The 72,089-nt window shown below is 43.0% G+C and overlaps 2 protein-coding genes across 2 annotated transcripts; both read left to right on the forward strand.

The window, feature by feature from the left end:
* Positions 1-24,850: 24,850 nt before the first annotated feature.
* On the forward strand, positions 24,851-39,696 carry LOC310858570 (ATP-binding cassette sub-family E member 1). The gene is made up of 18 exons (XM_083764742.1): positions 24,851-24,987; positions 25,494-25,646; positions 26,141-26,226; positions 26,330-26,427; positions 26,737-26,854; positions 28,117-28,254; positions 29,747-29,816; positions 30,057-30,153; positions 30,942-31,031; positions 31,209-31,330; positions 32,408-32,629; positions 33,887-33,946; positions 34,255-34,313; positions 34,602-34,712; positions 37,831-37,973; positions 38,145-38,267; positions 38,589-38,700; positions 39,213-39,696. The coding sequence occupies exons 2-18, from the start codon at positions 25,544-25,546 to the stop codon at positions 39,258-39,260; spliced, it is 1,800 nt and encodes a 599-aa protein (XP_083620868.1). The 5' UTR covers positions 24,851-24,987; positions 25,494-25,543; the 3' UTR covers positions 39,261-39,696.
* Positions 39,697-44,291: 4,595 nt separating this feature from the next.
* LOC310858461 (ATP-binding cassette sub-family E member 1-like) lies at positions 44,292-55,748 on the forward strand. The gene is made up of 17 exons (XM_083764580.1): positions 44,292-44,407; positions 44,584-44,669; positions 44,773-44,870; positions 44,980-45,097; positions 45,368-45,505; positions 45,663-45,732; positions 46,915-47,014; positions 47,408-47,497; positions 47,607-47,728; positions 48,282-48,503; positions 48,718-48,777; positions 49,391-49,449; positions 50,807-50,917; positions 51,889-52,031; positions 52,405-52,527; positions 54,845-54,956; positions 55,686-55,748. The coding sequence occupies exons 1-17, from the start codon at positions 44,305-44,307 to the stop codon at positions 55,728-55,730; spliced, it is 1,800 nt and encodes a 599-aa protein (XP_083620706.1). The 5' UTR covers positions 44,292-44,304; the 3' UTR covers positions 55,731-55,748.
* The last annotated feature ends 16,341 nt before the right edge of the window (positions 55,749-72,089 follow it).

Raw genomic sequence — 72,089 nt, forward strand, 5'->3', positions numbered from 1 at the left:
TTGTATCATAAATGACGGGCTGAGGCTGAGACTTGGCCCTGAATCAAGGCAGATCATGCACAACCATTTTATGATTTCTTTCCACCTCGCTTGCTGCCTGTGTGGTGGTACACTTGACAAAAACCACACAAGAAATAGAGAGAGAGGGTGGGGGGAGAAAGTTACACATAACACACACATAAACAGTATCAAACTCCCCTGTCGTTGTGATTAGTTTAATTTGTATGTGTGTTTGTGTGCGTGTGTGCGCGTGTGCATGCGCACGGGCGTATGGCAGCTCTCCTCTCTAGTGTGTGGCACCCTGGAGCAACATAACCACAGTAATCACTGAATTAGCACAAGAGGAGATGGAAAATGGCTGCCAAACATGCTGCCATTGGCAGTAAGTCTTCACTTGTTTTGGGGTCAGACAAATTGCAGTGTTGATTGGGAACAAGGCAGTTTGGTTGTTACATACAAGCTAAACAAGCGTGGTAATGTTGGCCGTGGGAGAACATCACCAGACTGAGTTGAGCTTACAGCAGGGGGGCTGTGAGGTCATTAATACTCCACACTGACTACAAATGATATTCTCTCTGTTTAGTTTCAGCATTGGCATGCTATGGGAGCTGTGTGTGTGTGTGTGTGTGTGTGTGTGTGTGTGTGTGTGTGTGTGTGTGTGTGTGTGTGTGTGTGTGTGTGTGTGTGTGTGTGTGTGTGTGTGTGTGTGCGTGCGTGCGTGTGTGCGTGCGTGCGTGCGTGCATGCATGCATGCATGCGTGAGTGAATGTTTGCGTGTTTTAACCATTATGGAAACCCAATTATAAAACATTCCCTTCTCAATAACTGAAAGCTGCACATTAAAAAGAATATGCCAAAACAAAATATTGAAATGTTTGTAACACAAGAGCCAAAATAAACATATATTATGTTATTTTTGTTCACATATCCCAAGCTTTCTCTAATCTGCGTGTATCTCTATCTCTGTGTGTGTGTGTGTGTGTGTGTGTGTGTGTGTGTGTGTGTGTGTGTGTGTGTGTGTGTGTGTGTGTGTGTGTGTGTGTGTGTGTGTGTGTGTGTGTGTGTGCGTGCGTGCGTGCATGCGTGTGTGTGTGTGGGTGGTGATTCCACTTGAATGGACCACCAGGACAGTAGACATCAGCTCCTCCTCTGATCCTAATAGAACTGATTACAGGCTGATCAGTGCTGGTAATAGTTAAAGCTTCAAAGCCAGTTCCCTCTGAGCCTGTCACCAGTTATTTCCTAGCATGAGATCGCACTCTAATGATCTCTCTCTCTCTCTCTCCCTCTCTCTCTCTCTCTCTGTTCTCCTTTTCCTTCATCTCTCTTGTTTCTCTCTGTCACTCTGTCTTTCTCCAATTTTGCCTTTGTGTGTGGTGTGTTCTTTCTGTCTCAAAATGTGTGTGTGTGTGTGTGTGTGTGTGTGTGTGCGTGTGTGCGTGCGTGCGTGCGTGTGCATGTGTGCAGTGTGTTTCCTCTGTGCGTGCGCTCGTGCGTGCGTGCGTTCGTGCAGTGTGTATCCTCTCTTCTTTGTCACTCTATCTGTCTCCATCTGTCGGTGTAGGGCTGTAGTCCATTTAACTCTATGTTGTAGGCCCATATGTGTGCTGCTGCTCCCCCCTCTTGTCTTTTCTCTCTCTCTCTCTCTCTCTCTCACTCTCTCTCTCACTCTCTCTCTCTCTCTCTCTCTCTCTCTCTCTCTCTCTCCCTTCCACCTGTGCGCGTGCGTGCACGTTTGCCTCCAGGTGACCACAGGTCACACCTTTGTCTCAGTACCCTAAAATTAAAATGTCTCTGTGACCCGGCCCTCCTCATACACACACACACACACACACACTGCTGGCAATATAGCCCCAGGTTTTGACACGGCCACACTTGCAGAATGTGTTTTTTTTGTAAACACGCACATGTCGGAAAGATCTGCCGTTGTTTCTGACAGAGAAACAGAATGAGTGAGTTTAAAAAGATTAAATAAAAAAAAGATTCTGCGCGGGAAATGATGGAACTGAGCCGACGGTACCTGGTCATAGCTGCTGTGCATTTCCTTGCAGTGTCTGCGGCGCGTCACTTCGACAGGTAGGTTTCTAGGAACGTTTGTTAAGTGACTGCAACTCTGTAGGGCAGGCTATCTAGAACAACTTGTAGTGGTAACAGACTAACATAATAGGCTACAGTGGCCGCTACACAACAGTAATGTATTAAGGAATGTCTTTTAAACACATAATAGCAGCTTCTGTCTACCACGGCTGGCGTTTCTGTGAATCATTGCAGTGATTCGTTATCGCCGATGGTGTTTTTGACTCAGCGGGTGTTTAACAGTTTTTACGTACAGGCCATGGCAGGGTAGTGCTGGGTAAATGTTAGTCCAATTCTCTGCACTTCATTAGCCCACGCTACATTTTAATGAGGAGTAATTTTGCCATTTAGATGAAGTTGTGTGGGTTACTGTGACGGTCTGTCTGACCATTTATTGTGAGCACATGGGAATAAGGGGGAAGGTGTTTCCTAAGTGATTATACAGCTGCTGCACATGGGTTCCAGGGTGTTTTCAGAGGTCTGATAATAATGCAACTATTATATGGACGTGATTTATATGTAGGCCCTATTTGATGTTGAATAAGAATGGTTGTATTCTTGAGTGCTGGAGGGGTTGCTGACTGGCCTGTTAAAATAGCAGGCCTAATGTTATATAGATCATGAGAAATAATCTGTTCTGAATATATAAACCCATGGAGTTATTTTTCAATAGTGATGTTAAATACACAGAAATATAGATGTCACAGCTTTTCTACCAATAAGTATATCTCTCTTCTTTTTCCTCACACTTTATTTGAATTTCTTTCCCATCAAACTATCAGACTATCAGACAGCAGAGATGCACATACCTGAAAAACATTAAAGCAGTACCGCACTTCCTCGTTTCCTCTTCTACCACAGATTTAAACATGGTTTCCTGCAATCTAGGCTCTAGTTCAATCTTTACCATTGAACTATTGAGCTTGCCTGCTTGCTCGGGGGATTTTGAATTTTAACCATCAGGTCAAACATTGTGTCAGATTCTGTGTGTAGGTAAAGCATGACATTTGACACTATTGAAAGGTCTCAATAGAGGATACTGTATACATGAAGTTCATGAACCATTATTATGTACTTAATCTGCCTGGGGCAATATGCATTGCAAAGGCAGATGAAGGTTGGCTATGTGAGGCTAAGAAAATATATAATTTTGTGTGCAACAGAATTATATCCTTTTCCATAACGCTTAATTTATAGTCCATCGAACGGTGTCTTTAAAGAACATATTTATTTCAAGCTACAGTATCAACACGTCGATGTGATGCATTGTTAACTGTAGATTTGTTCCTTTTGGCACTGTTGTACTATACAGAGCATAAATTAGGCTTAAGGTGTCGGAACTCGGAAGTCATCAGTCCTGTCTGTGTAGAATTTGAAGTCCTAATGATCTGATAACCACTGATAACAAGTTACAACCCTGTGGTCCCTCCAGGTCATTATTGGAGGATGCGTCGGAGCGCCCCGCAGTACGCCCGGGGCCAGGTGTCTGCTCCTACGGCCGGGCCACATCCTGCTGCATGGGGTGGAGGAATGTTAATGGCGTTTGTAAGCGTAAGTCAGCTCTCTATTGAAGCGGACCACCAACACAATGAAATTATACCCACAGCTCACAGGTTATCTCACTGGCTATAGTGAAAACAAACGTCCGCTAGTAAAATGGGATTTTTTTGTTTGCATATATTGGGCATGGTGTTGTCAATTAACTTTATGCAAGTGCATTTGGTTTTGTGCGATATGCTTTCAAAGAAAATATAATGCACAATTCGCACATCCTCCGTTTCTTGTTGCTGAGCCAAACTGCACAAACAGAATGACGAAAAACAAGATGGGGGCTCACAACTCACTTTAAAATGCTCACATTTGAGCACAGCAGCAAAATGCGACGATTTGACCTTGGCAGAGAAAGACTGCAAGCTCGAAAATGTATGCTGCTGTCCTGACTCCTGTGAATACATTTGGAGCATTTTAGAGAGTTACGAGCCCCCGTCTTGTTTGTCTCACAGTCTAATATGCTGACATGAACGTTGTTACCAATACATGTCTGTTTCAGAATGTTTGGGAAATGGTTACCAAGGTTTCTAAAGGCAGATGTTGGCACAGGTTAAGTTAACCCCATCATATACCGACAAAGCAAATGAAAATGTAGGCTATTCTACGGTCTTGATAGCATGTTCAGATTATGCCCTTAAAGTGGTGAAAGGATCAGAGGAGGATGATGCAACGTTCCAGTGTTTTCTTCTGCTGTCAGCTCCTCCAACAGGGTGACATGTCCTTATCGATGGTAATAAACATTCCACAACAGGCCTTATAGAAACTAAAAGTGACATTTAAGGGAAATTGAGTCCCTATTGTTTACAATGGCGAATCTGCCGGAGGAAGAAGCCGTGTGCTGCCCGGTCTGTTGTTGTGAACGCCGCTATGGAATACTTTTCATCACTACAACAAGCGATTACACCGTTTTAAAGTGGATTTTCATGACAAGCAACTCAGCGGTCGGTGCAGTGGCTGTTCAAAGGTAACTTTAAACACAGGCAGTCTAGCCTGAAAGACGGCCGTGAATTGTCGGCATTTAACCTGTTAAATAGCTCTCCTTTATCAGTGTATCATCAAATCATCAGTAATACCACCTGAAAAACGAATGAGTTGGAGACCGCATGTCAAGTTTATGATGTTCTGTCTCCTCTTTTCTCAAGAAAGAAATATGCCAGTTTAGTTTACAGAATCTATATGTGCTATAGTTGTATGTTTATCACTATTTATGTTGAATGTCATCCCTTAATTGTGTTCCGCAGCGGTGTGTATGAAGGCCTGTTTACATGGCGAGTGTGTGGGCCCGGACACATGTTTGTGTACCAAAGGATATACAGGACCACAATGTGAAGAAGGTATACATTGTACAATGTACATACACCTGCAAGTACATCTGGTTGAATACACTGTAAACATCTTATCACATCTCATCAGTGGTGGAAAGTAACTAAGTACATTTTCTCAAGTACTGTAGTTACTAGTTCATTTTCAGATTTAGGCATACTCAGGGAACATGTCAAATATAAGTATTATTATTGAGTCCAAAACGCTGCAAGTTGAGAATGCTTACACCCGCCACACACAGATACATACATTTGTAGTTTTCGGCGACACACAGAAAGTTTGAAGTCAATCGGTAGGACAGTTGCACACACACACACACACACACACACACACACACACACACACACACACACACACACACACACACACACACACACACGCAGGTTCAATCAATGGCAAGATATACTGTAGACTAGTGAAATCGCTAAATAATCTGAATAGTTATTCCACCACTGCATCTCATCTCATCTAATGAATTCATATCATTTCATACCATCTGTGATGGTTTCATGTGATGAAAATCACTATTTTAAAAGAGTAATAATACAACTAATATGTCATATCGACTCCAGATGTGAATGAGTGTGGTCTTCCATGGCGGCCCTGTTCCCAGCGTTGTATGAACACTTATGGTACCTACCGATGCTACTGCGAGGCGGGCTTCCTGCTCAATGCAAACGGACACACCTGCGCACGTGAGTCATTTTATGCTCTTTTACAGTATATTAATATGTGTATATACTATGTGTATATACTATGTGCACACACGCGAGTGCACGCACACACACACACACACACACACACACAGAGAGAGAGAGAGAGAGAGAGAGAGAGAGAGAGAGAGATGTGTTTACCACACCCATAACCTTACTTAGTCACTTAAGAGAAATAAATGCAGCAACCATGCCAGACATGCAAGACATCTTGACCTCACCCACTGTTATAGTTCGACACACATAGTGGCATTATCACTGTTTAGGTCAGCAACTGTCACCTAACTTGACTAACATCGGTCAATGGCGTTTAATTCAAATAATTCAAATGGAGGATGTTATATTATCAATACAGTATTTACACAATATATGGAGAGGTCACGCTAGGTAGGCATGCGCTGTACCTCTGTCTACGCACCAATGTTATCCTCACCAACCTAACTTTCCGTGGCCACTGTAAGGTAATCTGTAATATCGGATGAGATTTCTATATTAGTTGCCGCATGTGATTGCTGCAGCAGTTCGTCCAGGTTCTCTCCAGTACAGTATAAAATAGGAGTTAACATGGCTAACACCCAACCACCGTCTTCGATATGAAAACAACACCATGCAGTATGACAGAATAGGACTGTGCAGTATGAGTGGTGGCATGTGTTCCTCAGCCAGTGTGTTCCCTGGTTGTCTGTCTTCCAGGAGAGACTGAGTGTTCCTGCACGCGTTGCCAGTTTGGCTGCCAGATGGAGGGGGGAGGAGGAGCCGTGCGCTGCCTGTGTCCCCCCGGTCTCCACCTGGACACCAACAACCGGACCTGCAAAGGTGGGTTACTCTCATAAACCCCCTCACAGCCCTGGTAGTATAGTAAATCACCATCATCTCATTTTAGCTCATTTGAACTTAATTATTTCACAACCACTTTCAACCTTTTGTCCCTATTTTGGATATTGTATGTATGTATATGTATTTATGTATAATATTATAATATTGTAATGACTCACAAAACATTCCATGACTGCATGGCCTTTGCAGCTGAGCACAGGTTCCCATGGACATTATGTTAACTATATACCAAAGGTGCTCACTGAACACTTAACTGTACAGCCTTTAATTAGCTCACAGTGTAAAGACAAACGGTCCAGGATCCAGTTGGACATTCATTGTCCAGACTACCTACAGTTTATGTCCCACCGATAACTCGCCAACCTGCTCAAAAGGAGCAGTCATGGGTTCAATGTCTTGCTCAAGGACACTTTGACTCGCCACCAGGGGAGGGGTCCCATTCCAAGACAACCTCTCTACCTGCTGGGCCACTGCCGCTCTTCTCAATTGTCATTTTTGTTTGGCTTCCTTCAGACAATGCAGCAGCATAGATAATAACAACAAAATAATGATAAAAAAAAGCTGCCCTCAGAGCAGCAAATTAACATGGTTGTATGTGCAAATTTGTGCATATAATCCTGGTAGGCCTATATTTAATACACCAACAGCATTTTTCCCAGTAGCTTCCATGCAGCAAACTTTGTAGTTGTAGTTAGGTAAGTAGGTAGCAGTTCAAGTGTAATAGTGCAAGAAAGGTGATGGATGTGCAGTGAGGGATTGGAAGGCAGGGCTAGCTTTTCTCTTTGCCCTGGTTCGTTCTGGTTCTTGACAGTTCGTTCATGTACCTGATTGTTCATGGAAAGAAGCTTTTTTGCAGTCTATTGCCAGTAGCTGTTTTCCATTCGGCAACATCTCAAACAGTCTATGGTTGGGATTACTTGGATCCGTGAAGATTTCGTAAGCTCTGCTGACACAGCGTTCGTCGTACAGGGCTTGGAAGGGGGGAGATCTCAGGTGGTTATCACATACCACACCTGACAAACCATTGAGCTTCTGTGATTTTATAACCATAGCCTATATACAGATTTTTTAGGATTTTACGGTGCAAACTTGACTTTGTCACCATATAATGTGACTGTGGTGTGTTTCCCAGTCCAGCTTCATCTTTACTTGCAGTTGAACTTGGCCACGGTCACATTGAAGCCAAATCAATCCAGTCTAGAGCGGACCCTTTTGAAAGGTTGCATCTGTGTTGCATTCTGTGTGAAAACAGAGCTTAGTCAGAAACACTTAGTTTGTGAGGTGCATAGTATATTAGTTTGAAAGGAAGAACATTGCATCATACCAAGACAACCTTTTGAAGCTCTCGGCTACAGACTCAGAGGTGATACAATTGGCAGTTTGTGTCCTTCCTTGTTGTTGAAACAGAGGTGTGCATTTCAAACACTCCAGCACACCGGTATGACTGCACGGTCAAGGTGCTCATTTGTCTCTCTTCTGTCCCTTTGAAGGTGATGATCGCTTTGAGTCCAGAAAAACAAACCTTTCACCACTCTAGCCTCCTGTGCTTTGTGTTTGTGTGGTCCTCTTTTAAAGCCAATGTAGTATTAAATCTGTGTGTGTGTGTGTGTGTGTGTGTGTGTGTGTGTGTGTGTGTGTGTGTGTGTGTGTGTGTGTGTGTGTGTGTGTGTGTGTGTGTGTGTGTGTGCGTGCGTGCGTGCGTGCGTGCGTGCGCGCGTGCGTGCGTGTGTGTCCACATGCATGTGTGGAAGTATTTTGTTCATGAACATGCTTGCCTATAGATAATTGCTGTTTGTTGTGTTTTGTGGCAGACATAGATGAGTGCCAGGGTTCCTCTCGTTTGTGCCCCCCACGTCAGACCTGTAGGAACACTTTCGGCAGCTTTGTGTGCGTGTGTCAGGATGGCTTCGTGATGGGAACCCTCCGGGGCTCAGTGCAATGTCGAGGTAATGTATTTGGGATTGAAGGCGAATCATGTTTCTGACTCATGCTCGCGTGTGTCTCTGCGTGCTGCATTGCAATATTAATAAAAAGGACATTCTTATACCACTGAGCAGATGATCATATGTTTCTTGTCAAAGATGCTCTGCTGGCAGACCGTGTTGTGCACGCGTGTGCACGTGCGCATGCGTGGTTTTGCCCGTTGACACACACACGTGCGCATGAAGCCACATCCAGCTCTGCTCCATGTCAGCCTGTTTAAATGACTAAGTGGATCACAGCACGACCCCACATGTTCCATTCATCTGTCCTAATTGGCAGAGAGTCGGAACATGTGAAGATGTGCTTTGGCAGCAGCGAATCCAGAAACCATGTTTATTTGACGAGCAGCTCACAGCTCGCCCACTCGGCCGTGGGGATCGCCCACGAGCTGTTTTTGTTTACATCCACTTGATGAGCGCCACAGCATCATCTGTCAAGCAGGTTGGAAACAGATATTCACAGTTTCACGGCAACCTCCATTCCTGCCTTTTACGCCTGGTTTATTCGCAGTTGCGCCTCTGTGTCACGGGCAGAAAATAGCTGATTTCTGGAATGCTATAGGAGTGCACTGATATTGGCAAAACCTGATTACAGGTGTTTCACTGCATACAGAGTGCATCAGAGTTGCTACAGAGAAAGGTTTTTGTGCGATCAAGTTGTGTGGAGCCGAGCTGGACTCCAATGCCAGAGTTTCTGCATAGACAAATATACAAAAACACATTGTTGACAGGGTTGGGTGAAACATCTTTCCTTTTCATGAATAATTGCGCCGTCTGACGATGTTTAAGCTGCGGTAGCCAATATTGCGATTGTGTTATTTTTCCTAATAATTTGAGCTGCTCTACCACACGCGCTTCTTTACTCCAGGGCCAAACATTGGCACTTAAGGCAGTTATTAACAAGCATTGTGATTAGCATACTGATTAGTATGTGATACAGTACTGTGTATATAATCATGGAGGTATGTGTGGAACATGTTTTCATGTACTTTTAGACAAATTCCTTTAGCAACTTCAATTGATTCAACAACTTTTATCGAACTGTGGCTCTTCGAGGATAAAGTATCATTTTGGCTCTTCTCTTCCTCCCCACCTAGATCAAGATGAGTGTTTGACGGGTTCTCATCGGTGCAGCCGCCGTGCTCAGTGTGTCAACACAGATGGCTCCTACACCTGTCAGTGTTTGGAGGAGTACGCCGGTGATGGACGCACCTGCTGGCCCAGGAGAGCCCCACAGTCCAAGGTTTCCATGTACTTCCACTACAAACTGTCTAAGAGAACCAGGCCTGTACAGGCTGTACAGTCTAACCTCTAGCACAGCCTGTCACAACACGCATGTGTGGCTTTCAAAATGACTTGTGTGACGCGCAACCTACGTGTCACTGTGGGGTCAAGTTTTCCAAGTTGCAGTGGACTCTGTGGAAACAGACTGTTGAAGCTGCTTCAGTGGACAATTTATGAGGTTTTTTGAGGTAAAGGTCCTGGTAAACAGAGGCAAGGGGAGGATTCACTTAACTCACAGCATGCTACGAGCAAGAGCAATGTTAAGAATCTGCCACACAACGGGAAGGTTTGTGGCCGTCATTTCTCTCGCTAGTCAGTTAGTCAACAAAGGCATGGCCCGGTTTACCGGCAACATTAGTGGTTACTGGTTGACTGTTTCATGTCAGTCAGAGAAGCCACTCATTTAACAAACATACTGTGAAACCTGACCACACTCTGTATTTTGCCTGTGTGCCCCGCCAGCCCAAATGGCCTGTGATGACAGGGACTTTTTCTTTGTTTCCCAGGAGGCAGGAGCCAGCCACACACAAACACACACACACGCACACACACACACACACACACACGCACGCACGCCTGCACACACACACACACACACACACACACACACACACACACACACACACACACACACACACACACACACACACACACAATTGTGTGCGCAATTTCTGCACTTGCAGCAGGATTTCTCACCTCCATTTCTCATTTACTTTGTTCAACAAATGTCAGTGAACGATACCGAGACACTTTATCTGTCATTAGTAATTTATTAAATATAGCCATGAATGTATTATAGCTTTGTTCATGCAAAGTGGTGTTTTGTGAGTGATTATGCTTCATCGTCAACCTTTGTTAATAAAAGGCTGACCTCTGGTGGATAGATAAGGAAAGCTGTCTACCTCCCCTCACTTTTAGTGTAAAGTTTGGCATTTTGATGTGATTCACAATGAACGAGCAGGCTGAGATTTGCTGCCTCGCCCCAAAGTCACTGAGAGAATGTGGATGTTGGATGTGTGCTGGTGTAACAAAAACAAATTGTAAACGAATATTTACTTGACACTGGCCAGCACTTTGTTAAGCATTTCTCCTTTATAGCAATTCCCTGCATCTGGAAACATCTGGAAAGTGTGCAGCGCAACCACAGTCTTCTACTTTTGTCTATATAGCTTCAAAATGGTGACAGGGACTGACGTGTCTTGCTATTGTCAGCCTAATGTATGATGAGTCAATGAAGTGGCTTCACCCCCACGCAGTCAGTGTTTTACCTCTTGAGGGTGCACAAATTGAACCGTAACGGTCCATTTGGCTATTTTGTACTCTCTGAGTTAAATTAACACTGACCATTTCAAAGTGCATCTCGTCCGTCCCCAAACCCACAGAGAGGTCGAACATTTCGATTTGACTATTCCTCATAATGGCAGCTAAAGAAACATGGTTAAAGAAACAACGACTAAATGGCTGTTCCCCATTTACTGTATTCTCCTCTAGATCTCTATGCCAATAACAGGGAATGTTTTCAGAAGTTGGAAAAGTCACTCATGGGGCAGACTGACTACCACACAGTGAGAGAGCACAGACAGGTCAGACCTACCAAAGTACAAACCAGGAATCCCTCTCTGTCAGCAGTCGTCTGGAAGCCTCTTCCTGTCGGCTGGGAGGTCGGAAATTGAAAGATGAAAATTTCAGTTTAAAATGGGCCATTTCCGATGAGCAACACAGTCATAAGTCAGAGTAAATTAGGCTTTAATCTTCCTTTTGACTTAATGACAAACATGGTGGTGAGCAAAAGCACTGGTGAGCAGAAAGTAACAACGTCAGCAGCAGCATCATAAAGTAGAGATACAACAACCAAAAACAGTTAAAACACATAAGATAGTATAAATAGATAGAAGTGTGTGTGTGTGTGTGTGTGTGTGTGTGTGTGTGTGTGTGTGTGTGTGTGTGTGTGTGTGTGTGTGTGTGTGTGTGTGCGTGCGTGCTTTGCGTGCGTGCGTGCGTGCGTGCGTGCGTGTATATATTTATTTATTCGCAGTATTGCAGATTTATTTTTATTTAATTAACTGTTTGAATGTTTCGGTTTGTAACTTCATTTTTTACATGTTAACAGGGGGAGCATACTTTGTTTTGAGAACAACTGCAATGACATCAGAAGCTGGTTAGGAGGCGCTATGCTTGGGGTGGCTCTGCAGGGGGGGGGGGGGGTGGGGGGGGGCTCTGAAAGCGCTGAGAGACAGAGAGGCAGAGAGACTGAGAGACAGAAGAGAGGCAGAGCTGGAATTCTGCAGTGAGAACAGGCAGCTGCTGCCTGTTGGAGGACCCTGCCACTGACCCTATTCATCCCAACAGCAGGTGTCACAGCCAGGCCCCCGTGTGGCCCTCGCACATGTGCACGGGCGCACGCACGCACGCACATGCAAAACATACACATGCACATTGAGACATGCACACCACACACTTTCCCACATGTGCACAACGCACACATGCACACACATTCACAAGAGTACACACAAACACGCGCATACACACACACACACACACACACACACACACACACACACACACACACACACACACACACACACACTCATACACTCATCCATGTGCAATCTCCCAGATGCTCATGCACATACGTACACACACCCACGCGCAGATGAGTGCACGAAGGGGGACCTGGAACTACTTACAGAGAACAAAGGGGGAAAATCAGGAAAAAATGCGGCCTCTTCGAATAAATCTCACCACAATGCTGAGAAAAAATCCCCAACCTCACCCCCAGAAACGCGAGAAAAACCTGGTTTCTCTCTTTCAAAGCAGTCAAAAGTGTCTTACAAAAGCACAAATAAAAAACATTTTAGATAAAAGGTTCCAGGCCCCACTCGCTGAAAGGGACCTCACACCAAGTTGTGTGTAATTCCTACCAGAAACTGGTTTATTTACCAAAAAATAATAAGATTTAATGCCAAAGCGCTTAGGCTACAAATAAAGGACAATAAGTGGTGGGTGAGTGCAAAAGGGGCGGGGGGTGAATGGAGACAGAGTGGAAACTTTCGTCTTTGCTTATGCTTGTTATTTTCTGGTCCTCTGTTTATATGACACACAAGGTTTCACATGGAGGGGTACACTACAGGAACAGGGGGTACTACCGCCATGCAGAATGACCTTCACCAAAACAACGAGAGAGGGAGGAGAAGAAGGGAAACAATAAACACATCAATGGAATTTTGAACATCTGTGATGATGATGACACAAGCACCCCCCTCCCCCTCCTCTCTCTCTCTCTCTCTCTCTCTCTCTCTCTCTCTCTCTCTCTCTCTCTCTCTCTCTCTCTCATGTGTACAAGGCCACGGCTATTCCGCGCGTGTAATTCGCGGGCTCCTTAGCTCCCATTATATGAAACAATATCAACATTTGTTCTGAGAAAGTGAGCAATGATGCTGACAAGTGCACAGAGCCAACTACAATACCAGGGCAGAGATGCTATAGTAACCCGCCCTGCCACCCACGTCGCTGAGAGACCACGCTTTTCAGACACCGCCACTGAACTGTAAAAACCACTAAAACCCCTGTCTTACCCATACTGTCCTTTTCACTTTGGCTTGAAATAAGCCACTCCCTCCCCCCTCTCTCCCCTCCCCTCCCCTCCCCTTGGGGCTCCATCGACAGAAGAGGCCTTTTCCATGTGGTATTCTGGTATTATGTCCCCATAATAATCGGACCCAAGTCTGCCCCTGACACAGAGTCACTGCAAAGAACACAGTCGCGGTTGTTTCCAGTAATAATCGATTCCAATTACAAAATGCTGACCAATTCTACTTGTCGTGTTTGTGGTGTGTGTGTGTGTGTGTGTGTGTATGTGTGTGGTTGTTTGTGTGCGTGTGCGTGTGCGTGTGCGTGTGCGCGTGTGTGTGTGTGTGTGTGTGTGTGTGGGGGGGGGGGGGGCATTTGAGCGAGCCACAGAGCTATGCTATAAAGAGTATTAATCTTTTTCTTCCCCCCCCCACCCCCCCCCCCCTCTTTTGACTTGGGCCGCTTGCCTAGATCTGCCTCCTAGAACGTCGTCAGTGGAGCAGGGCCTGACAGTTATCTGGCCTATAGCAGCACGCCTTCATACACTTTAAGTCTTTCATATCCTGTTAACACCTCTGACATCAAGCTAAACCAAGCTGAACTGAGCTTCACTGCCGCCCATACTGCCATCATTCTGCATGTTGGTGGATTTGTTCTATAAGCAGGACGACATGAAAAGAAATCAACTGAGCCTCTGCGTTTAAAGAACAGGAAGATCACAAGAGCCTTTAACAGAATGCAGTTTCTTGTCCTCTCGCTCACATCTAAATCACATTACGTGGGGTAAGTACACAAGGACTGCCTGCCCTTTGTGATCCTGCAGAAAAAGGAACATGCACACACTCAATTTCCCACTGCATTGCATCTCTCTCACACACACACACGCACACACACGCACGTGCGCGCGCGCACACACACACACACACACACACACACACACACACACACACACACACACACACACACACACACACACACACACACACACACACACACACACCCTCCCGCCCTCCCTTCTTTGTTGAAATTCTCATTCATATTAATACAATCCTGATGAATGTTCTGCTATGTGGTGGGTAGTGTGTGAGGCTAAAGGGAAACCTGATGTGGAAATACCCATAAGACCTCAAACCTCTTAATAATTTCACTCCCAGACGCGTCCCAGACCCAAGCCACACACACTCATACACACAATTTCTTCTCCAGGGGCCCAAGTTACACAGTACCAGTGACCCTAATTCATCTTTCAAATCCGCATGATGACTTTGAACTCTGTTTGCACAGTATAAGTCACCCTCCTTTCCTCTGTTCTTATCCAGTATAAGTATACAGTATAAGTCACCCTCCTTTCCTCTGTTCTTATCCGTTGCCCCCGAATGTAAAACAGTCGAAACACCGAAATCATACCATGAAAGCACAGACCTAAATCTATCATTCCTATAATATGTGCGCCAAGCAGCATCGGTTAAGGGATTATCCTCCCTGCGGCAGGAAAGATCTGCAGCTAATCTATATAGGAATGCCCCACTCTGGAGAAGGTGAAGGGAAGTGGCTTGGGACGAGAGATTTCCCCTTGGAAGCTCATTATTCTTTTGTATGGCAATTAGGGCCCACCGGATGAGAAAAGGAACCTATTTCTGTTCACATATTACCCCTCAAAATTACAGAAGAAGGCATTTACATTGTGCAATTATGTGGTATTTTGTTTTGGTATTTTGAATGAGCACTGCACCTGGGAGGTTGGAAACAAGACACATCAGGACTCTTTAATGAACACTTGCTATTTTTGTATCTGTCGGTGGCCCCATGCAGTCTCTCTCTTCTTTTAATCCTGTTCCATGCTGACCAGTGACCAGGGTGGTTGTAACTAAAATGCGTATGTTTTGTTTTGTGTACTGTGCAGGTTCATCTCTATACTTCTTTTGCTCATTTGGATATATACTTATGCATCACTGGCAAGCCAGGAGGCTGGCAGGCAGAGATCTGCCACTGCCCTGTGTGCCTTGTCGTTTCCCAAGCTTGGCTTTCAGGCAGCACCAAATGAGAAAGTGTGAGGAGGGAGAGCAGAGAGTGGGCGCAGACACGCAGTGAGAAGGAATCAATTACATTAAGATTAAATCAATGGGGGGGTAAAGGGCGAGAGTAGTAAATTTTGTTCACAAAAGGATGGTCAATAATTCAATTGAAATGTGCAGCAGAGGGGAGCTTTTGGGCGATGTGGGAGAAGGCTTTAGGGATGTGCGTGCATGTGCATGTGCATGTGTGTGTGTGTGTGTGTGTGTGTGTGTGTGTGTGTGTGTGTGTGTGTGTGTGTGTGTGTGTGCGCGTGTGTGCGTGTGTGTGTGTGTGAGTGCATGTCAGGAAAGCCCTGGCAAGAAGAGAGATGGGTGCAGTTTTAATTACCGCTGTACTGGAAGCTGGAACAGTGGGAGCGTTGTGGAAAAGGCCCCAACAGCTGCAACGACTGCTTGCTGGCTGTTTAACAGCACTCTCCTTACACTCCTTTGCCTCCATGTCTCCTGCACCCCCCTTCCCACTCTCTCTATCCTACTCTCTTGTGCCAGCTCAGGTGTCTGGGGCAGCAAAGAGAACACTGGGTGGTGCCCACACACCCACACCCACACCCACACACACACACACACACACACACACACACACACACACACACACACACACACACACACACACACACACACCATGTTGGCAGCAGCAGGCACTGTGTTGAGGAATGTATGAGAGGGCCACTGGCAAGCTAACCATGTTGGCAGGTTGTCCCGAGGGGGATCACTCAATGAAAAGCAGACCAGAGCCAATTCCCTGTCACCGGCCTGTGATCTCACAGGGGGCAGCAGCCGGGGAAACACAGGCGTAGACACCGAGACCGAGTGTGCTCACGCTGCGTGACCTTACTGCTCACTCTTTCTAGCTCCCACTGCTGCCATCGCCGTCACCAGCAGTCCTCCACCCACGCACACGCAGAGCCTCCTTAGACTTATGTGAAGTGAGCCTGAATTTAGTTTGTTTAGTCATCTGAGACAGCAAAATGGCACGCCTTAATTTGCCCTAATTGCTCCGTTAATTCAATCTCAATTTAAAGGCTATACACACTTGTATGTGAGAAGTGTCCCCATCTCTGACACTAACACATCTCTGTAATATAGGCTACTGAAAACTGTAAAAGACTGTAAAGGAATTGAAATGTGCCCTAAAGATCCCATCACACAAACACAGTCCATTTATAAACCTGCAAAAGCCAGGCCAAACCGAACCTCAACTTCCACTTAAGCCTAGAGTTGAGGAGTAACCGACAACCCCAAAACCTCACCTCAATCTGACCACACTTCCACCACACTTGGCAGGCGAGTCCAACGTTGAGATGTTATGAACCATCGGTTTGGATATTATTTTACATTAGGCTTTAGTGTGTCTATTTTGGCATGGCAGAAATCAACACTGGCGTGCAATGTTAGTTCTGTGAATTACTGGCACACTAAATTCAGATTAAAAAGGTTCTCTACATTTTTGGGCTGTTTTAATGGGAAAGTGTAAATAATTTAACATGGAATGTTTCTTGAATCCCAAATAGGAGTCCAAATTTGTACTGGTCTCGAAGTCAAGTACTGCCAACAGACTCTCAAAAGCAGCATTGAATAACCTGTTAGGTTGTGATATTATTCTTTGTGCACTACAACACTGACCTCTTGTGGACAAAATAGCATAATGCCTTGACGACATCAGTCCCCGAATGCCTATTCCCCAATGTAGGCCTACTGTTCACCCAATACCTGGTGTGGTGCTAAAACGGGGCCACGGACAGTGCTCATGCATGAATGCAGGCCCCAGGGACGCGCAGAGGGATCTGGAGAGGCAGGGGCTGGAATTTCAGCTATTAGTGTAGATTTTCGTCTTCCACAAACATTCAATTCCCATTGACAATGAATGGAGAATTTTAGGTCATAGTGTCTGAGCAAATCGGCTTAGTGTCCATTTTTGTCTTACACACACATTAAATTCCCATTGACAATTAATGGAGAAATTTACATCATATTTTTATGAGCAAATATATAGGCACAGTGTCTTTTTTTACGTCATGATGATGTACGATGATAAGAGTGCCCCTCACTTCACACGGGTGAGATATTTACGTTTCTACCCAGATTTAGAGGAATATCCAATTTTTTAGTGGTGCAACCACTCCAAGGAACAGCAATGTCCGTGTCAACCATGTGTTCATGTGTTCATGTTTGTGTAGCCTGACCTAAGCAGAGACATTTCTGGTCTAGAGGGGCGGGTCGCGCCTCAGAAATGCGCGCACCCTGATTGGATCTCATCGATCTGTCCGTCACCCCCGGCCCCTCCTCTCCCCCCTAGTGCAGCGCTACGTCACATCATTTAGAGCGACGCCCACCCGGAAGGGTTGACTCCCACTTTTAGACTGGTTCAGCCCACGGCTTTTTCCAGGCTTTCATCTTTCGCGCAGACGAAATGAAAGCCTGGGTATCGAGGCTAATGTTTGTGTGACTATGAGCACCAGTACCAATGAGTACCAAAAGTGGCACTGTTGTGCCAGAAACAGAGAGAGAGAGAGATAGCGCTGCACTGTTGCCTGCTAATGAGAGAGAGGGGGGGAATTTGCATCACTCAGTTCACACGGGTGTGATTTTTAATTAACACTGGGAATGTAAATGGTAGCCTAAAAAAATGGTAAATGTGCATTTATATAGTGCCTTTATCCAAGGCGCTTTACATAGATTGTGCATTACATTCATCCATTCACACACATTCATACACCGATGGTGGCAGAAAACTGCATGCAAGGCACCAACCAGCAGATCAGGAGCAGTTAGGGGTTCAACCCGGGGGAGCCCGGGTTCAAACTGGCAATCTTGCTGTTACCATCCTGCCACTCTACCCCTGATCCACCGCCGCCCCTGTAATGTACCATTATACGGAAAAGAATCAGGCACCTTGACAAAAACACTGAACAATGAAGACTAACGCATGTCCAACTGGGGGACCTTGAAATTAAACGGGTTGAGAATCACTGCTAGGCCGTAACAATCTTCTCTTATGGGGGTCCCTGGCGTATCTTTTCAAATGGGGGTCCGCAGGGCTAATGAGTGTCAATTTGGGGGTCCTTGACATGAAAAAGTGTTCAGTGTTTGTGTTTTTATGCAATGTGTGTATGTTGTCCGTTAGCTCTGCCTCTGCATGGTCCATTAGCCTGCATGGCGCGGCCAGACTCATAGCGAGGGTTCACTGATGTTTCCTCCCCGGAGGAAACATCAGTGAACCCTCGCTAGGAAACATCAGTGAACCCTGGCTATGAGTCTGGCCGTGCCAGGCTAATGGTCCGTAGCCTATAGGTCCTGGACCAAAGATAGTTGTCTGTTATGTTGGGGACAACATTAGCTATGTAGTGTAACCTCTGTGCCCAGAGTCACATTGTTTCTATGTATTTTTGTTTGCTATGCTCCATTTTCATGTATTTTATTATTTTCTACCAATCCGCTGCTCTATGAAATTTTCCAATTTATCTGCTGGACTATATGCTACAAGAAGCCAGTGAGATGCATGTGTTGCTATGCAACAAGCCTTGATTGAGAGTCCCCGCCCACAGCTCACCTGGCTGATGGAGTGATGGGCAATCACAATGTTTGGGCCACCTGGAGAGTTTGACTCTGTCAGAGTGGAGGTGGAAGTCTTGCCATATTTCCTTTCTGGAGTACTTTCCTGAATATTGGATTCTACCATTGGATTTAGAGACCTTCTTTTAGTTTTTGGAGTTTGGATTTCGACTGAGGACGGACTTTGCGGAACAGTGTAAAGGGTGGTAAGAGGAGACTTACCACTACACAGCATTGACTGGGTTCCATTTGGATTTCTTTTTTTGGACATTTAAGTTTAGTTTTGGACAGTGTCAGGAGCTTTACACCCATCCCTTTCGAGGCAGTTTTATTTCATTTTGATTTCATTAAGTGAACATTTTGCTATTAAACTTTATTTTGTTTTGATTTAATAAATTACAGTTACTTATTTACTGATTTCTTTAGTTATTCTTATTCTGAACTGACCCACCACCTCCCTCATTTTTGCTATAATTGGTTCCTTAATTGTTATTGTTACAACCGTTATAGTAGATACAAACCAACTACTACAGTGCTATGTTTTGCAGTTGCTTGAGTCGTGCCATTCAGAGTCGTTCAAATCGAAAACTGATTTCATTTAATTGATATACTTTTATTTATTTGTTATACAAATATTTCATTCCTAATTTTCACCTCAATAGACTGGGTCCGTTTCCCAAAAATATGAACCCCGAAGGCAAATCGTGTTAATTTATTACATGCATGTTTTCTAAGGGTATTAAGGTCTGCTGAATCCAAATTCTGCTGTATGTATAACTCAAAAATGGCCGCTAAGCCCTCAAAATGGACCATTTAAAGATGGCGGCCACCACTGCTGAAACATAATAAAACGATATGTTTGATTAAATAAGGTATAAAATTGACTGAAATGTCATTTTGTATGTTTTCATATATGGGGAATACATTGACACATTCATATTTAAGATAAATTGTGAAGGAACCACTTTTATATCATTTATATTGTGAAAATTGTCCTCTTTAGTAATGTTTTTTTATTATTTGTTATGATGAATAATTGCTTCAAGCCTTAATTTGTGTTTCTGACTTGTATTTGCATGCAGTAGACACATGGACTTAGTCCCAGTCATCCTCAGTGTTCTGGCAGTTGTTGCCAAGTTTCTTGAAACTGCACGCTTCAATGCACGAGGGGCTGTATTTTGCGTGTCCCAGGTACCAGGTCTTATTACTTAACTTAAGACCTGGAGGCGTGATCAATGCCATTTGGCTATTCTGAGTGGCCAAAGAGCATTGACCACGCCTCCAGGTCTTAAGTAAAGTAATGGGCCAGTGTTGAAAAGCAGTTTTATTAGTTTCATTTTTACACAGTAAGTATGGTAAATAAGGTCAAAGTGTGTGTGTGTGTGTGTGTGTGTGTGTGTGTGTGTGTGTGTGTGTGTGTGTGTGTGTGTGTGTGTGTGTGTGTGTGTGTGTGTGTGTGTGTGTGTGTGTGTGTGTGTGTGTGTGTGTGTGTGTGTGTGTGTGTGTGTGTGTGTGTGTGTGTGTGTGTGTGTGTGTGTGTGTGTGTGTGTGTGTGTGTGTGTGTGTGTGTCACCTGCTTTCACCCCACAGGAGGAAGCTCAAAGTCTAGACATTCAATTGCATGACAGTGAATTACACCTTTAATGATTTAACGATATGCTGTTGGATTTTTTGTACAGTACTGACTACAGTATGTGGACCATGGTGACCAATTCTTGATAAAATAGCTTCTAATATATTATTTAGGCCCCAAAATCTATACATCTCAGTCACACTATTAAGGCAACCGGACGGTTCCACGCGCTGCACAAGGTGCCCTTTTTTCACTTGAGCACCTGCCCCTCTAAATGTCTGTGCACGCCACTGCATGCATCCAGTCCTATTATTTCAGAAATAACAGACCTCACATCCAGTCCTAGTATTTCAGAAATAACAGACCTCACTCCAACCAGGCTTGGTTATCTGAACTGACTTGTATATTACACATGGAGGAAATGTGTTATGTTATGATGGATAATTCAAGCAAGTTCCATGCGATTTGGCAGCAATTCTTAGAACACATTGCTCAAATGTCTCACTGATCCCACTTACTGTAGCATTTAGTCTGCATGCAGTATATCTGTGTGTCCTCCACTTTCCATATATTCTAGTTTCTAGCAGTGTAACTCATTGATTTGTAATCATGCCCTGTTCTCTCTTTTTTTTTTTATATATGCTTTTTTTCTCTCTTTCTTTTCAATTCCTTTGTCTGTTCTTCTTTTTTGCAAAACCTTAATACAATAAAATAATAATAAAATACATAAATAACAGACCTGCAGTAATCCACCAGGTTTGGACATGACCAAAACATATGAGTCAAATCTGTTGATGCTGATGATGGTATATTCTCTATAGTCTCGCTGTACTGGCAGTGGTTTTCAACCTTTTTCATGTCAAGGCCCATTCTTTTTTCTAACACAATTTTTTCGGCACAATTTGATGAGATTGAGCCTCTCAGAACCAAAATGTAAGATTTTGTCCACAATTCCATGCTGTATTTGATGTTGGTACCATTAGGATAGAACGGGAAAGACGATTCTTCTACATTCTCTAATTTTTTAGACTTCTTGTACATTTAGTAATGCAGATGTTTAACAATATAACTCTTAAGAGCCTAAAATTAAATCAAATTTCGTTTCATTTTATGCTCAAGAGTTAAAGATCTGTAAGGGTCCATTTGATTACTCTCTCATTTAGCTGGGGACCACCTGGAACACCCTCAAGGACCACTTGTATGCACTAATATCCCTAATATGTATTGTAGTACAGTTGAGTTTGGGTTTTGCACCCCAGCCTACTGACAGGAAATATGCTGAGCTGTGTATCGGACGGTTATTCTCTTGAAACCACATATGGTTTCATGGAAATCATCCACCCACATTTCTTATCTCTTTACACAACAGTAATAAAACGGGGGAGTAAATTATGCCACTCAGTCACACATGATATCAGATTATCAGATCTAATTGTGAAAGTACAACAGAGGTTAACGTTATGCATATTATGGAGTTATGGTTACCTTTATATAATGACACATTTATCTATATTAACAAGTGAGAACTTGTACCCAACACATGGCAAGAAACCCAAAGCCACAACAGCTACGTCACTATTGCAACACCCACAACACCATCTTACACACTACACCCACATACACTCACACGGCAGTGACGTCACACACTTACCTTCGCAGTAAGAACTATAAAGTTCTGGCCATAGATTCTGAGAAGAATTAATCTAAGCAGGGCTTTGATTTGGCCTATGTAGTAATAATAATAATAATATATATAATAATAATAAGAAAAGGAAGAAGACAAAAACAAACAAACTCAAAACAGTAAAGCAAACAAAACAAACGGATGTTATTAAATAAGAAGGACAAAACAAAAACAAGGATACCTAACGAAAAATCACAAGGGTAAGACACAAGGGAACTGGGGAGATATGTATTCACTGCCTCATGCACCATGTGGCTATATTTGACCACAGGATATGAGGCAGGCCTACACAGGGACACACATGATTGGGGCCTACAGCCATACTCTGCGGCTACTAGGCCGCAAAGCATGGTTCTAGGTATATATATATTTATTTATACCCCCACATATATACATAGGTTTCATAATATTAATTTGTATTTATTTAGTACCGTATCTTTGAACAACTTTTTGAATTTAGTGATCGTTGAGAACAATTTTAATTCGCTATCTAAGTTGTTCCACAGGTTGACCCCGGTTACAGATGGGCATTTACCTTTTGTGTTGGTCCTGAAGCATATTTTTTTTAATTGGGCCACCCCCCTGAGTGGATATTGGGACTCTCTAGGTTGAAATAGCTCCTGCATGCAGGGAGGGAGTAATTTGTTGTGTGCTTTGTACATGATAACTGCAGTGTTTACGTCCACTAGATCATTTAATTTGAGAGTATTTGAGTTCATGAAAAGTGGGTTGGTTGGTGAGAGGTAGTCGCTTTGATTAACAATTCTTATTGCTTTTTTCTGTAGCATGTAAATTGGGTTTATAATGGTTTTATAGGTGTTCCCCCATACTTCCACACAATAGGTTAAGTATGGGAGTATGAGGGAGCAGTACAGTATGTGAAGTGAATTTTTGTTTACTAAGTGTTTAATTTTATTTAGTATAGCAATCGATTTAGATATTTCTGTTTTAGTCTTATCTATGTGTGATTTCCAGCAGAGTCTATTATCTATTGTGATACCCAAGAATTTGTATTCATATACACGTTCAATTACAACCTCACAAAAACTAGACATGCACGCACGCACCAACGCACCCACGCACACACAACCTGTGACCTTGACTCCCATCAGAGCAGAGAGAGAGAGAGGGAACGCCATGCATATCTCTGAACAACTTGTTACAGACTAATCCAGCAGTGCCAGCTGGGTGAAGAACATGCTGTCATGTGTCATAGAAGCACCGTTGATTCTGAAGCACAGTTTTAGTCATATTTTTGTCATCTGAAATGTTTCATAGTATAGTAGACATAGCATCCTATAGTGTAGCTTCATTGTACACAGATATTCTATACTGTAAGACAGATGTTAGGTTCTGAGCTTACTTAAATTATGATGAATAATGAATTGATGACTGTATGATGTTGTAATAGTTTGGTACAACCGTACAAACCAAAAACTGTGAAAGAACAATGTTGATGTAACTAAGAGATTCGCTGAGAGAGCGATATTTTAAATACAGAGATTTAGAAGGAAAAAGCAAAATCGTGAGGCGAAAATTCCTCTCCTTCCTCGTTTCTCTTCTCCTGCGGGAGATGAGAATCAGATTCTGAGAGCTAGTGTGGGCCTATTAGAAGACAGGGCAGTGTTGCCAGGTTTGCGAATTGTAAGCGAGTCGTAGTGTGTGTTGAATGGCATTTGAATGGCATTTGTGGGCTTGTGAATGAATTTTCTCACATGTAATTTGTGCTCACTTGCATAGACCTGGCGAATTTAGCGTGGTGAAAGGGCAACAGTGTTCCGGGGGCGTGGGTGCTTCGGGCGATAATGTTTGTAGTAAACAAATGCATTGGCGGCATGAGTGTGGAAGGGAGGCATTTTTGGTGGCAGTGCCAGTGCCAGTGTTTGGCGGGTGGTGTTAAGTTTTGGCGTTCGGCGCGATAGGAGGAGATAGGTCCCGAACACTGCGAAGGTAAGTATGTGACGTCACTGCCGTGTGAGTGTGTGTGTAGTGTGTAAGATGGTGTTGTGGGTGTTGCAATAGTGACAGCTGTTGTGGCTTTGGGTTTCTTGCCATGTGTTGGGTACAAGTGAGAGTGGTGGCCGCCATCTTTAAATGGTTAATTTTGAGGGTTTAGCATACATTTTTTTTAGTTTGCAGATTTGGATTCAGCAGCCCTTTAATACCCCTAGAAAACACGTATGTAATAAATTAACACGATTTGCCTTCAGCACTTTAAAGGTATATTCAGTGATTTCACTCAAAAAACCGTAGGTTTCGTTTTTGGCTGGGACCTAAGCCTTTCATCCAATCAGGATAGAGAGCCAAAAACGAAACCTAAGGTTTTTTGACCCCCAGGGGTTAACTGGGGACAGGGAGGAACTCCTTATATGGTCAGAACACTCTATAGTAGAGAGGATTATCACAACAAAACAAAACAATAAGTGATATTTGAATGAAGTGAAATCACTGAATATACCTTTAAATAAGCACATTTTTTTTAAATCAAGCCTAGTCTACAAATACCGAAAGTGCTTTTTGGTCTACTCTGGACTCTGGCAGAGCCATATCTAATAATAAGGCTCTGGACTCTGCGTCAGTGACGCACGACTGACTGGCGGGACGTCGCGAATCATCATGACGCAAGTGGCGCGCCATATCTCCTCCCGGCGGCGGCTCCTCCTGTACAGAGCACGTTGCTCTGCAATAAGCACATTATTAAAGACCAAATTAACGTCATATTAACACAGCGGCAGGTGGGCACACGTCCTAAAGGTACTGTTTCGAGGTGAGTTGAATTGACGGATAAACGGCTCTGTTTACAGAGCGCTTATAACGGCCTGGTGTGAATGCAGTGTGTATTAACGTCGTAGTTGGCTATCTTAGCCTAAACGGGCTAACATGCTACTTGCTAGTTACCGCGGCGTTAACGTCAGCTCAGCAGGCACAGTTATTAGAAATAGACATACACTTAATCCCTGTGTGGCGGTCTGGTCTCATTTGATCCCCGTCAGCGTGTTCATTATTCGGCCTTTACTTGGTCCTGTTATGTTATTACCGTTCAGTATGGCGTCATAAATGCGTGTATATGCTGTCGAAATCGCAACATCTGCTATGAACTGTGTGTGTGTGTGTGTGTGTGTGTGTGTGTGTGTGTGTGAAATTAATTGTAATTTGTGGATTCAAATAAAGAAATCGAAATGTGTGTGTCGATTTCAATAATGGTCGGACGTAGGCTGTATGATCTGAATACCAATCCTGTAGGCTACTTTTGAATGTTGTGTTTTGCACTAGGCTACTGGGGGAGAGATTTCTGCTCTGCCCACCACCTGACAGGCAAGAAGATGTCAGAAAAGAACACTAGAATTGCCATTGTCAATCATGACAAGTGCAAGCCAAAGAAATGCCGCCAAGAATGCAAGAAGAGCTGTCCAGTGGTCCGAATGGGTAGGAAGCTTCCCTTCTCTATAAATAAGACACATATCACACAGTCCAGTGGTATTCTCAACAGGGGGACTGGGGCCTCCTCAGATATACTTCAGGGGGTCTGGCAAATCTTTGTGTGATAGGGACTGAACCCTTGCAAGTCGCAACCCTATTCCGGGGGGAACATTAGCCGAAAATAGCAGATCTGCAACGTGTTGTGGGCTTGTAGATCGGATATTTTCGGCAAAGAAGTTGGGCGTACAGGGAAAAAAGAGCAGACCAAGTACCGAGCCAAATGACAAGTTTACAAAATGTTATTGAGGGTTTCAATTGTTAAATGCCTGAAAATACACATTTAACATGACCCCAATATGCAGTTTCATCTCTCTCTCAGCTAAGGGATCCTTGGCCTGACAAATGTTGAAGACCCTTGACATAGTTTATCTGTTTTTTGATTCTTCAGTTTGTATGAATTACCAAGATGAGTTTGTTTGGTCCTTGTCTCTCTCCTCCAGGTAAACTCTGCATAGAGGTCACACCTCAGAGCAAAATCGCCTGGATTTCTGAATCCCTCTGCATCGGATGCGGAATTTGTGTAAAGGTGAATGACCAATTTTATCTGAATTGACAAAGGTGTGTCATAATGCACATTGCCACACTTTTGAACTGAAAACTTTTTTTCTCTCCAATAAATCCAATTCCAGAAATGTCCATTTGGGGCCCTGTCCATTGTCAACTTGCCAAGCAACCTTGAGAAAGAGACCACCCACAGATACTGTGCCAACTCCTTCAAGTTGCATAGGTGGGTTCAACCCCAAGATGACTATGGTCTTGGTCTTGTTAGAGGCTCATCTCGTTAGTGTGTTTATATCATATAACAATGTCATGGGTTTTGAATCTGGCTTATGTTACTGTATATTGCACTGTTCCCAAAGTGCTTTACAGTAGCAGATTGCCTGGGTATCGGAAGGTCACAGGTTTGCCTCCCGGCCAGTCTGTGTCAAAGTGTCCCTGAGTGTCCCAGTAAAAAAACAACAAAACTATTTAGTCAGAAATTGAATCCAGTGACTCATGTAAGTTGCTGTTAAATATATATTGTATGGATTTACAGGTTACCAATCCCCAGACCCGGGGAAGTATTGGGTTTGGTAGGAACTAACGGAATCGGGAAGTCCACAGCATTGAAGATCCTGGCTGGAAAACAGAAACCCAACCTGGGAAAGTTTGATGTGAGTGAAGATCTGGATATTTATTATAGCATACATACTATTGTAAATTAGGCTAAATTAATTGCCTCTAGTAGGATTAATGTTTTGGCGTATGTGCATGAATCAATACACCAGAGGGTGCTGTGGCACAACTATACGCAACCTCATTAGTCGATTATTGCCAACTACTCGACATCCTATAAACCCTATAGGATGTAGGATTTCATGCTTATTACACGTCATCTTCAACTCATTAAGTCATTCTGGATTGACACCACTTTTCAACCTATCTTCATATAATAGATCCTCACTAATAATCATGATAAAATAGCACAAATTTGTTCTACTCAGTCTGTGTCTCATAGAAGGGCTGTGGCCAGTTCAGAAACCCATCCAACAGTGACATCATCGTTAGGCAGATTTAGATTTTTAAAGATATATATTTTTTTGGCTTTCGCCTTTTTATTGATAGAGGGATAGATGAAAGTAGGCTGACAGGAAATGGGGAGAGAGATGGGGGGGGGGGGGGGGGTGACACATAAGTAAAGGCTGTGGGGATCGGGAGTCGAACCCGCGGCACACTGCCAGACTGGATTACCAGCCATGGTGCCCAGACAGCTACGCCAGTCGCCCAGGCCAGTATTTAGATTTGCATTATCATGAGAACGATAGCTTCCATTTTCGCATTGCAACTTTTCAGGACTAGAACGCCTGCAATGGACGGGTTTCTGAACTGCCCCAGCCCTCCTATGAGACACAGACTGAGTAGAAAAAAAGTGTGCCATTTTATCATGATTATTAGTGAGGACCTATTGTATGAAGATAGTGGTGAAGTGGTCCTTTAAAAATAGAAGAAAAAAGAAGTGCAAGGATCAGCCAGTGGCTTTTATCGATAGGTGCTCTTTGGTGATACATGTACATCTGAACTAAAAAGGGTTTTCAAAGAAGTACTGCTTAATTCCCAAAATGTGTAGACTGCATCAGACCTTCTAGGTCGAAACGTGTTGGTTGGTTGAGTGCCTTGGAATTAGTTTATTTGCAAGTCTGCAGTCTACACACCTTTTTGGAATTAAGCAGTACTTCTTTGAAACCCTGGTAATCAGAAAGACATTTGCGTCGCCTACCTGCCGGCCCAGTAATCAAAGTGTCCCTGAGCAAGATACTTAACACCTACCGGTAATTGCTCCCCCGGAATGACCAAGAACATTATTCCCATCTGAGCAGCCATCCGCTGAGTGAAGCTGACAATATAAAAATGATTTGGGTTTTTTGTGGCTCTCCAGAACCCACCAGATTGGCAGGACATTCTCTCTCACTTCCGAGGCTCAGAGCTGCAGAATTATTTCACCAAAATCCTAGAGGATGATCTCAAAGCAATTGTCAAGCCTCAGTACGTGGACCAGATCCCCAAGACGGTCAAGGTATGTCCTGCACCACAGCCAGATTTACTGACTTGTATTAGTTTAATTATGGACGTATCTGCATGCATGAACAATTAACCGCATGACATTCAGTAGCCATGTAAAAATCAGCCTGTCTGTGTATCTGTAATTCGGTATGGGAGCCCACCCATCCACACACACATTTTGGTGTTGGGAATAATAATGACCGAAAGACAAGTGAAAATACATAAAAGATGTCCCGACCTGAAAGATGTATTGATCAGTGTTGGCTATAATAAAGCCTCTCCTATTCTGATTTATGTTACCCCTTTGCACTATGTCTACCTCAGCTTTTATATTGGTGTCTCAAAGCAACCTAGTTTCCTAATTTTTTTACCAATGAGCTAAAAGAGCTTGACTCCCGTTGCGACTGGAGGTAGGGTTTGTGGGACAACTGCTTTGAGAATCGCTATAATTGTTTACACACAACATAAACCAAGTAGAGATGTCCAAATACTGTATCGGTATCGGGAAAAGTATCTGTATCGGTCCTATTTGTCATATCGGGTCATATCTGTATCGGCGAATAGGCCAGTCTAACCACCGATCCGACACAAGGGTAAGGGCCCGGAGTTGACACTATGGCAGGTGAATAAAATGTTGGGGCATATGGAGTTTGTTTTCGAGTTGCCCAAACTGCAAGTTTAAGAGAATTGTCAGCTCTTGTCATCATACATCATCATGCATCATCTCATACCGAGTGGAATAGTAAGAGAGTGGCGACACTAGCGTTGACTCCCATTGTAACACTGGAATGTGTAAGTGCTCATTCTATCTCAGTGGGATAGTTCCAAATTCCAATCTTTGGAACTATAGCCCATAGGCACCCCTTTGCGGCGAGATTAAAGCGTGTCGCCACTCTCTTACTATTCCACTCAGATCTCATACTGGCCATTGGCCAATCAGAATGCCTGTTGCCTGTGATTGGTTGGTTAGCTGATTTGCTCGTAAACATATGATGTGAATTTTTCCTTCAGTGTCAATGGCGTTTAATGTTTTGATGTTTAATTTACGTCATATTTAGCAGAATTCTGACGTCATTTCTCCGTTCATCGGCAATGGCAAAACTTGAGACAGGCGGGGATAAAATTTAGCGGACATTTGACCGGAATTCTCTTACTGCGGTCAATGGCAAATCATGAGACGTGTAGGGAAGGGGCTGTTTATAGAAGGGACTAGCACCCCTTAAAAATGAAAAATACTATTGGCTGAAAATCACACCTATGTGAAGTGAGGGTGAAGTGATCATCGTACATCATCATGACTTAAATGGATACTATGTCTATTTGCTCAGACACTATGACGTAAAATTCTCCATTCATTGTCAATGTGTTTGGTTAAGTGCCCCTCAAAAATATTATACATGGGATAAATCTTTGGAAGTGATTAATGCCTAAATTATAAATTGTATAATGCTGTTGGACATGAATTGGCAATTTGGCTGATTGCTATGTTGCGATCTGTTCATCAGGGGAGTGTGGGAGCCATCCTGAGCAGGAAGGATGACACAAAAACAGAGACTGTGATCTGCAAACAGCTTGGTAGGTTGGCGCTTTTACCCGTAGATGCAAGGGGGGTGTGTGTGTGTGTGTGTGTGTGTGTGTGTGTGTGTGTGTGTGTGTGTGTGTGTGTGGCTCTGCTATTAGTCCTGTTACCCATTGGGGGTTGTTATTCTACAGTATATCTATCTCCCTGCTCTTATAATGATGGCTGTCTAAAACAATTAGCAGAGCCTGACGAAGATAGAAAATCATTGCTCGCTCTCTGCCTCCATTTCTCAGATCTCACTCATCTCAGAGACAGAAATGTGGAGGACCTCTCAGGAGGGGAACTGCAACGCTTCGCCATCGCTGTCGTCTGCATCCAGAGGGCCGACATGTAAGCTTCACACTCCCACACACATCTCTATCAAGGCTTCTAATAAACACATTGGACTGAATCTTTTTCTTAATTACCAATACTAGACGAGGCCTAAATAAAATTGGAATGATTAATAAAGTATTAGGCAAAGCTGTAAAAACTAGGAAGAACACCATGTGTCAGTCAGTAAGGAAGATAAGTTGGGAACAGGAGGTACTTAATTCCTGCTGAAGTTCAGATATTGACAATCCAATGAAAACGGTACAGTAAATCAAGTTCTGGAGCACACGGATGCACTGTATTTTTTCAATAAAGTAAAGTTTCAATACTGCTTCATCAATCATCTGTGTCAGTCTGTGCAGACGTATGCAGGCTAATAACTCCTACTTTACCTAATACTGAACTGTTTTATTTTGTGGCCAATGATGAAACCAATCTGTTTAAAAGCAACTGCATGTGGCATAATTTACAAGAAACAAAACAACAACATGAATAAAAGCCATAAATAAAATGGTCCAAATCAGAATTTAGGATCTGTAATCCTGAGCCAATTTGTAGCGCTGAGTGCTACAAATACATTGGGACATGAAATGACAACCAAATCTCTAACATTGAAGACTCAGGCAGAATACAATCACATACATTATTTGTGAGATGCACATTCTTCCATACGTTCTACGCCGGTATACTCTTATCTTTGCAGTTTAGTTATTACCATTTCAAATACATTTTCATACAAGTTGATCAACTGACTTAAATTAGTATACTGTTTTCTGACTACAGTCTGTCCTGTTTATTTCCCTCAGCTTCATGTTTGACGAGCCGTCCAGTTATCTGGATGTAAAGCAGCGTTTAAAAGCTGCTGTGACCATCCGCTCCCTCATCAGTCCAGACAGGTCAGTGACCCTCCAGAACCAACCCTCCATAATGAGTTATTAATGTTTACTAGTTATCTTTTCAGACTAACGGTTACATTTGCGCGGGTGAAAAAGGTCAACTTCGAGTATTACAACTATAGCTATAACTAAGCCACTGTCTGTGTGAACGCCTGGGTATTCATTCCTCATTCACAGATACATCATTGTGGTGGAACACGACCTAAGTGTCCTGGACTACCTGTCAGATTTCATCTGTTGTCTCTATGGAGTGCCCAGTGCTTACGGAGTGGTTACCATGCCCTTCAGCGTCAGGGAAGGTAGGTGTACACCAAGTGCTACTCGGAGGACAATATCAGACAGGGAATGCTAGTTGTGTGCTTTGAAAGCCACAAATATTGTATATAGAATTAAAGTAAAAATATCTACCGATAATTTGTATGAAAAGGTATGCCATTCACTTGTTTGTTGCCCACTGAGAACGCATGCCCCTTCGGTTATGCAATATACTTGTTGTACCCATTGTATCTAATTTGGAGACGTAGTTGTACTACTGTCTACTAACAGACATGCATGCAAAGATTCCATTAATTTATAGTTAGCTACTACAATTCTTGTGTTTTTTAACATGTAACATGGTAGCAAACTACACTCTGAGTCAGTAGTCTGGAACGACAATGACTTGGCTCATTTTGAGTTTTGCGACATTGAACTCCAGCTGACTAGTTGCAAACTCTACTTTCTATAGGGCTGCTACTTAGTCAGGTGGTACACTTATGGGCCATCGGCCATGATTACATCTGAACTAGATTATTATTTATGTTTTGAGTAAAATTTAAGGCTGTCAAAATTATCCCGTTAACGGTGTTAATCAATTGTGTTCTAATATTTTAACGCAATTAACGCATGCGCAGTCTTGACCTGCAGTGTTGTCCTTGAACATGTGTGAACGTCAGTCTCTTGACAGTTCACTTCGTACAACAGTGTCCCAGATTTCCATAGTCTTCTAGGTGAAAACCCAGCTAAAACAGACCCTGAACAGGCCTTAATATGTATAGGGAAAAACACATTTTTGGAACAAAAGGCCTCAAATCATCGAATTGCCATCCAAGGCGTAAGAAGAAATGCCACCCTTTTCACATTGGCCTATTATAGCGCCACCAGGCGCGCTATATATATATATATATATATATATATATATATATATATATATATATATAAAGAACGAAATAGTTTGAATGTTGCTTAATCATGATTAATTAATTCTGAAGCTGTGATTATTCTGATTAATGTTTTTTTTAATCATTTGACAGCCCTAGTAAAATTAGTTGGAGAGAGGACTTTAATGTCGTGATCTGACTTTTACAATCCGTCTACTTAAATCCTGTTCTCCCCAGGCATCAACATTTTCCTGGATGGCTACGTACCCACGGAGAACTTGCGTTTCAGACAGACGTCGCTAGTGTTCAAGGTGGCTGAGACGGCCAACGAGGAGGAGATAAAGAAGATGTGTCGTTACCAGTATCCCCATATGAAGAAGGACTTGGGAGACTTCAGCCTGGAGATCATGGAGGGAGAGTTCACCGACTCTGAAATCATGGTCATGCTAGGAGAGAACGGTAAGATGTCTGTGTGCATGTTTGTGCGTGTGTGCCGTTAGTTAATTTTCTTTCTTACATTTTTTTATTTTTTTTAAACGGAACTTCTGGGTCCGCAAGGCTAGGGGAAATGTTCAATGGACATGCAATTGTAGATTATCCTACCTGAGGATGTGCACAGGCACACAGTACACTTTGGGTTGTACAGGGTAGTGTGCAACAGGCACGCATGACCTGTTGCCAGAGCACACGCGAGCACCCGTCGCCGTGTCGCGGACGCAGAGCCAACACACAGACACACGTGGCCACACACACTCGTTCTAAAGCTATGTGCTTCTAACGCTGTGGACATATGCACGCTCACGTGCACACCCCGACAGAGATCTCCTTATTTATAGGAAGATAGCTCTGGTTGGAAAGCCATCAGGAGACAGAAGATAAGCTAAGTTAACCGGTGGTTAATCGGTGGTTGTTCAGCCACAACAACGGATTAGTCGTTTAGCTACTTTAAGTAACTTTGAGTAACTAGTAATTTATTTTTGTTATCAAATGTTTTTTATTTTAGACAAAAAATCACAATAGAACATGTTAACATCATGAATGAAATAAAGAAAACAAAACACATAAATATAACACATAACAGCAAAAGAAAGGAACACAGAAACAAACAACAAACAATCCCACCCACCCCTCCCCCCGGGACCAAACATGTCACAAATTGTCAGGACTCCGACCACTGTGCAATAGGGAAAAATAAATAAATAATGACTAAATCATGTTCTTAACCATATCTGCAATATCAGACCAAATGTTTTCTTCTTTCGCTCCGTGCAATCTTGCTGTAGACAATTCCATATAGATGATATCTAGAAAGGTCAAAGCCCATTGGCGAAACGTCAATGTATGAGGTGGTTTCCAGTGCGACGCAACCATCTTCTTTGCGGCCGTTACGCCAGCAAAGAAGACACGAATACGGGTATTATTTAATGGCAATTGGGATACAGTAACTAGTAATGTCAGCTAGTCGAGAGAATTGCTAACAAATGGAAGATATAGCAGCCATAGTGCCATATATTTACTCACAGCAATGTAATCAATTCTGCAACTCACTGCTGCAGTAGCTGTCTGCAGGCATGAAGTAAACAAAGGAAATGACTATATGTCAGCACGCCAGTCTGTGTTCATAGTACAATATTATTGTATCCTTAATGTGCATGCATTGTAGTTTTAAAAATATGTGTCTTAAAACACCATTTTATTGTTCTATTCATTTTTCAGGAACAGGCAAAACGACGTTCATCAGAATGCTGGCTGGCCGTCTGAAACCAGATGAAGGAGGTGAGGTTTGAGGACATCACTGATATTACTGGCTGATCCTCTTTTTCAGACTCATTTACAGTCACCAAAGATACAATCAAGAGTAAAGCCACAAAGTAAGGTCGGACACACCTTTCCAGTGTGGATTCCGCGATCCTCACGATTCAATAACTTAACTTAAAAATGTAAAGGGGTGTTGTTTGTTTGTTGCCTGAGGAGAACACCATGCCATAGATTTAGACTCGGGGTTGTGTTACTGTTTGCCGCCGACAATTATGTAAGTCACTGGGCCTCTTAGAAAATATATTAAATTAAACTTTCATTTCCAGGAGATGTACCCATCCTGAATGTCAGCTACAAACCACAGAAGATCAGTCCCAAGTTCAAAGTAAGTTTGTCAGGCTGATGTAACACTAAAACAATCCAAATGGCAATATTGTCTCCTGACGTTTCAGTAGGCCTATTACAAAGGCCTTTTCCCTTCTAAAGAAGGTCTAATTGTGGAGGGCAGAATCATTGACCTACTATTCAAATGATGCTGGGAGAATGTCAATGTTTGGTTTTCCCTTATTCAATAAAGAACTATTTTTATTTTATTAGCTATTAATCGGCCCCTCACTGAATATCCTGCAGGCCTCCTGACTATCTAACCCAGTATTCTGCTGTGTGTCTTTAGGGCAGTGTGAGGGCTCTGATGCATGACAAGATCCGTGACTCCTACACACACCCCCAGTTTGTCACCGATGTCATGAAACCAATGCTGATAGACAGCATCATCGACCAGGACGTGAGTATCACACCAGAACTTCAACAATCTAACCCATTCTGACCTGAGATCAGATTCACACGAGGTTTCCACTGGACAACACACTGGTCTGATTAACCCCATTCTGACCTGAGATCAGATTCTAAAAATGTCAGTCGTTCTTCGATTTTTCAAAAATAGCAGACCTACAAGCTCGTATCGCGCCACTCGGTGGCGCGATATGAGCTTGTAGATCTGCTATTTTTCAATAGGTAAAGCATAACATGATGCTAACACCAAAATGGGTGCCCGGTAAGAAGACCATTTTTGTTATATATTCTTGGGTTGCTATGCAACCCAAGAATATTATTGGGAGCACCTGTGCAACTGCAAATAATTGGTGTGGCGCAACCAAAACAGTATGTTGAGTGAAACAAAACTTTACATCAAATCTGCATTCCCCTCTGAGCTGCCAGTAACTCTAATTGCTTAATAGTGTTAGTGTGTAGAATCTACACACTAGATTGTTTACTCCTTGACACAACGGAGAGCGCTGCTGACGTTCCAGCGATTTACGTGCAATCTCACTGCATGTTAACCGTATCACTGCCACCTGGTGGACGCAAAAGCTTAACCCATTCTGACCTGAGATCAGATTCATATGAGGTTTCCACTGGACACACACTGGTCTGATGAACCCATTCTGACCTGAGATCAGATTCTAAAAATGTCAGTCGTTCTTCGATTATTCAAAAATAGCAGACCTACAAGCTCGTATCGCGCCACTCGGTGGCGCGATATGAGCTTGTAGATCTGCTATTTTTCAATAGCTAAAGCATAACATGATGCTGACACCAAAATGGGTGCCCGTTCAGAATGGGTTAACTGCCGACCCGGATCTACTTGGTTTCAGTGTGACGCACGTCTGGTTTGGGCGTCCATTTGAGATATTAGCGTAAATTCTAGCGAGCTAAAATGAGGCCATCCTTGCTCTAGAAAATGCCAATGTTCCAATCGGGATCACCGGATAATCAGAAAAGACCTCCGAACATCAGTGTTTTGTCAAAACCATGGAGATCTCCGTAGATTTAGGCCCTTTCCCAATTCCTTTTTTAACCCTACCCCTCAGCCCTTGCCCCTTCCCCTTGTCCCTACATAATGAGTGTCAAGGGGTAGGGGGATAAATCATCCCCCTAGGAATTGGAACGTCCCTAAATATTGAACGTCCCTTGTAGATATTGATATACAACCTGTTCTCAGAAAATAGCTGATCTGCAAGCTCACTACAGGCCAGTCGTCCCCAAACTCTTTCATGTCAAGGACCCCCAAATTGACACTAATTTGCCCACAGACCCCCATTTGAAGAGATATGCCAGGGACCCCATAGATTTTTACGAATCTAGCAGTGTCACAGACCGCCAGTGTGACATGCATTAGTCCATGGACCCCTATTTGATGGCATTTCTGTCTCTGGGACCCCCAATTTATATTGTAAAATCAATGTTAATTAACTCTGAGAGTGTACAAATGGACCATTTGGTTACAAACTATCATTTAGCTGGGGACCCCCTGGAACTCTCTCCAGGACTCCTGGGGGTCCCCATAACCCACTTTGGAAACCACTTTCCATAAGCTGTAGATCAACTATTTTGGGAGAAGAGATGGAACGTAAATATAACATTGCTGTGGTTATGATGAAATAAATATATTGTAATTTTGTCTCATCTTGGTAGCCCACCAGAATGTAATTCAGCTAGATATAGCTCATTCTGACACCTGCTCAGCAGTTGTACCTGATTCATTGATTATTGTATTAACAGTTTGTATAGAATGGGTACAGATATATAGCCTATATCATATACAGGGTTAGAAAAAGGAAAAACTATTTACAGTATAGAAAGAAGGGGCTGTGGTCACTGTGTTCATTGTTTTTAATATCATTAAGAACGGAGTCATTTTCTATCGTGTCCTATGACAAGTCGTGGTATGCTACATATTTCAAATATTGAAATATTGAATTTCAAATTCAACAACATTTAGGACAATGAAAATGCCATAGTGATTCATCTCCATCCAATGTACAGCAGCTTGCAGTCTGTTCCATAGCTGGTTTGCCTGGGGAAAAAAACAACACCATTGCTAATTAGTTATGTAACTTTTGCAACTTGTTGGGATTAGCATAACATTGGTCATGATAAAACCATACCAGCTATCACTGCACCGAGTAGCCGTTATGCAGCGACAGCGTTATGTAGGTACAGTAGGCTATTTCACAGCTTTTAAGAGCTCCAAAACGGCAGAATGTTGACATATCGTGGTCTGGGTGGTCGGACTGATCCCTGCTAATTAAGCTAGCTTGCATCCGAGTTGTTCCACCGGGGCACCAGCGGTAAATAAAAAAGAATAAAGCGCCGATGTCAATGAAATGAATGGGTAACGTATGAATGCAACGCCGTAGCATATCGTTAGTTCACGTGAGGTAACGTTAACCTTTGCTAGAGATTGCGATGTTTTTGGCGATGCAGATTGTTAATACATTAAAATAATATTGGTTATTATCATATTTCTCCATGATAAAGGACAAAAAAGGCTTCTTAACTCGTCCGCCTTTAGCCCTCTGTGATGTTGCTCCGTTTTAAGTCCCGTCAATTTCCCTTCAAACGAAGGGGAGTCTACCCCTCGCCCCTACCCCTAGCTCTAAACTCTGAGAACCCTTCCTCCTCACGTGAACGCGCATCAGCAAGGGGAAAGGGCTAAGGGCCATGGAGAAGGGGGTAATTGGGAAAGGGCCTTAGAGTTATTCAGCTTTTTAGTCAGCCTGTATACATGAAGTGAACGGCAGTGCGCATGCGCAAAAGCGGTCTACGATCGCTGAAGAAGGAAAGGCCAATACAAAAATAAATAAATAATACAGCGATCCCGTTTGCTTAAATCTTAAATCGACAGAACGTTCCGTCAGAAGCAGTTGCTGGTTGGATTCTAATTGGAGAAACGTTCCGTCACGAGCAGTTAATTTGTTAAATTGTAAATATTCACAATCAATGTGTAGCCTATTAAGAAATGTATATGACAGCAGAAAATCTGAATCAATGTGCACATTAGAAGTGAGTTGGCTATATTCAATATGGAACCTGCCCTCATATACAGTTTGTGTGTGTAGGTCCAGAACTTGTCTGGAGGTGAGTTGCAGAGGGTAGCCTTGGCCTTATGTCTGGGTAAACCAGCTGACGTCTACCTGATTGACGAGCCTTCTGCCTATCTGGACTCAGAGCAACGTCTAGTGGCCGCCAGAGTCATCAAACGGTGAGTGCACACAGTCACTATGATGAATATGGCAACCACTTGAGGAATTCACTGTCTCAAATGAGATATTTGATTTGTATCCATATTACATAAGTCACAGAGGGTGCTGCCTTTTGGTGGATTTAGTTATTTTATTGACAAGTTACTGTTATTTCCCTGTCCGCTGCCTAGATTTATCCTCCATGCGCAGAAGACAGGCTTTGTGGTGGAACATGACTTCATCATGGCCACCTATCTGGCGGACCGCGTCATTGTGTTTGACGGTATCCCATCCAGGAGCTCAACTGCCAACAAGTAAGATTCACTAAGTTGAGGTGTAAAGTACATGTGGGGATATACAGTAAGGGATTTCTGGACCATTCTTTCAACATAATTTTGGTCCAATATTCCAAATTGATTATACTATATAATCAGATATATTTGAGTCCCTCATTTAAATTGTGAACCTTAATAAACTTTTTATTTTACTTAACTATTTCACTTGTTTGGGGTCATTTTGGTCTCCTTTTGTAAGCATCCCAGACAATTTTATTACAATGAGAGTGAGTTACACCCAGCAGTGTGCTGAGCCCCGAGATGCATGATCATAATGTGTTGTTTGCATAATCTTTGCAGACCACAGACCTTACTCGCTGGCATGAACAAGTTCCTCGGTCAGCTGGAGATCACCTTCAGAAGAGACCCCAACAACTACAGACCAAGAATCAACAAGATGCATTCCATAAAGGTACAGGAGGAGGCTGAATTTACATGGAATGTTTACTTTGTTGTTGTTTAGCTTAACTCAGTGTTGTGTTGTCCTTTTATCGTTTGTCTTTTAATGTGTTTTGTATGTTACTTATGTATGTTTTTACATGGTTGTGATTATTTTATGTGGTTTATTTGTACCACATATTTATCGTGTTGGGTGTCATTTGGAAATAATTTGTGAGTAAATAAGCCAATATTATTGCGAGTCAGTATAATGGCATTATTGACAAAATTCAAGTGAGCAGAAAGGAAGTTGAGTGTGTTGAGAAATATGCATATATTAGAAACTGGAAATTAGCATGTAAAATTGTGGCACATGCATTGGCTAGCTAGAACTGTACCCATAGTTTCTGCCCATTCTACTTAGCTAACCAATCAAAAGCAGCATGACAACAAAAAGCAGAGCTATGAGCTGTGTATCACCAATGTGCCCAAATCAGCGTTCCTTACAGTAATTAATGATTTTGAATTGGATATGTCTTTGTTCAGGATGCAGAGCAAAAGAGGAGTGGAAACTACTTCTTCCTGGATGACTAAACGGCGAGAGAGAGAGAGCTCATCCACTGTCCTTCAATCATTTCATCTACTTATGGAGGAAGTGGGAGGAAGAGGAGACTTCATATACCCTAGTTATCCTTAGGGGCCTCCACTCAGACACCGGGGGCGGAGTGTTTTTAAGCACAGTTCTAGCACACATGATTGACCTCATCTTAATTATTCATCATGAAGTGAGCTAGTGCTTAAACAAGACATTCTAGATGAGGGAACACGGAGAAACAGGCTGGGGATCATCGGCTTAAAAGGAACCCTTGTCTGTGCTGATACAGGCTGGGTTGACCAGTGTCAACACACACACATACAGTGTATACACAAAGCCTTTGGGTACCAAAGGAGGGTTTTATCAATTCCTGGTAACCAAACCATGTCAAGTTTGAAGAAAATATCTAATGAATAAATCAACATATTTCACATGCTGCTTGGTCATGCTGGTTTTTATTTGTTAAAGAGTATATAGAGTTAACTGTTGATAATAATAGGTTGTCCCCGCTGAGATTCTGTCCAAGTCAGCTATTGTAGACATACCATCCAGGCATGTTCAGGTGCCCTTGAAGGAAGTAGTTTAATTTCACGATAGTAAAGAAAATAATTTTATAAATGTTCTTCTATTCAGGAAATGGGGAGTGAGAAGGAGAGTGAAGGGCTACACACACCGTCTGCGAACGCCGCGCGTCAAAACAGCCGACTCCGTTATTTTCAATGAACCTATCGCACACCGGCGGCGTCCGACGCACGTTCACGCCTTGCCTGACGCTCCGATACGCCACTGTTCTATTTTCCAGGCGTTGCCGCACTGCAACGCCTGTGCCGCATCGCTGCACGGCAACGCCTGTGCCGCGTCGCTGCGCACCCGGTGTGTGATGGGCTTGACACACAAGTTGCAAAGGACGCATTGCAGCCTAGGGTGCCCGGACCACCACGCCGGCGGCCCGGCTTGAAAAGGGGCTATTGTACCAATGTTTCAATATCACCTCTAAAGATCTACTTATCATGACAATGATGACAATTCAATTACCTTGCTGTAATCAAAGTGCATTTGGGGTCCGACTGTCCAATACATTTAGCCACATGAAGGAAACTACTGATCATTTCAGTAAATAAGTTTAAACACATTTTTGCGCCATTCCTGTTCCATTTTAAGATGTCAAGGCCCTAAACCGCATGCCTTGGTCTTGTAACTGAAACACTGTATACAGCCATAAGTTCCGACATACTAACAGTCCGACAGTCATTAGTCATTACCCCAAACCCTAACCGCAAGCACGACGCAAAGGGCACAAAATTATTAAATATCGTACATTATTATAGGCTACGTATACATTTAGCTGATGCTCTTCACCAGAATAAATTACAAAATAATAAGGCAATAATTTCACCAATTTTAAACTATAGGAAGGATTACAATGTTCATGATAATATTGCCTAGAAAATGACCCTGTGCTCCTAGAATGATTACCCAGCTATTGGGTTATAAAGTAAAGCTATAGGTGGGTCCTCCTGAAGGAAGAGGTGAATGATGATGCACTGCCACTGAGTTGACTGACTGGTGCACCACACAGCTCTCGCTTGCATGAGCTGATGACACATGACATCAGCTTCCCTCTCGCCACATAGCACATACACACACGGGCATGCGAGGGACGAGTGAATAAGGGGCTATGTTAAGTTGTCTAAAATAATGAGAACACCACTGATCATATTTTATGCTAGAGGTTGTGTGCACAGTGCACTGTTTCAGATATATGATGAAATATCAAGCCCCCCCCACCGGCCGGGACACTTGGAAATTGCTTGCACGCAGAGTGAAGTTACTAGCTAAGCAGCTGCGGAGGAACGTGGAAGTTGAACATAAGGTAAGCTGCATGCCTAATATAGACATTTTGTAAACTTGCCTTTCCATCAATAACTTACCGAAGCAATAGTCTATCCATGCCATAACGGCATGTTTGATGTTTCACAACATTTATCATGATTCATAACATATCTTTAATTCCTTGAACCACCAATATGTCAGAATGGTATGGAATTTCAGGGAAATTATATTAATTAATAATTAGGCTAGAGTAGAGGTCAGTATCGTTGATAATGAGATGTTGTTTTGCAGTATTGCGTGTGTGGAATCAGATTTGTCTCGCAGGTGGAGGTATGAACATAAACTATGGCATGCATGCCTTTTTTGCAATGATCAAACCCTCTATTGTTGAATACCTTTAGCAAATTATTATTATTTCAATTCCCAATTTTACATCATGGGGTTGTGTTTTTCTGTCTACAGTTGAGGCATGATTGTTATGTTGATTAGGCTACTTATACCTATCACTGACACTCGCCTCTATAAAGTAGTCTAAACCATTATTATATATTTAAAAATGTGTATTTATATTACTGTAAAGTTATTACCGAATACATTCCCCTAATAAGGTTAACTGCTAAACAGTTACTTATCCAAGTCATTGCTTTTAATGCCAATAAGTAACTTATTACACTTCCTGAGTAACATTCCGAACAAACGATGATTGTGAATATATTTGTGATTGATAATCGGCTGATCTCATCATTTGCATTGGTCTGGTGCTGCTGGTCCATTTAAGTAGTACGTGCAATACATAGGCTACTTAGTTGTGTGGGTGTGTGTGTGTGTGTGTGTGTGTGTGAGAGATCTGAGGTTGTATTAGTTCATTTTACATGAAACATGTTTATGCAATAATGGAATTTATGCCATTCCAAAAGGAGGCCAACATCCATACTCTTAACTTCAAAGGCAAACGTCAAATATTTCTTCTTGTGTGCATGCTGCCTTCAAAACATGTCATATCTAAGATTTAAAGTTTAATTAAAATATACATCCGTTATGAAAGGGCACCCCATTCACATGCTGCAACAATACTAGTGTGTGTACACACTAGTATTGAACTCTTCCTGACATTTATAGAATACAGAATACAGAATTTAACTTTTACTTCCACTCCTCCACATTTCTGGAGTGCTCGGATCTCCTTTACCATTTTAAGTCTACATTCCCATTTCCCACTGATCCTAACGGCACCTCCAATACACCTTTAAGACATTTTTTATTATTATTTTTTTTATCTCCTGTGAGCACCCGGTTGGCACGTGTGTGTGTGTGTGTGTGTGTGTGTGTGTGTGTGTGTGTGTGTGTGTGTGTGTGTGTGTGTTTGCAATACTAGTGTATATACTCTGGCTTTGTAGGACAGTGTCTGTATTCTTCTGTTCAGGAAGTTGTGCATTTTTCCATATGCATGTGACACAGCCACAAATTATGCTCTCAGTAGACATTAGACAATGACTTGGCTCAATTTGACACTTACAGCATTGAACTCTAGTTGACCTGGTGCATGCATTCTTTCCTCACAGGGCTGCCTCCAAATGGTACTGGTACACATGGTAGTCCTACACTTGCTACCTTAAAGGGTTATTTCACTTTAAAACATTGTTTTAATTCATTAACATAAATGGAAAATATGGCCCCTTCAATAAGCATTAAATGTAATATATCAGTCACAAGAACCAGGGGTGTGCATGTGTTTTCAATTAATTGAGTTTGAAGTTCAATGTACCGCACTGTTGTGACGAAAAGAGATTTGAGCCAGAAGGCAAAGCTCTCTGTCTACGGAGCAATCTTCGTTCCTACTCTCATCTATGGTCATGAAGTGTGGGTCATGACCGAAAGAATAAGGTCACGAATACAAGCGGCTGAAATGAGTTTTCTTCGACGGGTGGCTGGCATCTCCCTTAGAGATAGGGTGAGAAGTTCAGTCACACGAGAGAGACTCGGAGTAGAACCGCTGCTCCTTCGCCTGGAAAGGAGCCAGCTGAGGTGATTCGGGCATCTGGTTAGGATGCCACTCGGGCGCCTCCCTAGGGAGGTCCTCGACGCATGTCCCACTGGGAGGAGACCCCGGGGCAGACCAAGGCTCAGTTGGAGGAAATACATCGACTCTCTGGCCTTGGAACGTCTCGGAATCCCCCAGGAGGAAGTCACTAATGTTGCTCGGGAGAGGGAAGTCTGGAGCTCTCTGGTGGAGCTGTTGCCCCCGCGACCCGACTACGGATAAGCGGTTGAAGATGGATGGATGGATGGATGGATGAAGTTCAATGGACTTATATAATAAGTCTATCAAATATCTAAATATTGAGTCAGGCAACTTACAAATTGCACACAAAAGCCAGAGTAACTGTTAAAATGTCCTCAGATGGGTTTTAAAGTGAAATACCCCTTTAAATTACCGGTAACTGAATTGTCAGTTCAGTTTTCGGTGTTTCAGTTCCTCTTAGATTCAAAGAAAAAATAACGCACATCTAACTGCGACTCACTTTTTAATGCTCCAAAATTTTATCCACAATTTTATCCACAAACAGCAGTGGACGTTTCCACACTTGGCAGTGTTTTCCAACAAGTATAGGCCTACTTGTTTTTCAGTTCCACACTATGACTGTTGATGGTTGAGTTTGTTTACAGTGCATATACATTATAATCTATATTATACACACATGGCATGTGTGTCGTGATAAAGGATGTGGTGCTACACAATAGTGTTCTTTGCGTCAAAAAGCAAATACAGATAAAGCAGCAGATATATTACCCAATAATTTGATATGTTCCCCATGAGGTGAGGTCCCAAGCTCACAACAATGGGTGTGGAATGTGAATTTGATAATACTTGACCTATTTACAGGTTCTGAAGAGGGAGAAGCCTGTGGAAAGGCAGATCCAGGTGTAGTAACAAGACTGAAAAGATGCTTTGAGTACACAACTTGGAACACAAATTGAGTTGGCAACCCCCCATATGTCATGTGTACTGCAGTCCATGTCACTGCAAACCTCCACTGTTGTTCTGGGGAGCACGTAGACAACCATGTGCTTCCTCTCTATTACACACAAAGTTACCAGCTACATGTACTTATGGACTTTCATCTGGAAGAGTGTAAGCAAGGTATAAATTTTTTTTGTTCTATGCCTGCAGATCAGCAATTCTGATGTGCCAAGCAACAGCTGTGCAGAATGACAGAGAAGATAACTAGAATTGCTATTGTCAATCATGACAAATGCAAGCCAAAGAAATCCAGACAAGAATGCAAGAAAAGCTGTCCTGTGGTCAAAATCGGTAGGAGGTCTCTGTTCACATTGGGGTTTTTTTCTCAGTGTGTATCTTAAAGACAGGTCAATGGGTAATATTAAATGCTGGAAATTCAATAAATCTAGTGAGGGGCGCCTTTGTTTGCTTTTGTACTTCATCCCATGATGAACTTGTGCGTTCCTTGTCTTCGGCGTGTCCTCCAGGTAAGCAGTGCATAATCGTCACACCTGAGAGCAAAGTCGCCTGGATTTCTGAAGTCCTCTGCATCGGAGCTGGAATGTGTGTCAAGGTTAGTGACCTCAGGTTACCTACGTAGTAGGAGGATTTGGGGTTCAGAGGAAGCATTGTCACAATGGTTGCCTGAAAAAAACTTTTTCAAATGTATTGTACAGGCATGTCCATTTGGGGCCATCACCATTGTTAACTTACCAAGCAACCTAGAGAAAGACACCACTCACAGATACAATGCCAACTCATTTAAACTGCATAGGTGAGTTCAAAGTCAAACGCAAGATGACTATGGTCTTGGACTTGTTAAAGGCTCAGCGGTTAATGTGTTTATCATATCACAATATGTATCATATTATATGGATTTATAGGTTACCGATCCCCAGACTAGGGGAAGTGTTGGGTCTGGTAGGAACTAACGGAATAGGGAAGTCCACAGCATTGAAGATCCTGGCTGGGAAACAGAAGCCCAACCTGGGAAAGTTTGATGTGAGTGAAGAACTGGATATTTATGTTTTCTGGATGCAGAATTTTCTTTCTGAATTTTGCCTATATTCATGATGATATAGCAGATGAACAAGAGGGTCATTTCATACACTGTATTATTACCCAGCATTAGTCGATTAATTCAGACTACTTGAATCATCTGTGATGTAGGATTTAATATCTACCGTATCCGGACGCTGATTAAATATTGTGTACAGTATTATACTATTATACTATACAGTTACAGTATTATGTTTTTGTGTGACTCCCCAGGCCCCCCCAGATTGGCAAGAGATTCTTACCTACTTTCGAGGCTCAGAGCTACAAAACTACTTCACCAAACTCGTAGAGAATGACCTCAAGGCTGTCATCAAGCCTCAGTATGTGGACCAGATCCCCAAGGCTGTCAAGGTACACACTGCACCACCCCACAGCAGTACCAATTATTTTGAAATAGCAAGATATGTTTTTTGTGTGTATTTCATGATAATAGGGACTGAATGGATAGTAGCCTGGACGTGTTGGACGTGCATTGGCTGACTGTGTTTTCTTTTGTTCTGTTCACCAGGGCAGTGTGGGAGCCATCCTCACCCGAAAGGACGATACAAAAACTGCGGATGTGGTCTGCGAACAGCTTGGTAAATCGATAACCGTGCCTTTAATATGTATTTTCCCTGGTTCTTCTAAGCCAGCCATCTTCCAGTATGCCATTTGATGGATGGTGTTGGGATTAGTCAGTGAAGCCAGAACCTATTATGGTCTTGGTGCAGTGTGATGTTAGAATTACCTCCATCTGGGTGACCCGATAGCCGAGTACTCGTACCACATGAACTTTAATGCCTGACAGCGTTTGATTTCCGGCCGTCTGGTTACTGCATGTTACTCCTTTACTCTCTCCATTTTTCCTATCTCTCTCCACTGTACTATCTATCAAATAAAGGCTCAAAAAGCCTAAAAGGGCTGCCTGAAAGCCAAGTAGGGGATTTTTATGGCCCTGACCTATAAGGGAACCAGGAGGAACCTTGACGAAATAACAGGGCGGATGCAGGTGAAAGGCCATAAGGGAATGTTTATTAATTAACAAACAAAACTATAATAATGAGATGTGAAGATCAGTAAAATAAGTAGTGTATGTGTGCATGAGTGTAATGAGGTGTGTGCAAGTGGTGTTGCATATTAAAGAGCATTTCACTACTGGAAGAGAATGCAGTCACTCAATGTTAATAGTATTTGTAGTAGATACACATTGAAATTTGCACCCTATGGTCAGAAAAATAATGAAGTCTGTGTGTTTGACTGGATTGCTGAATTCTTACAATGCCCAGTGCACTTCCCCTCCCTGTGGAGAGGGGGAGGCTGCATGGAGATGTGACTTTGTAATCCAGGAAGGAAGTGAGACCATGTTCATGACAGGTTTTTGGTCATGAACATGGCTTCATGTCCTAAACATCATTCAAGCTCTGCAAAAGGGGTGAAGTGGCCCTTTAAGAGCTAGGAAGACAGGAGTTAGCGCCCTCCCAGAGTCCTGAGAAGTAAAGCATAATGAATCAACAAAGGAAGGTGAAATGCAAATATCCATAGAAGGGCACTTCTCCTCCCGATGGAAAAATATGCCAAATAATGGAATTATTTGACATAACGACTACATTTTGAAATTTTTGAATGACAAAAAATTATTGGCTACTCACTATAAATGGGTGTCTGTCTACCTTTTTACCTCCTTTCGGATGTTGCACAGCACCGTGTCTCTGCTTTCTTACCTGGCAACATAAAACACAAAGCCGAATTGATGGCTCACACTCTCTGCCTCTATTTCTCAGATCTCACTCTCAATCTTAGAGACAGAAATGTGGAGGACCTCTCAGGAGGGGAACTGCAACGCTTCGCCATCGCTGTCGTCTGCATCCAGAGGGCCGACATGTAAGCTTGACATACCCACGCACATCTGTATCAAGGCTTCTAAACATGTTGGACTGAACCATTTTCTTACTAAGTGGAATTTCACAAAATATTTGTATTTATTATGTAATCTGAGATTATCTGACACAGATCCTAACACTGAAACATTTTCCTACAAATTTATTTAATATGCGATTTAGTGGATGTTATTAAGTTTAAGCTTGTCCCCTTTGTTGACATTGAGTAAACACAACTCTGAAAGCTGAAATAATGAATAACATTTAGCTGGGCTAAAGCCTCTCATACTACTGGAAGTGGAGAAGTTAGAACTGGTGTTTCTTGTAGAACAAAGACATGGTTGCTTTGTTTTTCCACAGTTGTCTGACGTTGATTCTTCCAATTTAATTCACACAGCTTCATGTTTGATGAGCCTTCCAGTTATTTGGATGTGAAGCAGCGTTTAAAAGCTGCCATGACCATCCGCTCCCTCATCACTCCAGATAGGTTAGTTAATAGTGACAGATATACTGTAGCACTCTGTATCAAGTATTCATTGAGCATTCCAGAAGCCACTGTCTGTGTGAAAGTCTGGGTCTTCTTTTCACATCCACAGATACATAATTGTGGTGGAACATGACCTAAGTGTCCTGGACTACCTGTCAGATTTCATCTGTTGTCTGTATGGAGTGCCCGGTGCTTACGGAGTGGTTACTATGCCCTTCAGTGTCAGGGAAGGTAGGTACTACTCCACTCTCCAACGGACAATATCAGGGAATTATTTATTGGCCACAATAAGCAACAATAGAACCAGAAGAATTAAGACCTCCATCTCCAGATTTCCGTGTTAGTATTGAAACTCACAAGTTATGCCCTGTTGCTAACCCTGTCTGTCAAATCATGCTCCAGAGGATGATCCCTATTTTGGTGACTGGCTTATTCTCTAGCTCCACCCTCAGGCTAGAATCTCCTCTGGCAGACAATGTATGGATTCAAATCCATACATTCATACACTATGGATGGATTGCCATGAAACTTGCTGAGCACATTCATACTCACTGGACACCCTAACCACTTGATGGACCTCACATTCACAACCTTTCATTTTGGATTGTTAGCCTGTCAATGGAACGGGAATGGATCATGAAACTGACTGTTTTCTTCCCTTCATGTGGATAATTATGTTCCTCTATACAGACTTTACTTTCCCCGTGGACCTGACATGTAGCCATACATACAGTATATGGCCCCAAATTGGCTTCCACAAACCCCTCACCTCTGTTCTCCCCAGGCATCAACATTTTCCTGGACGGCTACGTACCCACGGAGAACATGAGATTCAGACCGACGTCACTAGTGTTCAAGGTGGCTGAGACAGCCAACGAGGAGGAGGTGAAGAAGATGAATCACTACCACTATCCCAACATGAAGAAGAAGATGGGAGACTTCAGCCTGGAGATCATGGAGGGAGAGTTCACCGACTCTGAAATCATGGTCATGCTAGGAGAGAACGGTAGTGTGTGTGTGTGTGTGTGTGTGTGTGTGTGTGTGTGTGTGTGTGTGTGTGTGTGTGTGTGTGTGTGTGTGTGTGTGTGTGTGTGTGTGTGTGTGTGTGTGTGTGTGCGCGTGCATGTGTGCACGTGCGCGTGCGTGTGTGCACGTGCGCGTGCGCGTGCATGTGTTTTAAAAATGTGTCTACTAATTGGATTGCTCTATTATTTTTTCAGGAACGGGCAAAACAACATTCATCAGAATGCTGGCCGGCCGTCTGAAACCAGATGAAGGAGGTGACTTTTGGCTGATGCTCTTTTCCAGACTCACCAAAAATACAATCAAGAGTAAATCGTAGAAAGACATAAATGATCAGGAACTATTTTTGACATTCTGAACAGCAAGAAGGGATAGAAAGAGGTTTTCCATTTTCACCCCACAATAACTGTAGAAACAAGCTTGCGCACATAGATAAGGCGTATGAACAGGTGCGTAGGCCAGTGGACATCAATGATAAGGACAAAGATACGCCCGCACACTGATTATCTGCTCGGTACATGAGTTTATCTTTAATAAAGGCAACGTTTTGGTCCCTCCGGACCTTCTTCCATGCCTGAAGAAGGTCCGGAGGGACCAAAACGTTTATTAACCTTTATTAAAGATAAACTCATGTACCGAGCAGATAATCAGTGTGCGGGCGTATCTGTTTCCTTATCATTGAACCCCACAATAACTGAAATTACTCAGGCTGGCAAGAAATATGTCAGTGACATATTTTAAATCTCTACTGTCTATCTAGTCGTTTTGTAACCTTTTTTTCATAAAGTACAAATAAAGTGTAATATATTATTATGTCTCTGGATTTCTTAGAGAACATACACAATTATTCTGTTTTTCTGTCTTCTCCAGGTGAAATGCCCGTCCTCCATGTCAGCTACAAACCACAAACGATCAGCCCCAAGTTCAAAGTATGTTGTCAACCAGTAGTTTAGTTAACGTACACTACTGGTTTACAGTTGAATGTGAATTAATCACATAAAGAAAAGAAAATCCAAGTGGCAATATTGTCTCTTTCTGTCTTTCTGGCTGCAGGCTGCACGTGTTTTCTCAGAAGGAAATGTATTGGCCTCGTAAAGAAGATTATTTTGACTGTTACAGGGCAGAAGAACCCTTGCAGCCTTCAGAATAAGAACATATTTCATCGCTAACCAAAACTGTTGCCTTTAATTAAGATTTATGCTATGTACATTTAAAAAAAGTAAATTATATCATTACTTGAGCAGCAAATGTAAATCTAGTGTAATGAGGCTGCCTGTTTGTCTCTGTGTATTATGTACAGTATCTCATTTTGTCCACCAGTGGGTGCTATAGATGACAAAACAAACATAATATGAAAGGCGAGCCAAGCAGCATTGCACTAGTAGTCTATACTAGGTTATTGTCTCCACCAGGCCGAAGGCATGTGGGGAGAGTATGTTTTGCACTCCGTCCGTCCGCGTGTCCGTCCGTGTGTCCGTGTGTCCGTGTGTCCGTGAACAGCTAATCTCGGCCACCGTTAACCCGGTCGATGCCATATTTTGCACACACACTCCCTGGATGCCAACCATGAACCTCTGCCCCAAACTTTCCAGAACGGCCTGTTATAGCGCCACCAGGAGGCCGCTTTGTGCAAAACAAGTTTTTGCACAGTACACCTACAGATTTTGTCCAAACATCACGCAAATTGGTACACAGTCTCTCTAGAGCCATTCAACGAAACGGGTCTTTCAGATTTATCAGACTCCATCCTGATTGGTTAAGATTGGCTTCCAAAGTTCACAGGAGTGCTCAGTTTCAAACAAAATGCTGCAAATCATGAACACATCGCGTGATTTCCGTGAAATTGTGCACCCACATTCCCACTAGGCCGAGGACGAAATGCCACATGAACAATTTCAACTCAGCCTCAAGGTGGCGCTATAACTGGCCGAAAAGTGTTTTTACCTCTAACTGCACGGATCTGTGGATAACCTGGTGGAGACCTGTGCCCGGAAGGGCACTTTTTCTAGTTTGGTCTCTGATGGCACCGCTGGCCTGATCTATGTGAAACTGTGCACACACACGCCTTTCCCATCGGCATGTTCTAGCGCCAGCAAGAGGCCGATTTTTGCAAAACAAATTCCTGACTGTTTCTCTATAGTCATGTCATCAAGACGGACTGTCCTATTTCATATTTCATCCTAAGATTGACTTCTACTACCTGGCCTGGCGTAGCCGGAGACCTGTGCTCGGAGGAGCACATTACCACTCCTGACTATCTAACCCAGTCTTCTGCCGTGTCTTTAGGGCAGTGTGAGGGCTCTGATGCATGATAAGATCCGTGACTCCTACACACACCCCCAGTTTGTCACAGACGTCATGAAACCAATGCTGATAGACAGCATCATCGACCAGGACGTGAGTATCACACCAGAACTTACAAATAAATAGCAAGACAGAAAATCAACAAAATGTTGGTCGCCCTATGCCTCAGGCATGACTGTACATGGACAAATGCGTCCACGGCAAGGCCCAATTGTTCTTGTCCGTGGCACATTTTAGATTTTCTTTTTTTACACAGCTTAATGAATGGTCTTATTTTGATCATAAGACCCAATTACTGAATGTCAAGTCTCCAGGTTTTCTTCAGAATATGTATGACACTGATTTACTACAACAATACTAGTGGTTCTCAAATGTTTAATTTGACCACCTTGCCCCTTAACTCTGAGTGTACACATTATTATTGAGGGGCGCTAGCCCCTCATATACAGGTTTGTTTGTTATTAGTTCAATGTTTGTTTTAAAAATGCCATTTTCGTCATCTTGTCCCTAATACAAACATTAAATGCCATTAACAATAAAGATAATTTAATGTTTGTTTTGACACTGTTTGTTTTACATCACCATTACATCACCTAATCATAGCAAAATGAGTTAGACTTTAATATATTAGCTCCCCTCAGTCACTTCATCCGGGTCACGACGGGTGTGATTTTTTTTGTATATCCAAAAATGGTATTTTGACAAAAGATTTCCACCACAAGCCAGCATGGCATTTTATGGCAATGACCCCAGCTGCTCAGGTGCCAAGTTCCAGGTCATTGCACCTGCATGTTTGTAAGAGCAGAATTTGTCTTGTTTACAGTAAATGTGTTGGTCAACTATTACATTATTTTTATTATTTGAATCATGTCTGCAAACATGCTGTTATATTACAAACTTTTTAAATTTGTATTACTACTGCTTTCTGGTACTTTTATTTGTACTTTTACTTAAAAATTATATTTTCAAGCTTTCCTTCAAGGGCTCAAAATAGAACCTGCTCCCAGTGAGTCACATACTGTATCTGTCCGTGTGTACATGCATGCGTATGTGCGTGTGTGTAGGTCCAGAACCTCTCAGGAGGTGAGATGCAGAGAGTAGCCCTAGTCTTATGTCTAGGAAGACCAGCTGACGTCTACCTGATTGACGAGCCTTCTGCCTATCTGGACTCAGAGCAACGTCTAATGGCCGCCAGGGTCATCAAACGGTGAGTGCACACACTATGATTTGAAATAGAAAGAACGTTGGAAAGACACTAAACTAGGGCCTCCCCAGGGCCTGCAAAATGTTATCATTCATGACCATCAATTTGGATTCTCACATCATTAGCATTATAGTTTATCATTCTGTGTGGACGATCGACCCTTGATATGTTCTCAAACAAAAGAAGAAAACAATTCTATGCTTTAACTAGATTGGGGTAGAACGTCTTGCATAGGAAAGACAAACATCTCAGTGTATTTGAGTTAGGCTATTGTTGCATGACCCTGCAACCAGTGATTTATTGGTGGGGTAACTGTCCTGCCTTTCTAGTGGAATTGACTGACAATTTACTGTTCTTTTCTATCTCCGTTGCCTAGATTTATCCTCCATGCGAAGAAGACAGCCTTTGTGGTGGAACATGACTTCATCATGGCCACCTATCTGGCGGACCGCGTCATAGTGTTTGACGGTATCCCATCCAAGAGCACAACTGCCAACACGTAAGATTCACTGTTAAACATCATGTGTTAATAATAAAATGGCCAAGTTGACATGAGCCTGCAAAGAGAGTTGTGTTCCCACATGAGACTATGATGATTGATGACTATTCTTCTGGATTCTTCTGTTATTCTGGATTATGGCTAATGATTATGCTGTTTTAGGCAACAACACTGTTTAGAAACAGATAATGGTGATTGGCCTGTACATTGCATCTCCCATGACTTAGGTATTTCCCTCATTTCCACGGGTAGCATGTGATGTCACATTGAGATATTTCAAACACAAAGGTATTTATCCCATTAAGACCTGAGGCTGATTCTAATCTGAAAAGATCATGTTGCTATACCAGTGGTGCTCAAAGTTGTTCATGTCAATTGTCAAGGACCCCCACGCTGTGTGTGTGTGTGTGTGTGTGTGTGTGTGTGTGTGTGTGTGTGTGTGTGTGTGTGTGTGTGTGTGTGTGTGTGTGTGTGTGTGTGTGTGTGTGTGTGTGTGTGTGTGTGTGTGTGTGTGTGTGTGTGTGTGTGTGTGTGTGTGTGTGTGTGTGTGTGTTGCTCACTCAACCTTTCAGAGATGCTCGACCATGCATCATAGACATGGGCCTGGCATTCATGGAAATGTAACAACGTCCACAGTTATCTATTAAAGGCCACAGGAGACAGGATAACTGCACCCAAACAATAATGGCGGCTCCAACCAGTGAGGGGATTCAGCTGAGTTGTCTCACAAAACCTGAAATTTGCAAGAATATGGGGAGACACTGAACCAACTGAGGAACAGCTGAGGAAGAAACATACTTTTTATTGAATCAATTCTGCCAGTCAGTGTAATAATTACAGTAATTCTACCAGTCAGTGGAATCTTTAATTCTACCAGTCAGTGGAATTGGGATGATCTCCAAAATTCTAATTTAGTTTCCATTTTAGCCACAAGAGGGGGTAGTTAGCTTTGAAAGAGAAGAGAAGTTCTTGTGATTTGAATCCCAAGGTAGGCTAAGTGAATTCTTTAAACGGTAGGTGCTATAACACAGATAGGCAAGGCAAGGACAATATAGCACATTTCAACAAGGCAATTTAATGCAAAACATCAAGCAAAGGAAACACATTAGGCTATAACCCATTCAGAACGGGAACCCCTTTTGGTATTTTAACGATTATGTTATACTATAATCTGATCCAAAAAGCCTGCACGGCATTCATCCAATTATGGAACATCTGGAGTTCCAAAGAACTGACCCCCAACACCAAAGTCAAGTTCTTCAACAGTAACATCAAAGCGGTCCTCCTATACGGAGCAGAAACATGGAGAACTACAGCGGCCACCATCAAAAAAGTGCAGGTCTTCATTAACAGCTGCCTGCGGAAGATCCTTCATATCCGATGGCCAGACACCATCAGTAACATAGAATTCTGGACCATCATAGAATTCTGGCAGAGATAAGAAAACGCCAATGGCGATGGATATAGGCCACACCCTACGAAGGCCCGCAAGCACCATCATTAGACAAGCTCTAACATGGAACACCAAGACCATGAAGATGACTTGGAACCAGCTGGAGACAACAGCTCAAGACAGAGATGCCTGGAGATCGCTTGTTGACGGCCTATGCCCCAGAAGGGGTAGTAGGCGTAAGTAATTGACAAATAGCAGATCTACAAGCTCACAGTGCAGCACAGAGTGCCGCACTACGAGCCTGTAGATTTGCTATTTTTGAAAAATCCTGAAAATGTGGTGCAAATGAAAATATTCTTTCAGAGCGAACATTTTTAACTCAAATCTTTGCTTCTGGGAGGGTCCCTGGAACAACATATTTTCAGATGGGTGTCCACAGCCAAATGCAGATCATTCTGGGGGGTCCACTGACATAGAAACATTAGGTTTTTCTGGAAACTCTCAGGATTTAGAAGACAATCTTTTAGAATCGGCATCAGGTCTAAATGGGTTAAGATACAATACAACTAAAGAAGTAAAAATAACAAATTCAGTAGTGCAGAAGATAAAGAAAAATAAACAATAACAATCAAAGGCAGCCACCCACACCTACCTTGGCCATCTTTTCGCAATGGTTTTCAATGGGAATGTAGCGTTTTGTTGCCATTGCACACCTTTCTATGTGTGTATTGTGTTTATGCGTTCTTTGCACCAGGGCACCTCAAGTTGAGAAAAAGTGTATTTGAAACAAATAAATGCTTTTTCTTTTTTTTTCAAGACGGAAGGCGCTACAAGCTACTAACCTAGGAAATGACAGCGTACACCCAGCAGTGAGCTGACCTGACCTTAGAGCTGCATAATCATACTGTGTTGTCATGTTTTCAGACCACAATCCTTACTCGCTGGCATGAACAAGTTCCTCGCTCAGCTGGAGATCACCTTCAGAAGAGACCCCAAAAACTACAGACCAAGAATCAACAAGTTGAATTCCGTAAAGGTACAGGAGGCTGAATTGGAAATTCATTTTATTTTTTATTTTTTTATAAAGTATATTTATTGGTTTTTTAAAGACAAACAGACATTACACAACAAGAACATAATAACAAACAAAAGAAAAGAAAAGAAAAACAGCTCAGGCACAACACTATTATAAATAAAAAGATTGAATTTACAAAGACATGACAAGGACAATGAACCATAATGACAAGTGGCTTTCGAATTTTGATAGACTCCCAATCAGGGAATACATCCATACAGTACATTATTATTATTATTATTTTACATTACTGTTTGCCTAATATGGGGATATTACAGACTTTATAGAATTGTGTTTTCCCTCTGACAATGGCATTTTCAAATGATAATTTCTAGCCTATACGTACTTACAACTTTATTTTAAAACATTTTTTTATTATTTATTGTAAGAAATATGACATTGAAGCTTTCCCCAAAAGGGGATGTAGTAGATATGCATTGGAATGTAACACTTTCTGTAATTCTAGTTCTGTAATCTATCGTGTACATTCTGTGAAGCTATAAATAATTATGAACATGGATATTCACTCCAATTATCATCACTAGTCAATATTGTAACATGGAAAATAACATTTCTTTAATGTCATCTGCTTCCTCAATTTTGACCGTGTGCTAAAAGCCATGTTATTGAATTAATAGTTTGTAGTGTGTAGTGTTTGTATGATTCTGAATTTAATCTGTCTTTGTTCAGGATGCAGAACAAAAGAAGAGTGGAAAGTACTTCTTCCTGGATTGAACAGAGAGAGAGAGAGAGAGAGAGAGAGATCCCCTCCTTTTAATATTTCATACTGTGGGAGATGTGTGAAACAGATCATCGAGGAAGATGATACTTCAGTAACAAGGTTTTATGGCCTAGTTTGCAGAACCAATGACAGAACAGTGCACATGTTTAAGTTGCACAATCATTATAACATATTATAACTAATTATATTTATATAGGCAGTGTTTATGTGGTCAAATAGAAGATTTGTACTTGCACTTCTTGCAGTCGTCCAGCAGATACTACTGTGTGTCCCATTAGGATATCCATTCCATACTAAGACCCATTGACCAAAAAGACCTCCGTTGAGAGATATGTCCAGCCCTGCCTATATCAGACCCCACTCTATTCCTTCCTTTTTTCTTTTCATTGTTTGTGTCTGTGTGTTGTCACTGCTGTTGTATCCTACTGGCTTACCTGCCCGTGAGGACTGAGGAGCCCCCTGCACCGGGAGGCTGTCGGGCCTTCGTCCGACTACTCCTGCCAGCACTAGTGCTGGCCATTGTGTTTGTAGACACTCGACAGAGTCGCATGGATTCTAACCCCTATAGACTCCTAGACAGCTCTGTGCATAACTGCTTCCATATACCTACCTTCATTTGATTGGACGGATTTCAAAGGGAAACAGACAATGAATGTGAGTTTTCCATTCAAATCTGCTGTTGAGCCAATCAATGAACTTATGGGAAAATGAACAAGAACAGGAAACGGGTATCCCACCTTCTGGAAACCCGGCACTACAGTTAAGCACAGATCGAGCCTGTAGCTGAAAGTATTTCATTGTTTAATCTGTGATTGATCACTTGGTGGGGCTCAAAACCTATATTAACTGTTTTTGTACAATTTATGTATCTGCTGACCATACAGTAAATAGTTTTTATTATGTTAAGGGATTTGTGTTAACTACGAACTGATCAAAATTATCAAATGAAAGTCTGTTTTTTTATATTTTAAAGATGCATATTGAAATTAAAAAAGGTTTTTTCATGGAAAGAATTGTCAGATTTTGTCCTCACACAGTCGTTCAATTGGATATTAATAATATGTGTTGGTCGCATAACCAGGGAGCCTTTCATAAAACTGGACTATTTTGATTAATTGTGACATGAAGAGATGATCATCATCCTCAATCATGTTTATTTTCTACACAGTGTTATAAATTTGTATTTGTACCGGTATTAACTTTTCTTAATGTTTGGAAACAAACGTAAGCACTGTTTACATTCACAGAAAGTAAGAGAGAGATTATTTATGGATCACGGTGCCCTATGCAAAAATAAACCAAAGCAATGTGAGGGTATAACCATACACAAAGGGATGAGTGAGTAAACAAATATTATGAAACAGGAATTGCATTGATAAAATAAATGTCTCTGTGTTCAGGATGAACGCAGCATCATTTATTATAAAGTTTCAGTTGAAAATCAGTTACTTTTGTCAACACAGCGGTACGCAAGAGGCAGCCTGAGTGAGTTTACTGATGAAAGAGCGACGGCGGCAGCAGCATGACCAGTGTATGGAACTCCAACCTCCCTCGTCTTCTATATGGCAGTGAATGCTGGACCCTGAAGCCTCGATTTTTGTAACCCATTTTCACCCCTGTGTTATTATCTAATGTGATCTACACACCCTCCGCCAACCTGAGGAGAGCAGCGGACTTGAACTCATGCTTCTGCGTGCAGTTCTTAACATCAGCAAGAGTGTACAAACAAGATCCTGTGTGACGGAATACCAAGGGTGAGCCAGAAAATAGCAGCCAGGAGAATGAAACTAGCAGGACACTGCCAGACATCAAGAACTGCAAGTCAGCAAAATGAGTGCTGTGGGAACCAACACGTGAAGCCATCACGAGGATGTCCCACACTAACATATGTGGAAGGATGTACTCAAGAACAACACAGGAGCGCAAACAACAAACTGGCCAGATGTATGGAGAACCGGGAAGAGTGGAAGCTCTGAGGACGACCTAGAGAGCGAGCACCTCATTAGATTGTTCAGTTTTCCAAGCGTAATTGTAGAATGTAGACTCAAGAGTACAACACTTGACACTCTACAAAGCCCTTTCAAACTCCCCCCCTCTCACCACATCTTCCTCTTCACGCCCACCCCCATTACACACATGCGCGTGCACACACACACACACACACACACACACACACACACACACACACACACACACACACACACACACACACACACACACACACATGTACACACCTGTCCTGGTCACTGGACAGCTGCGTTCTCATGGATCAGGGTTCAGGATTGGTGACATCATTGTGGTGTCCGGGTTCAGCCTGCAGCCCTCCCAGAGGGACAGCAGGAAGCCACGCCCCCAAGTTGACCTCTCCTGTATCTCCTACTTGAAGCTGGAGCAATGGCAGCAAGCCCCCAGGCCTGGAAAAACCACACCTGCATAATGCACGCCTATGATGAGAGGAGATGAAGAAGACCACCACCATACGTACCCCAGTAACCGGAGAATCCTTACTACTGCAGTTCAAAAGTGATTTTCAGCTACAAATGTGACTCATAACATCACTCTGACATGATGGATTGTATATAACACTGTGATATCTGTCATGAAAACAGGCAATCTCACCCCGTGGTCAGGATACTGGAGAGCATTTTACGTCATATTGCCATACCTTTAAATGCAAGTCAGATACAGTACTAAAATCCTCTCCATTTCTTTCTGTTATTAATGACCCCCGCAGCTCCTCTCCTTTTAACATTTGACCCCAGAATTCCCCGGGCATTCCTTAAATCAGCCATCACAGTGTCACACTGTTTGTTTGGGCATAGTTCTATTTCTGCGCCAATAAGCCCCCCCCCCCCCCCCCCCCCGGGCCGATGTGGTGTTTGGAGGCCAAACCAGGAAGCAGGGTGATGTCATGATGACTATCGCTTACAAAACGATAGGCAGAGAGCTCCAGATGTACACCCCCCACACACACACACACACACCGAGGGATGACCTCACCCAGGGGTATGCTGATGGGAACATCTGTGAAGATCGAGCGAGCAGGATGTAGGTTTATTCCCCTAGAAGACAAATACAGAACAGCCTAAAGCCTTCTGTGATTTAATAGGAATTATTTTTATGATGAGTCCTCATCCAGCTGGGAATGGTGGCTTTGTATAGCTATAGATCTGTAGGCTATAGCTATATGATAGAGGTAAAGGAGACCGTTTTTTGTGCCGCTTGTAAATCAAAGAGACAGAGAGAGTGTGTGTGTGTGTGTGTGTGTGTGTGTGTGTGTGTGCGCGCGCGCGCGCGCGTGTGTGCGTGCGTGTGGGACTGTTACCCTGAGGGATTGTGTCTGAAGATCTAACAGAGCTCACAAGGGCTCAATAATTCCTGTCCATGGTCATTTGACCAACATCAGTTGCCGCAGTACAAGTTTTTTAACTGGATAAAAGAGAGCACCTGTACACTACAGTGGAGGGACAGCTGGCTAAGATACAGGTGCACTGTCATGTGTCTATCCATGAACAAGCCCCAACAGTTGGTTGAAGTTCAACATGTCACCACCCCCATGTGCAAGAAAGCACCGTGACAGCTTTTGACTGACTGGCAGCTGTGCTATCTTGAGTGGACTTGTCCCATTCCAGCAAATGACTGAGACAGCTGCCTCTGGATCCCTCCCTGCACCCCAGGCGTTGCCACACCTCCCATGGTCCGAGCTACCCTCCAAACCCTGGGGAGGAGAGTGAGGTCTGACCACCCTAAATCACGCACCCATACCCAGCCAGCCATGGGGAGGGTCAGACAAAGGGGTGTGTGGACACTCCATAAGGGAGTGTCATTTTACACAGTAGGTTTAGATTAGAAATAGCTCATTGTCTGCTGAGGGGACAAGCTAATCTGACAAGTCTGTAGGAAGAACAGTGAAAACCAATCGAGTCGGTGTGTGTTACTCACTGTTTTCTATGTATTGCATGAGCTTTGAATTCTGGGTCCTGTCGCGACATATAATTCTATGGAAATGGAATCATTTCATGATGTAAATTGATTACATGCATAAAATGTAAAAAATAAACCCATTTCAGTTCATCTATGAGCCCGCTGTGTGTGTGAGAGAATGGTGCATCCAGGTGTATATTAGTCTTGAGACAGTGTTGACTAATGTCAAATTCAAAGGAATTGCTGTTTTTCCTTTAATTTTTGACGATGGGTTCTCAGATTGGTTGTATATACTTTCCAATTGTGTGCATGCACAGAACCAAACTTTCACTACCTGCTGCCAATTTGGCTTAGTATAAGCAGCATCCAATGACTAATGATGGACATGGCAATGAGGTTGCAGCCATGGGCTTGAGTGAGTGACACCCTCTGTGACATCCTATTGGTGCATTCTCTGTCTCTATGCAGTACGCAAAGAGGATGGAGGTGGATGGGTGTGGATGTGGGGGGTAAACCGAGAGCCCTTGGAGACAGCGTTCAAATATTACCACCCCAGACATTATTTCTAGAAGGACTTGCGGAAAGCTGCGTCGAGCTAGGCGCCCGTTTGAAATGCGAGCTGGCCTGATGCGCTGCCACTGTACGTTGCGTTCCCGCAAAAACTTCACCGGGGCTTGCCAAGAGACCTCTGATGGCATTCGGGATGGCCAAATGGATTGCATGTGTGAGGCAAGCGTCATCTAAACACATGTGTGTCATTCATCGTTAAGCATTTCAAACCCGTGCTAATTCATGGAAGCCCATGGAGCTATGTTGTAATCAATCCCCAAGCCATGGACTCCACTCCTTCCTCAGTCTGGCTAGAGACAGGCAAGGATCCAAACTTTCTAAATGGCTCCCGAACTCCATGAGCCCTAACCTGATAGGCCTCTACCACACTAGGTGAACCAAATGTGAATTTGTATACGCTGCAGGGCATATAGGCTATACTGTATGTACATGTCGGCCCCATGATGTACACCTCATTAAGATTTCTGTATTTGACTGAGATAAGTATGGATTAAATGCTGCATGCAGAAAAGGCAACAAGATCACACAAAGGAGTCATGCAAGGTAATTTGTGGCACCTTGTCTAATTTTAGTGAAGCTGTTTTAAAGAGAAGATGAACATCATATTGGCTTCTATCCTCACATTGCGTTTCATGGACATCACTGTATAAAATACAAACCACAATTAAACACATAAGACATAATTAAGTTATTGTGCTGTTACTGCCAAAGCCCTATAAAATAGCTGTCTATCTTTGTGGGAGTCTGCACTGCTCTGAACTGTAATATAATTCAATGCACAGTAGGCTACATTATACTTTAAATCATCAGATGCAGAGTTATGATCGCTCACTGTTTGGCCCAAACATTCTGCTGAGCTGCTGAGTAGGGGGAGGGGGTCACATTTTTACACCGCTTAGTAATCATTACTAAGTAATGTACTTTGATGCACACAGAGCTGGAACACAGACACAAGGAACTCACCTTAGCCAGAGCATCCTCCCACTGAACCCACCAATGACTCTGCTGGGGTTTCACTAACGGATTGTATGTACTGTGAATCCTATGTGCTCAGACTAGAGGCAGTGAAATTGCTGTTTTAATGGATTTGCCTTAGTACCTGAGAAACCTTTGATAGCTTTTTGTAGATGTGGCTCTGTGGGCCTATGTGTAGTGCACTGCCTACTTAAGGCCTATAATAGAATTGCACATTATAGATATCCTATAAAAGCACCTAAAATTATAGTAAAGTGAAGTACATACAGGACCTGCCTGGGGAGCCAGAGGCCCTGGTTGTCCCAGGGAATACCAGACGAGTCGCCCCTTTACCAACTTGCCCCGGGCGTACAGCCGGTGGAACTGCGCGGCCTGGTATTCCTAAAGTAAATTATGCTTAAACGGTTAAACCTAACCTTATTCCTAACCTTAATCTCAGTAAAACTATGCCTAAACCTAACCCTATACCTAAACTTAACCCCAGTAAAACTATGCCTAACCCTAAACTTATTTCTAACCTTATTCTCAGTAAAACAAAATAAAGAATACAAGAACCGCGGCACCGAGCGGTCGGGCCGGCCAGTCTGACGCCTCTCTGCGTCATATGATATATACGCCATACAAGTGTATTGTGAATCAATGGATTGAGTGCTATCCTTACTTTCATGCAAAGCACCAACTTCAGTGTTTACGGACTGACCTATAATAACAATAGGCCTATAGCCTACAATAGCACAGTGAGTCACAGACTGGGGGGTCCGGGGAACCCATGCAGTACCTACCTGTCAGTTGCTGGGGTCCGGGGACCCCCGTTAGGCTACTGGCTGGGGGTCCCAGAGATAGAAATGCCACTAAATGGGGGTCCGCAGTCTAATGCATGTCAAACTAGCCCTAACAATAACAAGTAGTCTGTGTTGTAGGAAACTTACCAACGGGGTTTGAACAGGCAAAGTTAGGAGGTTTAGGACTCTAAGCCAAATGACTAGTCCACTAGACCACCGAGGAGGCTGCAAAGTTAGAGATCAGGCTCTGTATTGTGTATTTAAGCCGTGACGTCAGCCACTTCTGGGTTCTACTCAAGGAAGTTCCACGTCATATATTTTCTTTGTCATGGACACTTTACAGTTACATTAATAATTCTACTCGAGTTGGAAGCATTAAGACCCATTTTAACCCTCAATGGCTTCCTTTCTGACAAATAGCGTTATTGTAAAAAATAAAATAAAATATTCACGCATATGTAGCTATTTTGTATTTACAATGAGAAGCGGATGGGACCCGGGGGGCCTGTTTCACGAAACTTGGATTAACTAATCCAGGATTTAGGCCAAAGCCAGGCTTTTTAAATCCTGATCTTTACAGCCTGGTTTATTCTGTTCCACTAAAGCCAAGCGAGGCTCAGAATTGGTGGATTTGGCGAGCCGGGGTCAGCAAGCCAGGCTTAATAGACAGTCTGGCTTTTTGTCTCTAGACCCCTTATGTGGATCACAGATTTACTGATCCTTCTTCTTCATGGGGTATTAAGGCAGTTTGCATCCTTAATAGTTGCATTACAGCCCCCTTCTGTATATCTCATTATCTTTACTAATCTATTCAAGACTTACTGATACAAGGACTTAAGCTTCTAAAATAAATACTGCTGCTGTAATTAAAGAGAGAACATACTCTCAATAGTGGATAGACTGAATGATTAACTACCCCAAAAATATAGTTTACATTTTACCACTACTATTAACTTGAAACAGAATTCTTAATATTGTAAGCATAATGATATTGTCGCATTGTGATATTTGGCCATAACTCCCTCCTCTGAGGGAGCTACCTTTGGAGAAGGGGGTTGTGGTCCAGACAGGGCCGGGTCATGGTTCATGTAGCATGCCAAAGTTTGTGCTATTGCCATTGAGAATGCATTGGGCGTTTAAGTTAAATAACTCAGAAACTACAAAACATTTCAAAGTAAAAAGTTCCAGCATGTGTCTCCACAGTAAGCGGAATTTTACAAAGTGTGAATGGAGTTTCTAGGTGAAAGTGATGTTTTTTAAGTGCCACTATCTGCCTATAAATGTCTCAAATTTGAAAGCACTATATTTCTAAAACTATGAAACATTTCAAAGATTCCTTTTCAGGCACACATGTCCACCGTAGGATGAACCTAAATAGGTTTGAATGGGGTTTCTAGGTGTAAGTATGTAGGACTAGTAGTGGGTGAAACGTTACAATGGTAATATGTTGTAAAACAATGAGTAATGGTAATATTTAGTGGTTTTCACTTTTACAAAAAAAAAAAATATATATATAATATAATATAATTCTTCTTAACCGTGCACTTGCACGACAGTAAGCCTATTCATGGGGAACATTCACCAAAAGCAGCTGATCTACAAGCTCACAAGCTGTCATGATGTTGTGCAGCCTATATACTTTGGTTATTTGATTTTATATAGTGCTTAAATTAGTCCTTTAATGCAGACCGATACAAATAAGGCAACATAAAACCATAATAATTGAATAAATCTGGAAAACATCATTGGTTTGTGATCAGTTTGACTGCTTAATGAACAGTAAAGACATCAGGATTAGGTTAAACCTGGCTGTTAGCCTGGTCCGGAGCAGGCTAAGTCCAAAGCATTAGTTTCCATGGTAATTTATGTAGCATCACTTTCATGAAACCGAATCAAGCCTCAACATATCCAGGTTAACTGGTTAAGTTAATCTGGCAAGATCAACCAGCTTTCATGAAACCGGTTAAGCACTGATCCAGGATATATTAAGCCAGGATATGTGTTAAAGCCCGGTTTAATCTCTAATCCAAGTTTCGTGAAATAGGCCCCAGGATGTAACGTAGGAGGACTACAATATGACTACAAGAAATTCGCGGTTAAATCTCGCGGGCGTGGCCTCACACCGGAAGGAAGTGACGGCACCCTCAAATACGACGCAGACGCGTGGAGGTGAGTTTGGTCAGTGTTTGTTTGAAAGTGCCACGTCACGCCGTCCGTCGCCGTCCGTCGTCGGAGCAGGTAATTAATTAAATGTTATTTAATACTTAACACTGTTGTTGTTTTTGTGTTCAAACGTCTATCACTTATGAAGTTACTTGTTATGATGTTTATATGATGTTTCTACAAAACTGTAAAACAGTGTTCCAGTAGTCAAATGGTTACTGTCGACTGTTTATAAACATTGTTCCCCGAGTTCACGTCCCAGTCGAGGACCGAGACTGTTTTTCCTTCTTACCAAACAAACACAGTTGTTTTTGGATAGTGAATGGACCTCGACTAGATGCAAAAACAATTTTGTTTTGTAAGAAGAAAACGCACTTTAAGTCCTGGACGGGGAGGAGAATCCGGGCCATAATGTTTACTAAACGTCGACAGTACCCACTGGACTACTGGAATACTGCTTTAAAGAGTAGTATTTACATATATAAACACAACAAGTAACTTCAAAAGTGATAACATGTTTGAGCCACCCACCATTTCACATTAATAGACTCTCACAATGGTGGTCAGTGGCTCAAATGGGTCTGAGAGACTAAATGGCATCAAATGGTGGTCCGTGGCTCAAATGCTGAATAAATAATCCACTAGAGGTGAAAAGAGTATTGTTTGGTAGGTAAAAGGACAAACATTCTGTGAAAATTGGCGGGAAGCAACAAACATTCTTTGAAATTGGCGGGAAACGATCCCGGGCACTCACGTTAACAAAGCTCAGTCACTAACCACTATGGCTATGCTACAATCAGCATTATATAATCAAAGGATCAAAAGTAGCAATCTTCTAATCTACATTATCTAATTGTGTAGTTTTTTGGAAATTAAGCAGATGCTTAACAACAATTGAACTATTGAGAGTGTAAAGATCTACTATTGGGGTCCATTTGGTTACCTAAATTAAATTGCTCTGTATTGTGACAGTAAGCATTGCTATAGAGTGTGTTTAGTAACAGTGTTAAATAGATATTGTGACAGTAATCATTGCTATAGTGTGTGTTCAGTAACAGTGTTAAATAGCTCTATAGTGTGACAGTAATCATTGCTGTAGTGTTTGTTCAGTAACAGAGGTCTCCCGGTCTCTCCAGCTTTTTGTTAAACAGAAAAAGCATTTTCTGAAACTGCAATTTTATCCAATCAGGAACGCAGTCAGGATACAGATTAAACAAGTGGAATTGTAATGACTGTAACAGACAAAATTAGAACTGGAACATTAAGCTCATAAATAGCTACTTTCTCCTGATTGGCTGAAAATGTGTCACCTACCTGATTTTTTTTTAAATATCGTCACCTTATTAAACTAATTGCCTAAGTTATTTTTTCAAGGTTTTCAGGAAACACAAAAAACTGTGCCAAATGTAGAATATATTATATTTCTTAATTATTTCAATTCCAAAAAACTTAGGCCAATATCTGAACATGCCATTTTAACTTAGGCAATTATAAACGTTATTTAGGCCAAATTACTTCTGCAGTAAGTGACTTAGGCAAAATGTTTTATTCCAATTATTTTTAATAGACCATGGTTTATGGTCAGCCACAGAGTGTTTAAAATAATATCAGAGCACAAAGACATTTGACACTGAATGGGAGTGAATTTGGAGTGAATTTGGAGTGAATGGGACTGAATGGGAGGTAGGGGAGTGATTGGGAGTTAATGGGACTGAATGGGAGCTACTGTTACTATGGGACTGATACTATGGGAGTGACAGTCCCATAGTAACAGTACCTCCCATTCACTCCAACTCACTCCCATTCACTCCCATTCAGTCCCATTCACTCCCATTCACTCCCTTTCACTCTGAATGGGAGTGACAGTCCCATAGTAACAGTACCTCCCATTCACTCCCTTTCACTCTGAATGGGAGTGAATGGGAGTGACAGTCCCATAGTAACAGTACCTCTCATTCACTCCCATTCATTCCGATTCAGTCCCATTCACTCCCCCATTCACTCCCATTCACTTCTATTCACTCCCATTCAGTCACATAGTAACAGTACACCCCATTCACTCCCATTCACTCCCATACTCCCATTCACTCCCATCGTATCATCCCATAGTAACAGTACCTCCCATTCAGTCCCATTCACTCCCAGTCCCATAGTAACAATACCTCCCATTCACTCCCATGCACTCCCATTCAGTCCCATAGTATCAGTCCCATAGTAACAGTACCTCCCATTCACTCCCATTCAGTCCCATGCACTCCCATAGTATCAGTCCCATAGTAACAGTACCTCCCATTCACTCCCATTCAGTCCCATGCACTCCCATAGTATCAGTCCCATAGTAACAGTACCTCCCTTTCACACAAACAACAACACAACACAATTGACATACATAAAGACATGAAGACAAGAGCAATATCCACCGCTTAGATTATCCTGTGGCTACTACAACTCCTGATTAAACCCTTTTCTATTTATTAAAGAGCTGGAGAGACAGGAATATTCCTGTTACTGAACACTTAGCCTCGATACCCAGGCTTTCATTTCGTCTGCGCGAAAGATGAAAGCCTGGAAAAAGCCGTGGGCTGAACCAGTCTAAAAGTGGGAGTCAACCCTTCCGCGTAGGCGTCGCTCTAAATGATGTGACGTAGCGCTGCACTAGGGGGGAGAGGAGGGGCTGGGGGTGACGGACAGATCGATGAGATCCAATCAGGGTGCGCGCTTTTCTGAGACGCGACCCTCCTATCTAACCCAGAAATGTCTCTGCTTAGGTCAGGCTACTGAACACTTAACACTGTTACTGAACACACACTATAGCAATTATTACTGTCACAATAACTTTGTAATGCTACTGATGTTATGTTGGACTATATTTACATCAATATGTCTGGGTCCCCACCTACTCACTCAGGGTTGACGTGTCACACCTGCAGTGATGGGAGGGGCACCAAAATGTGGTGTTTTGATTGGTTAATCGGGGCACTCCCTTAGTATAAAAGTGTATGTTTTGTGTACACATGACCTGGGGCCTGTTTCACGAAACTTGGATTAACTAATCCAGGATTTAGGCCAAAGCCAGGCTTTTTAAATCATGATCTTTACAGCCTGGTTTATTCCGTTCCACTAAAGCCAAGCGAGGCTCAGAATCGGTGGATTTGGCGAGCCGGGATCAGCAAGCCTGGCTTAATAGACAGTCTGGCTTTTTGTCTCTAGACCCCTTATGTGGATCACAGATTTACTGATCCTTCTTCTTCATGGGGTATTAAGGCAGTTTGCATCCTTAATAGTTGCATTACAGCCCCCTTCTGTATATCTCATTATCTTTACTAATCTATTCAAGACTTACAGTACTGATACAAGGACTTAAGCTTCTAAAATAAATACTGCTGCTGTAATTAAAGAGAGAACATACTCTCAATAGTGGATAGACTGAATGATTAACTACCCCAAAAATATAGTTTACATTTTACCACTACTATTAACTTAAAACAGAATTCTTAATATTGTAAGCATAATGATATTGTCGCATTGTGATATTTGGCCATAACTCCCTCCTCTGAGGGAGCTACCTTTGGGGAACGGGGTTGTTGTCCAGACAGGGCCGGGTCATGGGTTCATGTAGCATGCCAAAGTTTGTGCTATTGCCATTGAGAATGCATTGGGCGTTTAAGTTAAATAACTCAGAAACTACAAAACATTTCAAAGTAAAAAGTTCCAGCATGTGTCTCCACAGTAAGCTGAATTTTACAAAGTGTGAATGGAGTTTCTAGGTTAAAGTGATTTTTCTAAGTGCCACTATCTGCCTATAAATGTCTCAAATTTGAAAGCACTATATTTCTAAAACTATGAAACATTTCAAAGATTCCTTTTCAGGCACACATGTCCACCGTAGGATGAACCTAAATAGGTTTGAATGGGGTTTCTAGGTGTAAGTATGTAGGACTAGTAGTGGGTGAAACGTTACAATGGTAATATGTTGTAAAACAATGAGTAATGGTAATATTTAGTGGTTTTCACTTTTACTAAAAAAATAATAATAATAATAATATATAATAATTCTTCTTAACCGTGCACTGCACTTGCACGACAGCAAACCTATTCATGGGGAACATTCACCAAAAGCAGCTGATCTACAAGCTCACAAGCTGTCATGATGTTGTGCAGCCTATATATTTTGGTTATTTGATTTTATATAGTGCTTAGTCCTTTAATGCAGACCGATACAAATAAGGCAACATAAACCCATAATAATTGAATAAATCTGGAAAACATCATTGGTTTGTGATCAGTTTGACTGCTTAATGAACAGTAAAGACATCAGGATTAGGTTAAACCGGCATTTAGCCTGGTCCGGAGCAGGCTAAGTCCAAAGCATTAGTTTCCATGGTAACTTATGTAGCATCACTTTCATGAAACCGAATCAAGCCTCAACATATCCAGGTTAACTGGTTAAGTTAATCTGGCAAGATCAACCAGCTTTCATGAAACCGGTTAAGCACTGATCCAGGATATATTAAGCCAGGATATGTGTTAAAGCCCGGCTTAATCTCTAATCCAAGTTTCGTGAAATAGGCCCCTGATGGAGATCAAATAGATCGAAACGTTGTCAGTATTTAAATAAAGAACGTCTTTCTTATACCTGTGGTGTGCGGGCTCCATCCAATGCCTACACCAGTTGTGATGCAACAGAGTTTGCTGTGACCGTTGTGAATTATGGGTGGTGTGGTCTTTGCCAAGACGGTGGATTGTGGCCCATGCCTTCCTGCTGTTATTTGTCATGTTGGTGTTCTCTATATCTTTTCGTCCTGGGCATGACGTTAAACTGTTCCGTTCGAGAGGACCGGCGACCCTCGAATGTCGAATGTATAGTTGGGTTTTTGATGGGTTGGGTTTCAGGTGGTTGTATTGTAGTAGCTTGACATTTCTTGGAGGGCACTTTCAAGGACAGACTCAATCTTCTGGAAGTCTGCTTGTTGGGTCGTAATGCAGAGGTCGTCAGCGTAGATGAAACGCTGGCATTAGGCATTGGGTAGTGGCTGGTCGTTTGTGTAGATATTGAAAAGGAGGGGTGGCGAGCACGCTACCTTGTGGGAGGCCGTTCTTTTGGGCTTTCCATTTACTCCTCTGGTCATTTAACTGGACATAGAAGCGCCTGTTGAGGAGGCTTTTCCTGACCATTGTGCGGTGTTGGACAGTGTCGTAGGCAGCAGAGAGATCTCTGAATGCTGCTCCAGTTATTTGTTTTCCCTCAAACCCATCCTCAATGTGTTGGGTGAGGTTGAGCTATGTCCAGCACAGGAGTGGCCGGGACAGAAACCAGCTTGGTCTTTAGTCAGCTTGGTATCTATGAGTGGCAACGAGGCGTTGGAGTAGCAGCCTCTCCTAGAGCTTGTAGGTGATGCAGAGGAGGGAAATGGGTCGGTAGCTCTTTGGGGATAATGGGTCTTTGCCAGGTTTAGGGATTGCAACCACTTTGGCCTTTTTCCAGACAGAAGGGATGGTTTTCTGTGCTATGCATGTGTTCAGCATCCCCACAAGCCAGGTCTTTGCGTTAGGTCCCAGGTGCTGTATAATTTCTGCCAGTATGTCATCAATCCCTGCTGCTTTTCCGGGTTTCAACTTTCCCATTGCAGTTTCAAGTTCTTCTAGGTCGAAGGGTTTGGTTTGAGGGCTGGCTGATTGTGGTTGGTCTGATACCACTGTGCGATGGTATTCTCCTGTGGGTCGGTGGCGGTGTTGGTCACAACTGGTGGCCAACAGTCGTAACCAACACTGCCACCGACCCACATAGAATACCATCGCACAGTGGTATCAGACCAACCACCATATGAGAGGCACTAACATTTCTGAACAGACTATTTACATCAATATGTCTGGGTCCCCACCTACTCACTCAGGGTTGACCTGTGACACCTGCAGTGATGGGAGGGGCACCAAAATGTGGTGTTTTGATTGGTTAATGGGGGCACTCCCTTAGTATAAAAGTGTATGTTTTGTGTACACATGACCTGATGAAGATCAGAACGTCTTTCTTATACCTTGTTGTGTGCGGGCTCCATGCAATACCTACACCAGTTGTGATGCAACAGAGTTTGCTGTGACCGTTGTGAATTATGGGTGGTGTGGTCTTTGCCAAGACGGTGGATTGTGGCCCATGCCTTCCTGCTGTTATTTGTCATGTTGGTGTTCTCTATATCTTTTCGTCCTGGGCATGACGTTAAACTGTTCCGTTCGAGAGGACCGGCGACCCTCGAATGTAAACAGCCACGAAAGGAAACTATGTCTGTGTGAGGTGTTCTCTATCATTTCATTCCAGACTTTCCTTCGTTCATCCCCAACTTCACTGTCTATCTCCTGTGTTCTCCATTCATCTTGAGCGATACACAGTCGTCTGATGTGCGGGGTGAGGTGCCGGCTAGCGCATAAAGGCACGGGACAGGTGTTGTCTTGACGCATCCCGTGATGATGCGACAGGTGTCATTTAGAGCTGTGTCGACCAATTTGGTGTGACGTGATCGGCTCCAGCTTGAGCAGGCATACTCTGCTGTAGAGAAAGACAGGGCCATGGCAGTTGCACGGATTGTTTGTGGGTCTGCGCCCCACTTGGAGTTCACTAGTTTTCACAGGATGTTATTGTGGGTGTTGACCGTGGCTTTTGTGTTCTCCAGGTGTTTTTTGAAGAAGAATGTCCTGTCCAGTGTAACTCCAAGATACATGGGGTGGGTATGGTTGGAGAGTTTGTGACCATCCCAAGTGACGCTCAGTTCTTTTTTCGCGTCTCGGTTCCTCAGGTGGAAGCTGCATAGTTGGGTTTGTGTGTGTCTTTCTTTTTCTGTCTTTCTTTCTTAGGACGGAGATCAAGGTAGACGCCTTTGGAAGGCTCAACACAAGCCCTAGAGATCCATCCCAAAGCTTCCCTCAGGGAGCCCAGCAAGCCAGCTAGCCAGCAAGCCTGCCCAGTCAGCCAACGCAGCCAGTCAGCTCCGCCAGTCAGCCAGTGTAGAAAGTCAGGCTGCCAAGTCAGAGCATATCAGCCCTTGCAGTCAGCCATTGCAGCCATACCAGCCTTGCTAAGTCAGCTCAGCCAGGCGGCCTGGCTCTCTGTCTGCCTGGCCCGGTCTGCCCTTCCCTGCCTTGCAGCAACAGAACCAGCCTTTCTGGCAAGCCAGCCAGCTCAGAATGCGAGCTGAGCAAGCCAGTGCAGCAACAAGCCCAGACTAGGTTACTGCAGACTTACTGTGCAGCCACAGCCACTCAGCCCAGACCAGCAGGAGCAAGCCAGGCTCCAACCCTTGCAGCGCAGCCTTAGGCCGGATAGTCCCCCTGCCTGCACTTTGTTGCCTTCCTGGCCTGTCTGCCTTCCTAGGCGCCTCGGTCTTCCTGTCTGTCTGCCTTGGCCTGCCGGTCTGAAACTGGTTTAGACTAACTGCGTGCTTGCCAGCTGCACTGGCTTGCTGAGCTCATATTCTGAGCTGGCTGGCTTGCCAGCAAGGCTGGTTCTGTTGCTGCAAGGCAGGGCGGGCAGACCGGGCCAGGCAGACAGAGAGCCAGGCCTCGAGAGAGGCCTGGCTGAGCTGACTGAGCAAGGCTTGGCAGCCTGACTTTCTACACTGGCTGACTGGCGGAGCTGGCTGGCTGCGTTGGCTGACTGGGCGGGCTTGCTGGCTAGCTGGCTTGCTGGGCTCTCTGAGGGAAGCTTTGGGATGAATCTCTAGGGGCATCGGCTTGTGATGAGCCTTCCAACGGCGTCTACCTTGATCTTCGTCCTAAGAAAGTAAGACAGAAAAGTTATTTGTTTTCCCTCAAACCCATCCTCAATGTGTTGGGTGAGGTTGAGCTCTGTCCAGCACAGGAGCGGCCGGGACGGAAACCAGCTTGGTCTTTAGTCAGCTTGGTGTCTATGAGTGGCATGAGGCGTTGGATTAGCAGCCTCTCTTGTAG

Source organism: Protomyctophum parallelum (genome assembly GCF_964188405.1).
Source record: "Protomyctophum parallelum genome assembly, chromosome: 5".
Lineage (NCBI taxonomy): Eukaryota > Metazoa > Chordata > Actinopteri > Myctophiformes > Myctophidae > Protomyctophum > Protomyctophum parallelum.

Bases quoted from the DNA above. Each gene is read 5' to 3' on its own strand.
- LOC310858461 (XM_083764580.1), top strand. From the start codon at position 44,305: ATGACAGAGAAGATAACTAGAATTGCTATTGTCAATCATGACAAATGC. The intron at 44,408-44,583 runs GTAGGAGGTCTC...CGTGTCCTCCAG, and splicing joins CTGTCCTGTGGTCAAAATCG to GTAAGCAGTGCATAATCGTC. The intron at 48,778-49,390 runs GTGACTTTTGGC...TGTCTTCTCCAG, and splicing joins TCTGAAACCAGATGAAGGAG to GTGAAATGCCCGTCCTCCAT.
- LOC310858570 (XM_083764742.1), top strand. From the start codon at position 25,544: ATGTCAGAAAAGAACACTAGAATTGCCATTGTCAATCATGACAAGTGC. The intron at 26,855-28,116 runs GTGAGTGAAGAT...GTGGCTCTCCAG, and splicing joins CCAACCTGGGAAAGTTTGAT to AACCCACCAGATTGGCAGGA. The intron at 31,032-31,208 runs GTCAGTGACCCT...CCTCATTCACAG, and splicing joins TCCCTCATCAGTCCAGACAG to ATACATCATTGTGGTGGAAC.